General features: G+C 46.8%; 2 protein-coding genes across 2 annotated transcripts in view; both read right to left on the bottom strand.

Moving 5' to 3' along the window:
* GPR50 (G protein-coupled receptor 50) overlaps positions 1-432 on the bottom strand; it is a 735-nt gene extending 303 nt beyond the window's left edge. The window contains exon 1 of the mRNA XM_084813721.1: positions 1-432. This exon is cut by the window's left edge and continues 303 nt beyond it. Coding sequence (XP_084669847.1) covers positions 1-432 — 432 coding nt within the window.
* Positions 433-36,068: 35,636 nt separating this feature from the next.
* On the bottom strand, positions 36,069-61,654 carry LOC146338414 (melatonin receptor type 1C-like). Its single transcript, XM_084813722.1, has 3 exons — positions 61,376-61,654; positions 37,193-37,398; positions 36,069-36,728 (listed from the first exon to the last, which is right to left on the bottom strand). Exons 1-2 carry the CDS (start codon positions 61,605-61,607, stop codon positions 37,331-37,333), a joined length of 300 nt encoding a protein of 99 aa, XP_084669848.1. The 5' UTR covers positions 61,608-61,654; the 3' UTR covers positions 36,069-36,728; positions 37,193-37,330.
* Between the last annotated feature and the right edge of the window lie 10,435 nt (positions 61,655-72,089).

The following is a 72,089-nucleotide window of genomic DNA, read 5'->3' as shown; positions in this document are numbered from 1 at the left end:
GCACACTGCAAAGAGGACGAAAACCACAAACATGGTCAAGAAATTCCGGATGTCAGCTGCTCTCACTTTCTGCTTGCCATCTTGCCTCACGCGGTGCTTGACCTGAATAACCAGGATCCAGATCCGGAGGTAGCAAAACGTCACGATGGAGAGAGGGATGATGAAATGGACCACCACCACGGTGATGGTGTACGACATGCTGACTGTCTGAGCAAAAGTGCAGGAATAAATGCGGTGATCGTACTGCAGGGAGCCCACGAAAAAGTTGGGCACGATCGCCACCAAGGTGAGAAGCCACGTCAGGCAAAGATAGCCCCAGGTGTTCTTCAGGTTGAAGAGCTTGTCGTACCGGAGGCTGTGGCAGATATAACAGTACCTGTTGATGGCGATAGCGGTGATGTTGAAAATGGAGCCAATGACGCTCAAGCCCATAAAGAAGCCACTGATCTGGCAGTGGACAGGGCCCATCGTCCATTCATTGCGGAAGATGGCAGTCAAGATGAGAGGATAGGGATACACAGCCACCACGAGGTCTGCCACAGACAGGCTGACAACAAAGATATTGCCTAAACGTTGGAGGGGAAAAAACACAGAAATGGTTAAACCATGTGTGAGTATCTGTAGAATTATTATTACTATCCAGAAAGTGAAATGCTACAGACCACCAACCAACGCTGAAGCATATGTGCTGAGATACACCATAGAAATCCCCACACAGAAGGACACGTCCATGGCCACAGCAAATGCAGTTGTGGACATGCATCCACACGGTGATGCTCATCCAATGGACTGACTGAACGCATCTCTGGATGGAGGTAGGAGTGCTTGTGTCCATCTTGTGTCCTTCTCTTTGCCCTTGGCTACAGCTGGATCAGGACCATTGTATGCAAAAAGGTGAGGATCAGAAATAAGAATATTACATAAAATTTGGCAGAAATATATGACCTTTTGATTCAATAATTACCAGTGTACAGGGGGAAAGAGGGCCTACTCAGTGGCCACTCCTAGGCTCCGGAACTCCCTGAGGAAGGAGGCTTGGTTGGCCTCCTCTCTGTTTCCCTTCCATCAGCAGGGAAATATGTTTTTATTCTGGCAGGCTTTGGCGTATAAGCTGGTTTCTTGCTGAAGAGATTTTTAATGGGTTGTGTACAGTTTATTTGTTTCATTGTTATGTTTTTGTGTTTTTAATGTAATTGTTTTTATGTTTTTAATTAAGATTCTGTTTTTAATCTGAATTTTATTGTTAGCCACCTTGACGGCCATTTTTTGGCAGAAAGGTGGGATATAAATTAAGTAACGGCGCAATCCAATCTGATCTGCCCTCGGTACTCGTAAGACTCCGAACTCAGAGGCTTATGAGTATCTACTGCAGAGTGGGAGGTGTGTTGATTTTGCCCATCGAGCAGAGGCTTCAGGGAGGGGGAGGCAAGGAGGTTGAGGATGGCTGGGGATACCTCAGACCTCCATGTCCCCAGCCTCCTCCCCTACCTGCCTCTGGAAACACCCCCTTTCACCCCCTATGAGCTCGATTTTGCAAGCTCATAGCAGCAGCCAGTGCGGTTCTCTCTTTGCTTGCTGCGAGGGGGCAAGGGAGGAGGTGGTGAGAACTGTTTTCTGGCTTGGAGCTCTGAGCCCTGTCTCTAAGCCTGGAGCCAGGAAACCAAAATATCTTGTGTTCCCCAGACACTGTTTAGGGGGCACAGGATTGCTCCCTAAGTAAATAAATGAATGAATATGATTGCCAACTAATAAAGCTGTAAGACAGCTCTCAAAGGCCACAGACAGTTAGTTCGTAGCTCTGGACAAACTTGGTGATCCCTCAGACCAATCTTTAGAATTGATCTGCCAGGTCTCTCACCAATATTTTCATCAGAAGACCAATCATTCTTAGCACAAGATTCTGATCAGGGTGTAGCAAAGCCCACATTTCAGCAGTAGCTACTAAAATTGCTGAAAAGGTTTCCCATTGCACATGGAGCTCTAAGAAATGCTGCTCTGATTTGGAGCCAGGAGTAAGCTTGGAAATCCCACCAGTTCTTTGGTAGGGTGGGATACCAATGTAATAATACATTACAGAACAACAACCATCGTGACCTTAATATCTCATCTGCATGGTTGCCCAGTTGACACACAACAACTCATGACACAGCTAACATCACAGATATAATTTAATTATTGGGAGCGTCTTTTATCCTGGATAAATTGGTAAGGTAAAAAAGGTAAAGGTGTCCCCAACCAGTCGTGTCTGACTCTAGGGTGCGGTGCTCATCCCCGTTTCTAAGCCGAAGAGCCAGCGCTGTCCGAAGACGCTTCCGTGGTCATGTGGCCGGCATGACTGAACACCGAGGTGCACGGAACGCTGTTACCTTTCCCGCCGAAGTGGTACCTATTTATCTACTTGCAATTTCTTGCTTTCGAACTGCTAGTTTGGCAGGAGCTGGGACTGAAGACGGGAGCTCACTCCGTCACGAGGCACTTGGGTCTCGAACTGCTGTCCTGCCAACCTTCCGGTCTGCAGTTCGGCATCTTAACCACTAAGCCACCGCAGATAAATTGGTACCACTCTCCAAAAAGGTAATAGGTTGGATCCAGACTTAGTCATGCTTAGAGGAGGCCCAGTGGAATCTTAGATTCAGTAAAACCAATGGGACAAATTAGTCATGACTAAATAAAACCCATTAATTTTAATGGGTCTACTCAAAGCATGACTAATTCTGGATCCAGCCCATTCTATTTGTTTTTGTGAATTTCAAGTTGTGGGGTTTATTCATTTAATTTTTTTTTATCTTCGTATAGTTATTGTTCAAATTAATCAAAAATGTGAACTATTGATAAAAACAAATATAATAAAAATGTATTGGTACAAAAAGTGCTATTAGGTTTATTTTTTAATAGAGAGAAGCTAAGCCAGTAATCAGTTGTGGACGCGAACTACCACCATTGTAAATATTTATTTATTTGATTGATTGATTGATTGATTTGTACCCTGTTTTTCTACCAAGAAAGTGGCACTCAAGGTGGCTTACAATCATAGTTTAAGAGCCAGTGTGGTGTAGTGGCTAGAGTGTTGGACTGGGAGTCAGGAGATCCGGGTTCTAGTCCCCACTTGGCCATGGAAACTCACTGGGTGACTTTGGGACAGTCACAGACTCTCAGCCCAACCCACCTCACAGGGTTGTTGTTGTGAGGATAAAATGGAGGAGCAGTATATATGCCGCATTGGGTTCCTTAAAGAGGAAAAAAGGTGGGATATAAATGTAATAAATAAATAAATTGTTACATAAACACTTGATTAAAACAATAAAAACAAATACATTAAAAACACAATTAAAACCCCACAATACTGTGAACCGCTGAAGAGTTTTACTAGATTCAGTGGTATACAAATACCACAGATAAATAAATAAAGGAATAAAAACAGCCGCCATCCAAACAGACCCACTTACATGCCAAAGGCTGCCTGAATAAAAATGTCTTTGCCCGCTGGTGGAAGGACAACAGAGAGGGGGCCAACCTAGGCTCCTTCAGCAGGAAGTTCCACAGCCTTGGAGTAGCTACCGAGAACACTCTCCTTCCCCCTGTACACTGGTAGCTGTTGAATCAAAGGGTCATATATTTCTGCCCAATTTTACATAATATTCTTATTTCTGATCCTCACTTTTTGTACACAATGGCCCTCCTGCCCTAGAGCAAGTTATGGTCAGCTACCGTATCTTCTTGTTAAAAATTTATGGCTATGATTATTTCATAAGCACAGATTTTCCTCCTAATATGATTTATTGCCGCTGTTACTGAGTCTGCAGTCATGCTGGGTTTCCCCACTGCTGTTTTCTTCATTTTTGCTCTGAGACATTTAAGTTCTGGACATAGACTCTGGCTACCTGTTTGTTATTAAAGTCTGTTGCCATTTATTATTGCCTGCTGAAACAAGGACTACAAGGATCACTTGATTTGCCGCTTAGACGAATCAATTAAAAACATGTTGATCAACACAAAAGGTGCCATCAAATAGTTTAAAACACACACACACACACATTAACAGAACAATCTAACACTCCCAGACATCTGAGGAGGATTTGGGTGGGTCCTTCTCCACTGGCGAGAGGGATGGGTCCCCCTGGGGTTCCCAGGCTGGCATGCAGAAAACTCCTCAGATGTCACTGTACTTCTTCTCTCAGTGTTCTTGACAGCGGCAGACCCCAAAATGGGGCATTCTGGGGTTGAAGCAGGGGAAGAGCCAAAGCTACTTCGTACAGCCCTTGGGGCTGGAAATGTGCACCCCTGGCCTATACATTATGTATGTATGTATTTTTATCCCACTCCTCAGCCAAAAAGGCTTATATATAATCAGTAAAACAAGACCATTCCTACCCACAGGCCTACAAGCTAAAAAAGTCATGACACCCAAGGAAAAAGGAATCGGGAGGGAAGGGGGGGGGAAGTAAGTCTTCCCACAGGGCTGATGGAATGGTCCCATTTCCCTTTCACATCTGCGTCAGTACAGCCTGCTGGTCCCAGGGCATAGTCTGAAGGCATGTGAGTCAGCCACCTTGCTGAAGCTAAGCAGGATTGGGTCTGGTCAGTGCTTGGAAGGGGGACCACCTGGGAACCACATGTAGCCACCTTGAGTACCATGATGCAAGAAAAAGGGGATAGAAATGTAATAAATAAATAAATACAACAGGCTGCAGCAGTTAGTTCCCTTCTTAGACAGGAGCAGGCTGTAATCCCACCAAAGATAAAAGTCTTAGAATGGTTGAATCAACTGCAAATTCCTCCCCTCCACCCCCAGGCACAAATATATCTCCCCATTTGGTTCCTAAATCCACAGAGTGTTTTTGTTTTGTTTTTCTTGGAGTGGGAATTTGCTTCCTTTTGCTTTCCAAATGGAGCCATTCCAAATATCTGGCAATCAAGGGTTGCATAAAAATCCTTATTTTGAGCTAGGGATATCAGAGAAATCTGCAATGGAAACAAATGAGTTTGGATTTTCATGAATCCTACCTGCAGATTCTACAACGGGCTGGCTCCCCCCTTCTTGGGCAGATTGCGCTGACTTGTGGACTGATTTTCTAACTTTCCTGGATCTTGCGCAAATTATGTTGTAGAAACTATGTAAAATTTAAAAACTCAGCCCAAAATGTGCATTTTTTCCCATAGGTTAAAGCATGAAAATGCACATTTCAGGGAACCTGCACAATTTTGCACATGCCGCATGTGCAGAATTGCACAATTGTGAAATTGCGCATTTGCGCAAATTTAGAAAAAAAAATCAGTTGCCTCAGTTGTACCTGAGAAGCTATGCCCATTTTGGCCCCATAAGCTCTTTGAATGAGAGATACCACCTGTAAACCATGTGTACCCAAGCGGGATATAAATGAAGTTTAATTACCTGGTGCTGATATTTCAACAACAGCAGGAGCGTTTAAAGAACAGATACAGCCTTTGAATTTTCAATATTTGCTGCTTATCAGACAGAAATTCAATCTGTAGATGAATTTCACTGCTGGACTCCCTGATGCCAATTGAACTTTTCAAAATTCTACAAAGGAAATCCATCACAGCTCTAATATAAATCCTCCCCTCCCTACAAGAAGTGATGAAAATCTGTTCATAAAAAATCATTTCCAAATGTCAAGAAAAGCTTGCTTGGAATTCGAACCTGTCCATTTAGAACAGAGATGGGGCCTTTCAGATGTTGTCGGCCTCCAGCTCCCAACAGCCCCAGCCAGCATGGCCAATGTCCAGGGATGATGGGAGCTGCAGTCTGTGACATTACACGTCTGTCTGTCTGTCTGTCTGTCTGTCTGTCTATGGAGTTTGTAAGTATAATGATGTATTCCTGTTATAAGTCTGTATTTATGCTGAGTATCTCTAAGGTGAGAGTGAGATGATTGGTTGAGTGAGTGAGGCAGCGGGGGGCGAGGGGTGAAGTGTGTGTGCTATAAAGGCTGGGTGCTGTGCTAGTGTGAATCAGACTGGGTTTGGGACAGGAATATGATTTGATAAGGATATAGAGTAGATTTTAGTAGGGATGTCAGAGAATTCCGCCACGGATCTCGGTGAGGCCGAATGCCAGTGCATTCGGTCCCCCAAAATCCATGGCGGAACGAAGCCCCCGCCCCTCCAACCCATGAAAGGCGCGTGAAACGGAGCACTTACCTGCTGCCGTCCGTGCTGACTTGCAAATGGCAGCCGCCCTGCAGCCACCATTCGCTTCTTCATCATAGCCGTGACAGGCTACGTAAGTATTTACATAGCTTATCACGGCAAGCCAAAAACAAAAAAAAAGCGTACGCAAATGGCGGCGGCTACGGCAGCTGCCATTTGCGTTCCCTATTTTTAGCCGTTTTAGCCTACATAAATATTTACGTAGGCTATTACGGCGAAAAAAAGGGGAACTCAAATAGCGTAGTGGGCGCCATTTGCGTTCCTTTTTTTCACTGTTTTAGCCTACGTAAATATTTACGTCAGCTAAAACGGATAAAAATAGGGAACGCAAATGGCGGCCGCCGTAGCCGCCGCCATTTGCGTACGCTGTTTTTTTGTGGGGTTTTTTGGCTTGCTGTGATAGGCTACATAAATACTTACGTAGCCTATCACGGCAGCTTCGCTAGGCGCAAATGACAGCCGCTACGGCGGCTGCCATTTGCGTCCGCAGCAGCCTGTCCGCGGCCGGAATTCCAGCTAAGGACGGCCCTGGCCGGTGACTCCGCGGAGCTGCTGCGGAGCGGAGCCGGCCCAGGGAGGATTCTGGGGGGAGGTACAGAGTGCCTCCCCCCCCCACCGCGAATCCGAGCTGCGAAAAGGTAAGTGACTTTCGTACATCCCTAGATTTTAGGACTGAGAACTGAAGGAGAGAGGGAGGACTGTAGTGATTTGTGAAATGATTGAGTGTGATCTAGAGCAGCGGTCCCCAACCTTTTTGGCACCAGGGACTGTTTTTGTGGAAGACAGTTTTTCCACAGACTGGGGGGGATGGTTTCGCTGGCAGACATCTGGCCGCTGGGATGCAAATGGTGTCCACATAGCGGGCGCCATTTGCATCCCTGTTCTTTGCAGTAATAGGCTACGTAAAGATTTACGTAGCCTATTACTTGAAGAACAGGGATGCAAATGGCGCCCGCTATGCAGACACCATTTGCGTCCCAGCGGCCAGAAGTCCGTCATCAGCTGGAGCCAGCCGGCAGGTCCGCGGACTTGCCGTGGAGTGGAGCCAGCCAGGGCCAGTGAGGATTCCGGGGGGGATTGCCTCCCCCCCTGCGGACCCCCGCGGACCCAAGTTAAGGCGGTTTCGCACACCCCTACTACGGCCCAATTCCTAACAGGCCACGGACCAGGGGTTAGGGACCCTTGATCTAGAGTACTGTGTATGAGAGAACATACATTAATAGAACCATTAAGAGTTACTTGTTTATTATTTGAACAACTTATTTGCTGTAGTTAATCAAGTATATTTGTTTAATCAAATCCTACATAAGGGGAACGTAATAATGGAAACAATACAGGAGATACTATAAACAAGTGTGTCCTCACAGATAGAGGCCTGAGTGTGGGTTGGACCTAGGCTTTAGAGGTCCTGGTGGCAGTGTGATTGTGTGTGGGGAAGGTGTTTCCTGCTTTGGGTGAAATAGGCCTTAGAGAAGGGGAATTCTCACTGGGAAGGGGCAGGAATGCCACATAGTCCAACAGCTGGTTCCCCATCCCTGATTTAGAGTATCATCTAAAGAATTATCAGTTCTTCTGATGCCACAACTTCCTTGGATTTTCACAGCATTAGACAGGCAATGTAAAGGACTTGCCAGATGCTCCAGAACTCTGATTGCACAGCACAACATGAAAAGCCTTTGCTCATCATTGATCAACAGTGCCTCACTTTGCATTCTTGCTTCTGCATGGTATTCTGCAACTCACTTTGCAGTTTCCAGCATGATTTCTCATCTTCGCATAACAGAAGGACAGCCTTGTTCTGTGCAGCTTAAGCTGGTGAAATCTGTGCCCCATCACTAGGAAGGGGACTGTAAATCACAGGCAGCAAATTGCCTTCTCCCAAGTTTATTGCACAGCACCTAGTAAATTTCAAGCCCTTACAGCCTGAGGTGATGTCTATATTTGCAAAACCAAGCCCCACCAACATTTATGGGATCTACTCTGAATTGCACACAGGATTGCAGCCTTGCAGCCCAGGCCTAGGTATGTTTACTCAGAAGTAAATCCCAATTTGCTCAGTGGGGCTTACCCCCAAGTAAGGGCTCATAGTATTGCAACCTGTAAGAAAACTAGCAGTGAATGCATTACTGGGGGGAAGAATTGGGACTTCTCCCAGGTTTTCCCAACATTTGGAGTATGTGATAGTTCTAAGTAGAAGCACAATCGTAACAAAAGCCACGTGAAATGGATACACAATGCAACAAATGAAACAGAAATGCAGACGTGTTCCAAAATAAACTGATTCTGTATGAAAACCTGTAGAAGCAACAGGAAATTCAAGAGCAGGTAATTTGATGGACTCCGGAATTTACAAGATTTAAAGGCAGAAATACTGATGCCACCAAAGTTGATAGTTCCTAGCATTTCCCCTCATAGTTCTTCTGCTCAGAATTTAAACTGAGTCTCCCTCTCTGGTGGCTTCAGTGCTGCAATGGTGGCATCACAGGTGCCAGGGAGCCTGGGAAATGTTGTTTCCCAAGGCTCCCATATCCCTAGTGTGGACATCAGGCAGCCTGGAGACTACATGTCTCACACTTATGACAACACCCCAGACACAAGGAGCCCTGATCCCTGGACCCCTGCTTACCATCCTAAGGACTGAGGTGCCCTGGGGAAATTACATTTCCCAAGATACCTCTGCTTGCAATTCTACCACTGCAGCTTTTAAGGCATCAGGGGGAGAAGGAATGTAGCAAGATCTCCCAGTCACCGCTGCTGCCTTCAAGGGAAGTGAGAAGGGAAAGAATAGGGTGGTATACAGGTGCATGCAGGGGTGAGGTTTTGGGGAGGTTTTTGACCCTATCATGCTCCCACTTTTGTCATTGGGAGCACAACCGGTTCTGAATTATGGCACTTGGCTCAGGAAAAAAAAAAACTATTTGTCAAGCCCCCATTGAAAATCAAACTGAGTGGAGTTCACCCATCACTAGTTAAAAGACTGCCTAAAAATGTCTGAATTCAAGGAGAAAACTGAAGGTCATCACAACTATGAGAGTTTATTACACTTAATTCAGACATATGATCCCTTTTCTTGCAGGAGAATTCCACAGAGAGCCCTTAGCAACTTTTCAAAAGTAATTGCCCAGCTAGGGCCAGTAGATGTCTATCTTGGGATATTCTCTGGAACAACTCCTCCCTTCAACAAATCACATGCCTTTAATACAAAACGTATTCTTATTTTTATGGAACAAGCATAGCTGCCTCCTGGACCAAAATCAGTGATTCTCAGTCCCTGGGAACATGCAACATCTATAATAGTAGCAGAAGGCGGGGGAACAGTTGTGGGCTTTTCTTCCTACATTTTCGGCCAAAGTAGAGATGACTAGTGGGGAGAAATGGATGCCACTATGTGCAGCAGCCCTACATTGTAACAATATGGGAAAAACTATTAGATTTAGCCTGAATAGGTTGCGCTTCCTGGGAGAAACCAGGAAGTAGTTCAGAGCAGCACACACTGCTTCTGGCCTGGGGAGAGAGAGGCCACAGCCTGTAGAAAAACCCTTGTTTAAAAAAAACTGAAAAGTTTATTTATTTATTATATTTTTAATCTGCCCAATGACCAACATTCTCTGGGCAGATTACAACAATGAAAAGACTAAAATACAAACAGTGAAAAAATATAAAATACAATACAATATTTAAAAGAATAAAATACAATACCAAACAGAAAGCACAGGAATACATAAGACAGCCATAAAAAGTAGAACTAGGTCTCTAAAATGCTTGTGGGGAAAGAAAGATCTTTGCCTGGTGCCTAAAAGATAATAATGTGCCAAGCAAACCTCTTTGGGAAGGGCATTTCATAAGTAGGGTGCCACCACTGAGAAGGCCCTCTCTCTTGTAGCCACCTGCCTAATTTCCTTTGGTGAAATGGAGGGTCTCCAAAGATGATCTAAGAGTCCGAGCAGGTATGTATGGGAGGAGACATTCCATTAGATGCTCTGGTCCCAAGCCATTAAAGGTTTAGAAAGCAGAGTCTGATTATATAAGGTGCAATCCACCAACTTTGAAACACACATCTTCTCCTTGTTTCTCTCTAGGAAGATCTAGCAAAACATATGAACATAGGAAGCTGCCTGATACCGTATCAGACCATTGGTCCATCTAGCCCAGTACACGCACTGCTGACATGCACTGGCAGCAGCTCTCCTTCCCAGGTTTCAGGCAGGCGTCATTCCTAGCCCTACCTGGAGATGCTGGGATTGGACCTGGGGCCTTCTGACTATTGTGGGGAGCGGGGAGGGGAGAGGAAAAGTGGGTAATGTAATGAAGTATCATGGAGGAGGGCACAGCTGATTGACTGGAACAGTGAACACAAGCATTTCATACTCCACCATTTTGTCTGAAGTTTCACTCGTAAAATATAATAGAGACCTGTGGGACTGATTCAGCCTACCATAGGAGAAAGCAACCTGGTACCCTCCAGATGTTTGGGACCACAGCTCCCATAAGCCCAAAGCAGCACAGCCAGTGGTCAGGGATTATGGGAGTTGCAGTCCAACACATCTATAGGGCACCAAGTTGCCTCCTTCTGCTTTGCACCATGCATAATTTCATAAAACTCTGTCATGTCCTCCCCAACAACACCCAGTGGGTTTTTTTCTAAACTAAAAAAGCCCTGAATATGATAAGTTTTCCTTGGGGCAAAGATGCTTCAACACAACTCTGTCAGAGATATGAAGTCAACATACTGAAATCCTCTGTTTTTATTTGAGGGGATAGGATAGCACTTTTCAAGTACCTAAAGGATTGTTACACATAAGAGGGCCACCACCTGTTCTCTATCATCCAAGACTGTAGAACATGAAATAATGAATTTAAGTTACAGGAAGGCAGAAAACATCCTAAGATTCAGAGCAGTCAGACAACGGAATCAACTACCTAGGGAGGTGGTGGGCTATTTGTCACTGGAGGTATTCACGCAGAGACTGGTGTCCAGTTCTGGTGCCCACACCTAAAAAAAGATATTGTAGCGCTGGAAAAGGTGCAGAAAAGGACAACTAAAATGATCAAGGGGCTGGAGCATCTCCCCTATGAGGGAAGGTTACAACAGCTGGGATTGTTTAGCTTGGAAAAAAGGAGGGTCAGGGGAGACATGATAGAGGTCTGCACAATTCTGCATGGTGTGGAGAATGTGGATAGGGAGACATTTTTCTCCCTCTCTCAAAATACTAGAACCCGGGGTCATCTTATGACGCTGATTGGTGGGAGATTCAGGACAACTAAAGGAAGGACTGCTTCACACAGCACAAACTTAAACTATGGAATCCGCTACCACAGGATGTAGTGATGGCCACCAATTTGGATGGCTTTAAAAGCGGGTTCAACAAATTCGTGGAGGAAAAGGCTATCAATGGCTACTAGTCTTGATGGCTATGTGCTACCTCCAGTACCAGAGGCAGTGAGCCTATGTACACCAGTTGCTGGGGAACATGGGTGGGAGGGTGCTGTTGCACTCATATCCAGCTTGTGGGTTCCTGGTCGACAGCTCGTTGGCCACTGTGTGAACAGAATGCTGGACTAGATGGACCCTTGGTCTGATCCAGCAGGGCTCCTCCTATGTTCTTATGTTCTTAGAGATGCATTAAGCAGGGGTTCCTGCACTGAGCAGGGGGTTGGACTTGGTGGTCTAAATAGCCCCTTCCACTCTATGATTCTGTTCTAACGTAAACAGCTTCTAGGCCTTTTAACACATTTACAAAATGAGCAAATGAGTGGAACTGTACCCATTATCAACACAGTGACCATCAACAGCTTCTTGTGCCCTCAAAGCACAATCTAAAGTACAATAGAAAAACCATTCAGACATTTTGCTAATATTTGCCTGCTTAGAGGTATTCCGATGATGCTATTACGTGCTAGCAACATGCTTCTGATATGGTCCTCAGACCAGTTTCTGTCTGGTTTATACAAAATATCTCCCCTCTTTCCTGCCCCACCAAGTTATTTGCCAAGTGCAGCAAAAAGTGAAAAGTCCTGCTGGATTTTCAGCAAACATCTGGGATATTGACATTTCAGCAAAGGAAACTGGAGACAGCTGCGTAACCTCAAACAAACCCCATACCGAGCTTGAATGAGTGTGCCGGCACAGATATGCTACTAATAACTAGCTACCCTCCTGTCAACCAGGTTTTTCCAGTTTTCAGTTCTGCATTATTTTGACAGCCGCACACTTGGGGGCATGGGGGCGCAATTATGACTTCGAATCAGCTACCATTCATATGGACATTTTTATTCTATGCTAAGCTTTGCCAGTAGCACCGATGACCTTATTTGCACATGGTGGTGTCTGTTTTGACTTTTTAAAACAGATGTGTAGATTTGTTTCATAAATTCCATTTGCAGAAGTAGTTATAATGTTCCCAAGCAACCCTCATAAAATAAAATCATCCCCATACTTGCAAAATTGGATTAACTATAGGTTGTCCCCTGCTATAAGGAATGGAATGGAGTATTCTGGAAAGGGCCAGAACCCTGAAAGGATCACTCAATGCTGCAATATCCACCCCTTTAATGTAAACTTTGTCTTATCCTCTTTATCCTCATTCCTAGCTTTAGCCAATTTTAAGTACATATAACTGCATTTCCCCTGTGCTTCTCTCTTCCACCTTCCTTCTTTTGTTTACCCCTTGTCTAATTTTAGAATGTAAGGCACCTGAGGGCAGAGACCTGTATTTTTGCATATGGGTTTTATTTGTAGTAAAAATTTGTAACCCACTTTTCCTCTCCTAAAGGAGATGGCTAACAGCAATATAAAACCATGTCTAACAGCATGTGGCTAACAGCAATATTTGTTGTTGTTCAGTCGTTCAGTCGTGTCCGACTCTTCGTGACCCCATGGACCATAGCACACCAGGACTTCCTGTCCTGCGCTCTCTCCCGGAGCATGCTCAAGTCCATATTCATTGCATCAGTGATGCTATCTAGCCATCTCATCCTCTGCCGTCCCCTTCTCCTTTTGCCCTCAGTCTTTCCCAGCATCAGGGTCTTTTCCAGAGAGTTTTCTCTTCGCATTAGGTGGCCAAAATATTTCAGCTTCAGCTTCAGTATCTGTCCTTCCAATGAGCACTCAGGGTTGATTTCCTTTAGGATTGACTGATTTGACCTCCTTGCAGTCCAGGAGACTCGTAAGAGTCTTCTCCAGCACCACAGTTCAAAAGCATCAATTCTTCAGTGCTCAGCCTTCCTTATAGTCCAGCTCTCACAGCCATACGTTACTACTGGGAAAACCATAGCTTTGATTAGACGGACCTTTGTCGGCAAGGTGATGTCTCTGCTTCTTACTATGCTGTCTAGGTTGGCCATAGCTTTCCTCCCAAGGAGCAAGCATCTTTTAATTTCATGGCTACGGTCACCGTCTGCGGTGATCTTGGAGCCCAAGAAAGTAAAATCTGTCACTGCTTCCATTTCTTCCCCTTCTGTATGCCAGGAAGTGATAGGGCCAGATGCCATGATCTTAGTTTTTTTAATGTTGAGTTTCAAACCAGCTTTTGCACTCTCCTCTTTCACCCTCAACAAGAAGCTCTTGAGATCCTCTTCTCTTTCTGCCATTAGGGTGGTATCGTCTGCATATCGGAGGTTGTTGATAATTCTCCCAGCAATCTTAATTCTGACCTGTGATTCATCCAACCCAGCATTTCTCATGATGTACTCTGCATATAAGTTAAATAAGCAGGGTGACAATATGCAGCCTTTTCGTACTCCTTTCCCAATTTTGAACCACTCGGTTGTTCCATGTCTGGTTCTGACTGTTGCTTCTTGACCCTCGTACAGGTTTCTCAGGGGACAGGTAAGGTGGTCTGGTACTCCCATCACTTTAAGAATTTGCCACAGTTTGTTGTGATCCACACAATCAAAGGCTTTGGCGTAGTCAATGAAGCAGAAATAGACGTTTTTCTGGAATTCTCTTGCTTTCTCCATGATGCAGCGAATGTTGGCAATTTGATCTCTAGTTCCTCTGCCTCTTCGAAACCCAGCTTGCACTTCTGGTAGTTCTCGGTTCGCATACTGCTGAAGCCTAGCTTGTAGGATTTTGAGCATCACCTTGCTGGCATGTGAAATGAGCGCAATTGTGCGGTAGTTTGAACACTCTTTGGTGTTGCCCTTCTTTGGAATTGGAATGTAAACTGACCTTTTCCAGTCTTGCGGCCATTGCTGAGTGTTCCAAATTTGTTGGCATATTGAATGCAGCACTTTAACAGCATCATCTTTTAGGATTTTAAATAGCTCAGCTGGAATACTGTCATCTCCGCTAGCTTTGTTGTTACTAATGCTTCCTAAGGCCCACTTGACTTCACTCTCGAGGATGTCTGGCTCAAGTTCAGTGACCGCACTATCATGGCTATCAGGGACATTAAGATCTTTCCTTTATAGTTCTTCTGTGTATTCTTGCCACCTCTTCTTAATCTCATCTGCTTCTGTTAGGTCCCTGCCTTCTTTGTCTTTTATCATGCCTGTCTTTGCACAAAACGTTCCCTTGAGATCTCCAATTTTCTTGAAGAGATCTCTAGTCTTTCCCATTCTGTTGTTTTCCTCGATTTCTTTGCATTGTTCATTTAAGAAGGCCTTCTTGTCTCTCCTTGCTATTCCCTGGAACTCTGCATTCAGTTGGATATATCTTCCCCTTTCTCCCTTGCTTTTCGCTTCCCTTCTTTCCTCAGCTACTTGTAAAGCCTCCTCAGACAGCCACTTGGCTTTCTTGCACTTCTTTTTCTTTGGGATGGATTTCGTTGCTGCCTCCTGAACAATGTTACGGACCTCCGTCCATAGTTCCTCAGGCACTCTGTCTATCAGGTCTAATCCCTGAAATCTATTCCTCACCTCCACTGTATATTCATAAGGGATATGATTTAGGTCATGCCTGAATAGTTTAGTGGCTTTCCCTACGTTCTTCAATTTAAGTCGAAATTTTGTAACAAGAAGCTCATGATCTGAGCCACAGTCAGCTCCAGGTCTTGTTTTTACTGACTGTATGGAGCTTCTCCATCTTTGGCTGCAAAGTACATAATCATTCTGATTTCGATATTGACCATCTGGTGATGTCCATGTGTAGAGTCGTCTCTTGTGCTGTTGGAAAAGAGTGTTTGCTATGATCAGCGTGTTCTCTTAGCTTTTGTCCTGCTTCATTTTGTACACCAAGGCCATGCCTGCCTGTTATCCCGGTGATTTCTTGACTTCCTACTTTAGCATTCCAATCCCCTATGATCCCTATGAAGAGGACATCTTTTGTTGGTGTTAGTTCTAGAAGGTGTTGTAGGTCTTCATAGAAGCAATCAACCTCAGCTTCTTCGGCATCAGTGGTTGGGGCATAGACTTGAATTACTGTGATGTTGAATGGTTTGCCTTGGATTCGTACTGAGATCATTCTATCATTTTTAAGATTGTTCCCCAGTACTGCTTTTCCCACCCTTTAATTGACTATGAGTGCTACTCCATTTCTTCTAAGGGATTCTTGCCCACAATAGTAGATATGATGGTCACCTGAATTAAATTCGCCCATGCCTGTCCATTTTAGTTCGCTGATTCCCAAGATGTCGATGTTCAATCTTGCCATCTCATGTTTGACCACCTCCAGCTTACCTTCATTCATTGATCTGACATTCCAGGTTCCTAAACAATATTGTTCTTTACAACATCGGATTTTCTTTTCACCACCAGACACATCCACAGCTGAGTGTCCTTTCGGCTTTGGCCCAGCCGCTTCACTCTTTCTGGCGCTACTTGGAAATACCCTCTGCTCTTCCCCAGTAGTATATTGGACACCTTCCGACCTGAGGGGCTCATCTTCCGGTGTCATATCTTTTAGCCTTGTGATACGTGGGGTTTTCTTGGCAAGAATACTGGAGTGGGTTGCCATTTCCTTCTCCAGTGGACCACATTTTGTCAGAACTCTCTGCCATGACCTGTCCATCTTGGGTGGCCCTGCATGGCATAACTTATGGCTTCACTGAGTTACGCAAGCTCCTTTGCCACAACAAGGCAGTGATCCATGAAGGGGTTTCTGCCATTAGGGTGGTATCATCTCTGTATCTGAGGTTGTTGATAATTCTCCATGATGCAGCGAATGTTGGCGATTTGATCTCTAGTTCCTCTGCCTCTTCGAAACCCAGCTTGCACTTCCGGTAGTTCTCGGTTCGCATACTGCTGAAGCCTAGCTTGTAGGATTTTGAGCAATATAGGAAGACAATAACAGTTGTCGACAATGAAACTCACTGTATCACAATACACATGAAAGTAGCAATAATACGTCCCAACTGAAAAGGGGGCCAGACTACTATAGAAAGAAGCAAAAGCTAGATAATCAAAGGAAAGCTGGGAAAGGACAGTTTCCAGATCAACATAAGAAGAACCCTGATGGATCAGACCAAGCGTCCATCTAGTCCAGCATTCTGTTCACACAGTGGCCAAAAAGCTGCCTGTAGGAAACCCACAAACAGGACATGAGTGCAACAGCACCTTCCTGCCCATGTTCCACAGCAACTTGTGTACATAGGCAGATTCCTCTTATAGTGGAGGTAGCATATAGCCATCAGGACTAGTAGCCATTGGTAGCCTTATCCTCCAGGCATTTGTCCAATCCACTTTTAAAGCCCTCTAGATTGGTGGCCATCACTACATTCTGTGGTAGTGAATTCCACAGTTTAACTATGCGTGAAAAGGTCCTTCCTTTTCTCTGTCCTGGATCTCCCACCAATCAGTTTTATGGGATGACCCCAGATTCTAGTATTATGTGAGAAGGAGAAAAATCTCTCCCTGTCCACTTTCTCCACACCATGCACCATGCTGATGGAACTCCAGCAGCCTCACAGGGCAGGGAGTTCCAAATCCTGGGTGCTTCTACAGAAATGTTCCTATCGCATGTCACTACCAAGCACACTTCAAAAGGCAGTAGCAGACGCAAAAGGGCTCCCTCGGTTGAAACTCCACATATGAAACTTGCACTCCATTGATCCAGAGGGCAGGACTAGAAGTCAGTGGATGGAAACTGCAAGATAAGATCTGTCTGACAATGGAACAAATTGCCCCTGGATGTGATATGGGCTCTCCTTCCCTTCTAGGTATTTAAGCAGAGGCTGGATGGCCATATGTCAAGGATGCTGTCATTGCATCCTTCATGGCAGATCCTGCATTAAGCAGTGGGTTGGACTAGATGACCTCCAGGGCCTCTTCCAGCTCTATGATTCTATGAAACTCTGTAAAGCTCTGTATATGCAGGTAGAGCCAGTGGAGGCTGATGGCTCTGATGTCAGTGGGGCTTGAATCCTCTCCGGGTTTCATCCAGAACTCAGAGCTATCCAAGGTTCTGAACCTATTTGGGGGTTGAGTTCAGCACCTTGAGTTCAGCACCTTTAGCGTTCTGAGTGAAACCCAGAGCAGATCCACTGCCCTGCTGACATCACAGCCACCAACCTCTGCTGGATAGAGCTGTATGCATCTCATCTCCTTATAGCCAGGGCAACTCAACAGCCAGTGCAATAAATCCTCCACTATGACCTCCCCGCTGGCCATAGCTCAGTGGTAGAGCCGCTGCTTTGCATGCATAAGGTCCCAAGTTTGATCCCTGGCATCTCCAGGGAGGGCTGAAAAAATTCCTGCCTGAAATCCTGGAAAGTCACTGCCAGTCAGTGTCAACAATACTGGGCTAGAGGGACCCATGATCTGACTCTGTATAAGGCAGCTTCCTATTCATTCTCTGTACATAAGGTCCTTCTACACAAGGCTGTTAATTCACCTTTCCTTTCCTGCATTTCCTTTCCTGCTTTTCTGCCACATAACCTCTAGGTGGCACTGTGGTACAGTGGAACAGCACCAATAACAAGTGGAAACAGCATTTTCTTTCTGCCATCAGTAACAATACCTCTTTTTCCCTGTTCTAAAAAAAACTCTCTGAAAGTGCTGTTTATAGCAAAAGTGGAGAGTCACAACATCATCTAAAGAGCCCATAAATGACTGTGAGTAGGGAATGACAAGCACACAACAAATGCCTCATATAGAAAAGCTCCACAGCACATTTACCTATTCCAAATCCTTCAGATGGGATAGACTATGAGAACAGAAAATGAAGAGCATGATCCTAAATCAGCATTTGCCGACCTGGTGCCATCCAGCTGTGTTGGACTACACCTCCCATCATCCCTAGCCAGGAAAGCTGTCCAAAATCAAATAGTGGGGATCAGCGGAATGTAATTCCAAATAAAGCCTGAAATGCCAATAAACAAACAAACAGCAATTTTTAAAAAGCCTTCAGAAGTTGAGTAAACATGACTTGGGGTTGTTTGCAGTTCCATCCTGCATTAACCATCCATCCATCCCAAACATTTTAACACCTTTTGTGTGTGCATTGTTTTTATTAAAAATGACTTTCCCCACTTGGGAATAATAAGAAGGCCACACCATTGCCACTTGGGATGGTAGGGATCCAAAACAAACAAATGAGAACATTTTGCTTCCTCGAGTCCAAGGATGATGCAAAGCCCAGAGGTCTTTAATTCTAGCACAAAACTATCCCAGGGCAGCACTGGGACCCCTGCTCCATGTGACTTTCAAGAGCATTCCAGCACTTCCATTCCAGCTTGGGCAGGCATAAGCATGGGGTACCATGGAGCATCCAGAAAATAAGGTTAAATATCCACTGATCAAAGCTGACCAATTGCTTGGCTTTAGCATTGATAAACACCATGGGGGAAAGCTCTTAACTCAAATGTGACTGAGGGCCACTGGTGAAGTTGGAAGGTCTTCTGCGGACCCTCGTGCCAGGGATGGGGTAGCCACCGTAGCCCTTAGATCAGGACTACAGAACTGCTTTCAGCCTGAGAACCAAATTGCATTTTGGAGAAGCTCTCAGGGCCTGAATTCCAATGATAGGTGGGGCTGAAGGCAATTGGGGGCAACACACCAAAAAGACCAGCATATTTTAGCTTGAAGATCTTAGTGCCAGGAACTCAGCCTCAGGAGAGACATTTCAACCACTTAGAATAGGGGAAAAAGCTGTGCTACAGCTGGGAAACCACCAAAAGATTGGCAGTTGGGAGAAAGGGAGTATGGTCTGGGGAAGGGTGTGTGGCAATCTAGACAACCCTAGTGGGCTGGGTTGGTGGGCCAGATTTGGCAGTAAGATCTTAAAGCTAAAATATGTTATTTTTTTAATATAGTTTGCCCCTTGCCCTCATATGAGTCTGCCCGGACCCTAAGATCATCCTCAGCGGTCTTTCTTTGTGAGCCCCTGCCAAAGGAAGTTAGGCAGGTGGCTACCAGGAAGAGGGCCTTTTCTGCTGTGGCCCCCTGGCTGTGGAATGAGCTCCCTAGAGAGGTTTGCCTGGCGCCTATGTTGTACTCCTTCTGGAGCCAGGTGAAGACCTTTTTATTCTCCCAGCATTTTAGCTTCCTACTCTTTTAGCTTTGGTGTTTTAAATCTGTATTTTAAATCTCTGCATTGCTGCTAGGTTTTATTCTGGTTGTACTGTTGTATTGTAATTTTAAGCTTTCATATTTTCATTATATTGTTTCATGCTGCACTTTGTGGGTTTAATTTTTGTGAACTGCCCAGAGAGCTTCAGCTATTGGGTGGTACAGAAATGAAATGAATGAATGAATGAATGAATGAATGAATGAATGAATAATAAAATTTACCTTTGGGCCTGCCCCTTTCTTTCTGGCCCCGCCCACCACTAAAATGCCATCCTCAAGAGCTTCTCTGAAATGGAATTTGGCCCTCCAGCTGAGAAAGATTCAACACTCCTGATCTAAAGGCACCTTGCTGAAGCTAAGCAGGTCTGCGTCTGCTCTGTATCTTCATGAGAGACTGGCTGGGAACTCCATGTACACTGCCTTGAGTTCAGCATTGGAAGGAAGGCAAGTTACCAATGTGTTTCCGAGCCCAATTTAAAGTGCTGCTTTTAACCTTTAAAGCCTTCAACGGTTTGGGACCAAGTTACGTGAAGGACCGCCTTCATCCAAGTGAAGTGCCTGCCTGTGCTTTAAGATCAAAAAGAGAGGCCCTTCTCATTTGCCCATCCATGAAAGCAGTCAGATGGGTGACCACATGTGAGATGGCCTCCTCTGCACTGGCCCCACACCTTTGGAACAAGTTGCCATTGGAGGTCCACCATGCTCCGTCATTGCAGGCTTTTAAGAAGGCCTTGAAAACATTAATTTACCGTGGCCTTTTCCTGATATGGCCGCTGTTGTTGCTATTACTGCCATTGTTGCTGCTGCTGGTTTTATTGTTAGTTTTTATTGCTGTTTTTATTGCTATTTTATTGTGTTTATGTTTTTATTGCTTTTACTATTTTTACTGTTTTTATGTATTGTGCTGCTGAAAGCCATCTTGGGAGGGCTTCTGCCCTGAAAGGCAGCCAAGAAAAGTTTTAAATAAATAAATAACAATTATAAATGTATTAAAAGGTTTAACATATGGGGCCCTGGGAAGGAACTAGGGATGGACGGAACATTTACCTTCCGTTCCGTTCTGTTTCCGCTGGGGGGGGAAGCGCTCCGTCCCTCCCCCTGGAATCCTTGATGGGGGGGGAGGCGATCTGGTCCTCCCCCCCCGGAATCCTGCCCGGCCGGCTCCACTCCGCAGCCAAGCCACGGAGCCTCCGGCCGGCTCCAGCCGCCCGCAGCCGGACATCCGGCTGCTGGGCAGCCCTGCAGGGTTGCAAATGGCGGCTGTCGTAGCCACCACCATTTGCGTCCCTGTATTTAGCCATGATAGGCTACGTAAGTATTTACGTAGCCTATCATGGCAGGGGGGAAAAAACCCAGCATACGTAAATGGCGGTAGCCGCCGCCATTTGTGTACACTGGGGTTTTTTCTCCCTGCCGTGATAGGCTACGTAAATACTTAGGTAGCCTATCACGGCCTCCGCAGGGACACAAATGGCGTCCCTGCGTTAGCCGTGATAGGCTACATAAGTATTTAGTAGCCTATCACATCTATGAAAACGAAGCGAATGGCGGCCGCGGGACGGCCGCCATTTGCAAAGCAGCGCGGATGGGAGCAGGTAAATGCTCTGTTTCGTGCGCCTTTTGTGGGTTGGGGGGAGGGGGCTTCGTTCCGCGACGGATTTCAGGGGATCCGTCTCACCGAGATCCGTCGCGGAATTCTCTGACTTCCCTAGAAGGAACTGGGTAAGAGCATGGGTGACTGGAAAAAGAAAAGGGCAATGGAGGGTGGACCTCCCTCCCCATTGGGAAGTGGGTTTTGGTGAGTCCATACTTTAGTTCTCTGTTTATCACCTTGTCCAAGGTGTGTTTTTTTTCTATTTTATGTATTTACTAGCTGATATACCCAGCGTTGCCCAGGATGTAATTTTGTCATAGGCACTATTTGTTAGAAACACATTAAGGTAGGTTTACACTTCTCGGAAAGGCCCCATAAGAAAGGTGAAAAGTTGAATCCACCAGACTTGATTTAAAAAGCACAACAATTATAATGAGCAGATGGAATAAAATACACTACCAAAAATGCAAGAGACTAAATCTGTAAGCACTACTACAATATAATCCACACTGAACCTCATACCACTATTAAAATGTTCAACAGAGGCTTCCTTGCTGGATATTGCAGGAACAGGGGAGAGAAACTAAATGCTCTCCACAGTCAGAAAAGAAACCATGAGTAAAGGGGAGGGAACAAACGGCAGCCAGCCAATCCAAGGTGAAGGAAGTCAGAGTGAATGGGGGAGAGACCAACAGAATGAAAGATGGCCACTAGGCTGACTGGTAGCTGAAATCAGAAACCTGGCCTGTACCATGATTGAGAGGGTGTACTTGATAGTAAGGGAAAGTATAAACAAAGTAATAATGTAACCCAGTGACTCCTGTCATACACTCCGGCAAGTGAGAATGTGAACTAAAAGTGGCAGAAACTGTAGGGCCCAAGTGGCAGGCTCAGTGGCCCCTGCAATGTGAGTAGGCCCAAGGCAGCTCCCCCTTATGCCCTGTCTTACAGACGGCCCTGCAGCCAGCCACAAACACACAAACTCAAAAATCCTCAATTCAGCTACACGTAAAACTCCGCTATTTTGCCCTTCGTTTTGCAATTGCCCTCTCAATTCCCCCCAGTTCACTCTTTTATGAATAAAGCCCTAAGTCTCCACTCTGCTGTGTCATCCCAGCCCCTCAGACAGGCGAGCACACACCGCACCACATTTCACATTAGTGTTAATCACGCGCTACTAAGAGATACATCTGGCATTGAAAGGGGTAAAGATATTTAACACCAACTTGCTTGCTCGCTGGATATTGCAGGAAGGGGGGAGAGAAACTAAATGCTCTCCACAGTCAGAAAAGAAACTATGAGTAAAGGGGAGGGAACAAACGGCAGCCAACCAATCCAAGGTGAAGGAAGTCAGAGTGAATGGGAGAGAGACCAATAGAATGAAAGATGGCTAATAGGATGACTCATAGCTGAAATCAGAAACCTGGCCTGTACCATGATTGAGGGGGTGTACTTGTTAGTACCCCCTTCATGGATTACTACCCCTTCATGGATCACTGCCTTGTTGTGGCGAAGGGGCTTGCGTAACTCAGTGAAGCCATAAGCTATGCCATGCAGGGCCACCCAAGACGGACAGGTCATGGTGGAGACATCTGACAAAATGCGGTCCACTGGAGAAGGAATGGCAACCCACTCCAGTATTCTTGCCAAGAAAACCCCATGGAACGTATCACAAGGCTAAAAGATATGACGCCGGAAGATGAGCGCCTCAGGTTGAAAGGTGTCCAATATACTACTGGGGAAGAGCAGAGGGAATTTCCAGGTAGTGCCAGAAAGAGTGAAGCGGCTGGGCCAAAGCCGAAAGGACACTCAGCTGTGGATGTGTCTGGTGGTGAAAAGAACATCCGATGCTGTAAAGAACAATATTGTTTAGGAACCTGGAATGTCAGATCAATGAATCAAGGTAAGCTGGAGATGGCAAACATGAGATGGCAAGATTGAACATCGACATCTTGGGAATCAGCAAACTAAAATGGACAAGCATGGGCAAATTTAATTCAGGTGACCATTATATCTACTACTGTGGGCAAGAATCCCTTAGAAGAAATGGAGTAGCACTCATAGTCAATTAAAGGGTGGGAAAAGCAGTACTGGGGTACAATCTCAAAAACGATAGAATGATCTCAGTATGAATCCAAGGCAAACCATTCAACATCACAGTAATTCAAGTCTATGCCCCAACCACTGAGGCCGAAGAAGCTGAGGTTGATTGCTTCTATGAAGACCTACAACACCTTCTAGAACTAACACCAAAAAAGATGCCCTTTCCATCATAGAGGATTGGAATGCTAAAGTAGGAAGTCAAGAAATCACCGGGATAACAGGCAAGCATGGCCTTGGTGTACAAAATGAAGCAGGACAAAAGCTAATAGAGTTTTGCCAAGAGAACAGGCTGATCATAGCAAACACTCTTTTCCAACAGCACAAGAGGCGACTCTACACATGGACATCACCAGATGGTCAATATCGACATCAGATTGTTTATGTACTTTGCAGCCAAAGATGGAGAAGCTCTATACAGTCAGTAAAAACAAGACCTGGAGCTGACTGTGGCTCAGATCATGAACTTCTGGTTGCAAAATTTTGGCTTAAATTGAAGAACATGGGGAAAACCACTAAACTATTCAGGTATGACCTAAATCATATCCCTTATGAATATACAGTGGAGGTGAGGAATAGATTTAAGGGATTAGACCTGAGAGACAGAGTGCCTGAGGAACTATGGATGGAGGTCCGTAACATTGTTCAGGAGACAGCAACTCAATCCATCCCAAAGAAAAAGAAATGCAAGAAAGCCAAGTGGCTGTCTGATGAGGCTTTACAAGTAGCTGAGGAAAGAAGGGAAGCAAAAAGCAAGGGAGAAAGGGGAAGATATATCCAACTGAATGCAGAGTTCCAGAGAACAGCAAGGAGAGACAAGAAGGCCTTCTTAAATGAACAATGCAAAGAAATCAAGGAAAACAATAGAATGGGAAAGACTAGAGATCTCTTCAAGAAAATTGGAGATATCAAGGGAACATTTTGTGCAAAGATGGGCATGATAAAGGACAAAGAAGGCAGGGACCTAACAGAAGCAGATGAGATTAAGAAGAGGTGGAAAGAATACACAGAAGAACTATACAGGAAAGATCTGAATGTCCCTGATAGCCGTGATAGTGCGGTCACTGAACTGGAGCTGGACATCCTAGAGAATGAAGTCAAGTGGGCCTTAGGAAGCATTACTAACAAAAAAGCTAGCGGAGATGACAGTATTCCAACTGAGCTATTTAAAATCCTAGAATATGATGCTGTTAAAGTGCCGCACTCAATATGCCAACAAATTTGGAACACTCAACAGTGGCCACAAGACTGGAAAGGGTCAGTTTACATTCCAATTCCAAAGAAGGGCAATGCCAAAGATTGTTCAAACTACCGCACAATTGCGCTCATTTCACATGCCAGCAAGGTGATGCTCAAAATCCTACAAGCTAGGCTTCAGCAGTATGTGAACCGAGAACTACCGGAAGTACAAGCTGGGTTTCGAAGAGGCAGAGGAACTAGAGATCAAATTGCCAACATTCGCTGCATCATGGAGAAAGCAAGAGAATTTCAGAAAAACGTCTATTTCTGCTTCATTGACTACGCCAAAGCCTTTGATTGTGTGAATCACAACAAACTGTGGCAAATTCTGAAAGAGATGGGAGTACCAGACCACCTTACCTGTCTCCTGAGAAACCTGTATGAGGGTCAAGAAGCAACAGTCAGAACCAGACATGGAACAACCGATTGGTTCAAAATTGGGAAAGGTGCACGACAAAGCTGCATACTGTCGCCCTGCTTATTTAACTTATATGCAGAGTACATCATGAGAAACGCCGGGTTGGATGAATCACAGGTCGGAATTAAGATTGCTGGGAGAATTATCAACAACCTCAGATACGCAGATGATACCACCCTAATGGCAGAAAGCGAAGAGGATCTAAAGAGCCTCTTTTGAGGGTGAAAGAGGAGAGTGCAAAAGCTGGTTTGAAACTCAACATTAAAAGAACTAAGATCATGGCATCTGGCCCCATCACTTCCTGGCATATAGAAGGGGAAGAAATGGAAGCAGTGACAGATTTTATTTTCTTGGGCTCCAAGATCACTGCAGACAGTGACCGTAGCCATGAAATTAAAAGATGCTTGCTCCTTGGGAGGAAAGCTATGGCAAACCTAGACAGCATAGTAAGAAGCAGAGACATCACCTTGCTGACAAAGGTCCGTCTAATCAAAGCTATGGTTTTCCCAGTAGCAACGTATGGCTGTGAGAGCTGGACTATAAGGAAGGCTGAGTGCTGAAGAATTGATGCTTTTGAACTATGGTGCTGGAGAAGACTCTTACGAGTCCCCTGGACTGCAAGGAGGTCAAATCAGTCCATCCTAAAGGAAATCAACCCTGAGTGCTCATTGGAAGGACAGATACTGAAGCTGAAGCTCAAATATTTTGGCCACCTAATGCGAAGAGAAAACTCCCTGGAAAAGACCCTGATGCTGGGAAAGACTGAAGGCAAAAGGAGAAGGGGACGGCAGAGGATGAGATGGCTAGATAGCATCACCAATGCAATGAATATGGACTTGAGCACACTCTGGGAGAGAACGGAGGACAGGAAGGCCTGGTGTGCTATGGTCCATGGGGTCATGAAGAGTCAGACATGACTGAACGACTGAACAACAACAACTTGTTAGTATGAGGAAGTATAAACAAAGTAATAATGTAACCCAGTGACTCCTGTCGTACACTCTGGCAAGTGAGAATGTGAAGTAAAGGGGGCAGCAACTGTAGGGCCCAAATGGCAGGCTCAGTGGGCCCCTACAGTGTGATTGCACCCAGGGCATCTCCCCCTTATTCTCTGCATTACAGACGGCCCTGCAGCCAGCCACAAACACACAAACCCACACACAATTTTTGACACACACACACACACACGCATACATACATATATATATATATATATATATATATATATATATGATTTATTTGATTTATACCCTGCCTTTCTACCAAAAATGGCACTTAAGGCAGCTGACAAAGAAAATTTAAAATAAATTAAAACAACAGAACACATTAAAATACAATACAACCATAACAATTACAGAATAAAAACATCCAAACCAGAGCAGCAATTTTGTGATCGATTCCAGTAAAGATGATGCATCGGTGCCTCCTGTACTTCCTGCCATCAAACTCAGTCAGCTGCTGTGCAGCTGAGGGTAGAGCTGGTCAACCTTTCATAAGATGATGCCTTATGACACTGTAAGAGGGCAAAAACACTTGGACTTTGGGGCTGGGGCTACGATTTGGAGGGGGTAACTTGGCAAAGCTTTTCAAAGCTCTGTCAGGCTGGCAGGTATCATTTTAGATGTCCCAGAATGCTCTGTTTCAAGGGGCACAAGACACCTCCGGTGGCAGGCGCCTCCCAAATGGCAACTACCAGTGGAGGCCCACCGGGGGATCACTTGCCCCACTCTGGCCTCTTGGTGCAAAGACCTTCCATGGCTGTTTGGTCTGCAGTTCCCTTCTTTGGCTGGTGTGGCGCACAGGCTGAATCCCCAGCCAACACATCCCTCAAGTTATGAGTTCAGGACCCGCTTGAGGTCTTGCCCCTTGACCTTTGCGAGGCAGAATGGCACTGCAAGACCTCACTCCCTGAGAACTCCCTTGCAGATGGCAAGGATTCCTTCATCTGTTCAGTGGATGCAAAACCCAACACGGTACCACAGTGGCCAGAAAGAAAACTGGAGCCTCCTCACTGATGGAAGCTGCATGAAGGACCTTGGAGCAATCTCTCAATGGCACATGCTAGTGCCGCTTGTTTCACGTATCAGGCCCATTATCAGCACTTTGTGAACAAATTCCCAGATTCTTTAATGAGGGTGGATAAGGGCCAGTGTGTTACTGTTGTGGTTAATGGCGCTGTTTTCTCTCTACCCTTGAAGGGCCGGTAATGGCCATTTGGGGCGGGGCGTAATGGCAGCTTATTACACCGAGCCATTGAGCATGAACAAAGCCTTCTGGAGCCCCATCTATCTCCACAATAGAACAAGAAGTGGTTCAAGTCATTAGGACAGAAGGATTTTCTGCCACAGCGAGAGCCGAGTTAAGAGTTCAGGGGGCTTTGTGCTGCCTTTTTGAGAGCTATTTCTCATATTGCAAGGACGTGGCAAGAAATGATGTGTGGGCCATTTCAGGGAACATCCCCCATTGGGAAGTGGCTTTTACTGAGCACATGCTTTGCACGTAAAAGGTCCCTCCAGGCTAACCTCAGCTGTGTTGCTTAAAGAATCCTGGGAAAAAGAGCCTGCAAAGACCTCCTGCAAATGACTGGAGAGCTTCTCAGCTAGGCAGTCTCAATTAATACCTAGGCTAGATGGCATGAGAGAAGACTCCCCACTGCGCCTCTGTATGATTACAAGCCTGGGCTTGCCTCTGCTGCCATCTCTGCACTGGATGCAATTTGAATCCTTACAGTATCCTCCATCCAGAGCCACTGCAGAGCTACCCATCCTCAGAGGAGGGTATTTGTTGCATCTCTGCAAGAGTTGCTGCCTTGTCTTCCCTCATCCCAATCAGGAGGCACAGTCAGCATTAGAGGCTGTGATAAGGAGCAGAAAAGCAAAGTTACCCATGGGGCAGGGGGAGAGGACAAACAGGAGCTGCATACCTTTTGCCCAGCAGGGTGACAAGCAACTTGAGAAAGGGTGAAAACAAAAAGATGAGAGGGGAAGGGGTTAGGAAGCCTCTCCTCCACTGAAACTGACAATCCCCTCCTGCATTTCAGTTTTTAAAAAAGCATGGAGACTGTTTGTTTCTCTCCTTTATATCATCTAGTTTGGCTTTCAGCTGTCAGACATTTGGGAAACTCTGGTCCAGATAATTCATCTTAAAAACTGGACATACAACAGACTTAAAAAAAAAACGGTATCTAAATCTTATTTTAACTATTGTTATGGCAACAACAATTGCCTAACCCCCAAAGGCCCACAAACTCTCCAGTCCTGTGAGAAAACATTTCTCAGAACAGAGAGAGGCTTCATTCTTGCAGATGACCATGTGCTGGTGGCCAGCATGAGAGAATCCAATTAAGAGTTCCGTACTTCACAGGGTCACTTGGAAAGTTAACATTTCCAAGTTAACAAAAGTGTAATTTTGTTAACAGTTAACAAAAGTGTAATTTTGGAAGCTGCCTGACACACTAGATTAACATTTCATATAACAATACTTAGAAAACAATTTGGGCAGATTCCTTCAACACATCCAATAGTTTTTCAATGAAAAAAGCCACACACTTCATTGGATGGAGACAGGATCAAACTCCCACTTGGGTCTCTTGGTCTACTGAATTAAAAATCTGCCTTGTAAAATGTACCATCCACCTGGGAGGAGGTTTTGGCCTCATCATCAAAACCAACAGCATTGGAGTTCCCAGATTTGTGTTGAAAACACACATGCTGTCTGTCTGTCTGTCTGTCTGTCTGTCTGCCTGCCTGCCTGCCTGCCTGCCTGCCTGCCTGCCTGGAGTCCACCAGGAGAAGGTTCTTCAGTGTGGTGGCCCCCTTTCTTTGGAATTCCCTGTCCTGGAGGACAGGCAGGATCCAACAGTATGTTGTTTCTGGTTCCTCCTGAAAACAGCACTCTTCTGGGAGGCATTCTTTAATTGACCAGTTACAGTTTTTATTGGCATTGTGTTTTTAAACAAGTGTAATTTTAATGTGGTGTTTTAATCTTTTATGGTCTTACTGTTTTATGTTTTGTGTTCACTGCTCTGAATCTGTTCTAGGTATGGTGCAGTATATCAATATTGTAAATAAATTATATGTGTGTGTGTGTGTGTGTGTATGCACAGATGGAAATTTAGAATTACTGTAATTTAAATAGGAATACAATACATCTCACCATAGTGGGGAAGAAGCTGACTGGGTGACCTGTGTCTAGTGTTGTGCAAAATAAGAGCTCGGTGAAGTTCTCCAAACTCTCTCTCAAAGCTCATTCTGACTTGAGTCCGTATCAGGTTTCAAGCTTTTTCCCCCTCCTTTTCTCATGAAAATCCATGCATATTTTCGTGCGTATTTTTCCATATGTACACATCCATCGTTGTGCATCTTTGAAATGAGGGACGTCCGAAGAATCTGGTGGAGCTCGACACGCTTTCATTGGTTTGGCTCCCTGGACCAAACCAATCTTCTTGGTTCATCTTCTGCTAGCCGGCCTGACTCGATCTGCAGTGAGTCGGGCCAGCTAGCATATATTTTGTGTTTTTTAATTTGCACCAATTATGGCTGCAATTTGTGCAAATTATGCACATTTCAGCTGTAATTTGTGCGCATTGGCACAGATTGCAGCTGTAGGTTGCACAAATTATAGCCGACAGGAAAAAAAAATGTCCCTGGAGTTCAGGGAAAACTGATGGCTTAGTTCGCAAATGCAAGCCAAGTTGGGTGCCCTATGGAACTCGGCTGAGCCCAAAAAGGGCTGGATTTCCCAGCAACAGACATCCCTATTTGAAATGCACACATTTTTTCCCCATTGGTTAAAGCATTTTGATGCATTTTTTCATGTGTATATTTCAAATGGATGCATGCTCAGAACACTTTTTTTTTGTCCATGAATCACATTGGAAGCTTGGAAATGTATGGACTTAAGACTGTAGATTGTGTCTGAGTCCATGGTCAGTCCGAAAAGTGCGAACTGGGTAAAAATCATGATAAAAAATGAACTGAAACTGATTTGTCATGCATCCCTCCCTGTGTGCCTGCTGGCTCATTTTGCTGTACAGAAGCTAACTGCTGATGGGCGATGTTAAGGCCACTGCTTCTCTCCCTTCTTAGGATTCTTTAGGCTTCTCCACACAGAGGCTTTTTATCCCGTGATTTTACCAGGACTTCTGCTTCTGGATTCTTTGCAGGATTAAGATGGGTTCCTTCACACCACTTCCTGTTTTTTTTCTGGAGGATTGGCTTTATCTGCTAATTCTATGTGTCTCATTATACAGCCACAAGATGGTGCTTTTGTTAGAGTGCCACTTCCTCTTATCCGCTCAAATTCAACCGGATTTAAAGTGCTTTTTTTTATTAGCTCATTATTTCTGTTTCAAATTAAGCCATGGAAATTATTGGAAAGCATGGGAGAGGCGCCACAGGTTGACAACATCATGTAAAGGACCCACAAACGTCTGTGAGTAACCAATCTCAATCGCAGGATAAAAGCCCCCTGTGGAGAAGCCCTTTATCGTGAAACTGGCCATGGACTGAACAGCTCTTCAAACAGGGAATGCCTTCAAACAGAGTACTGCCCTGTGAGAGCCCTTCAAATACAGGGCTGTTCTCTGTAAAGTAGGACACATCCCCCACCCCCAAGTTAGTGCAATTGTTAAAGAAGGGAAAACCCAAGTGCCTTCAAGTTGCCCATCAATTGATAGCAGACAGAAGCTTGAGCAGGCAGGTACATGCAGGTCACTTGGTATTGGTCTTCCCCACTACGGGGAGATGTTTTGTACTTCTACTTAAATTACAGGAATTCTTTCTAAATGTGCATCTATACATAAAAAATTAGCATATGCAAATTTTATGCAAATACATGTCCTCTTGTCTGGGCAATGCAGAAGTGACCGCCCTAGCAAAATCCCTTGCTGCCCTTTCTCTTTATGGGCTTCACTCTAGGTTTACACAGTTGTTTTATGACATGACTGCAAGTCCCATAAAGAGAACATACACAACCATGTCAGCAAGAGATACGCTTCTCAGTACTGTTGTTTACATATTTCTTCTCTTTGAATGCAGCTCTTGAGCTTACAGCAACACTGGAATCCTTCCAGCAATGACTGCTTTGGCTGTCTGGAGCAATCCAAGTGCAGGGGGCTGTTTTTCCTTAAAGTGTGTGTGTGTGTGTGTGTGTGTGTGTGTGTGTGATTTCCGCTGATTTTAAAAAGCACCAGCTTGCTTTTCCAAACAAGATGATAGGCCAGTCAGAACAGGTAACAAGCCAAGGCTGTTGCTGGAACGGGGAAATGGTAAACTGAAGGCAATAGAATGAAAGGGGGGGGGGTTGACACCCAACCAATGTCAAATCGGAGACAAAAATAGGGACCAGATACCTGCTGGACACCAAAGCACAAGCCATGAGCCACAGATGCTACCTTTTGCCAATATACTATCATCAGCCCATGTGCTTTGGGTCTGCTAGAAAGCAGCCTCTATTGGGGCTGTTGCTGAATGCTGCCCAAAACATTGGTTTGCCAACAGACCCGGGATTCATCAAAATACTCACTTCCAAACTATGTTCCAAGAAGCCCTGGGGTTCCCCAGTAAGAAGACCATTCACGGCTGGGCAAACTCCAGTTGAAAACGTCATGTGCACTGTTGACAGTCTCTGTCAGGGCCCTGTGGGGTCGTGCAGTCAGAGGAAAGTTAGAGGGCACCAGGCTAGAGTAGGCTTCACCTATGTGGTGCCCTCCCAAAGTTTTGGGCTACAGTTCTCATCATGCTGGCTGGGGCTCATGGGAGTTGTAGTCCAACCCATCTGGGGGACACCAGGATGGGAAAGCTGCATTAGAGCACCAGATTGGGACTAGAGGGTAAAATCCAACCTAAGTCCTACTTAGAGTAGATTCATTAAAATGACTGGGAGTTATGTTATGCATGACTAAGTGAAATTCCATTCATTTCAATGGGTCTACCCTGAGTAGGACTTGGGCTGGATTTTACCAAGAGAGATTGTCCTGCCTGTTTAAATATTCCCCATTCATTTACTTGCTTTATTGTATTGCTGGCTCATTGCTATGAAACAGCTCATCTCATTTTAGACAGAAGCTTTCAAAAACATAGATTATTTAGAATTAATAGGCTAATTATGCTGCTCGCTGTCCATACTGATCACCAACTAGAAAATTTCCTGAAGATAAATGGTGATCATCAGGGTGGTTTTGTAAGAGAGCAATCTTATTTTATAAGCTCACATTTATATTTCAAAATGACAACCAGGCAAAAGTAACTCCTTCTGAGGCAGCGGGGGTGGGCGGATACTCACACTCACATAATGCAGCGGTGCCAAATCTCTTTCAGCCCAAGGCCTGAATTCAATTTTGAAGTAACTCTCAGGGGTGCAGTGGAAATGCCCAGGAAGACTTTTGTATATTGAAGAGATAGTGTGACATGCTACAACGGCTTCTTTTATGCCTGTAACTCCTGAGAGACCTTAAAAACCAAGTCTCTCGGGCCTCTTTAAGAGCCTTCTGACTACTTGGCCTGGCTCCTGGTTTTTCTAACCAGTTAGGATGGTATGGCCTTGGAAGGCAGGGAGGGTCTTTGGCTGCGGTCCACCTGCTAATTTAACTTAAGATGAAAAAATGCTTAGGCATCATGAGACCATCATAGCAGGTGTGATTGATTAGGGAGCTGTGAAAGACAGCATGCAGCCACGGGAGAATTGGGGCATATATGTCCCTCCAGAGCATCACCCAGTTGGAGCTTTGGCACAGACTGGGACCGTGGAGGGGCTGCATGTTGGATGACTGGAGCCTCTTTGCTGTCATTATCTGGGGCTCCCGACAGCAGAACAGAGGAGTAAGATATTTTGCTTAGTTTGCTCTATAACATCATATGCTTAACTGTAATACCCTGCCTGCTATAGTTAATAAAGCTTTTTGACTCTTACTCCCTTGTGTAGTCATTGCTCTGAATCCAAGAAAGAACCTCTCTGCCTTTGGCAAAACAGGAGACTGCATTCCAGTGGTGGGCAGAGCCAAAAGCAGAAAATGGTGGGGCTAAAGTCAGGTGCAGGACCAAAGACACCCAAAATACCAGCATATTTTAGTTTAAAGTGGTTACTGCCAGTAACTCAGCCTTGGGAGAGGCATTTAAACCTTTTAGGATGGAAAAAGAAGCTGGGAAACCACCAAAAGACCAGCAGTCAGGGAAAAGTGTGCTGGGTTGGGGAAGGGGCATGGCTCTCTGGGAGGTAGGACAGGATTGCTCCAAAGGCTCAACACCCCTGACCTAATGCAATTGTTTTCCAGCTTTCTGCATTCAGGGAACAAGAGCCAGCATGGTGTCATGTGGTGCTTAGGGGTCACAGTTTTTCACTTTGAACCAATATGTGAACCAAAACCCAGTTATCCTTCAAAATGTGTACTTCTCTGAATTTTGAAATGGAATTCTCCAATTTCAAAAATGCATACGAAAATGCATATATCAGTGAAAATATATTTGTGACAATAACACTCAAAATACATTAGGAAAATTGTTTGCAAAAATGTGTATATTAGGGAAAACTGCATATGGTATTAGGAGAAATGCACACAAAAATGTATATGAATTTTCATGCAAACTTAAAAAAAAACATTCTCAAAGTTCAGGATGAACCAAATTTTAGATTGGAAAAATAAGAAACTAAAATGGACAGATTTGTCCATCGCTATTCATGTGGGTTTTGTTGTATACGTATTCTGGCATGGATTTTAATTTGCACACTAAGGATGATAGCTTTATCTTGATTGAAAGCAGAGATTGTCTGACAAACACCAGCTTTGAGCCTAGGATTGCCAACATCATACATAGCAAGACAATAAAAACATCATTTGCTGGCCACACTTACACCAGGAATGTCTATTTTACTATCAGTGGAGACCAAATCCAGATGAGCCTGCAGTTTAAGGCCAGTAAATCAAGCCTGAGTCTAGCCTCTTTCAATCTGCTGTCAAAACGGCAATTCTGATAAAGACCTTGGGTGCAATCCTGTGCAGAATTATGCATACTTTTGTCATCCTATTAGAGAAAAGTTGGAAAGGATTCAGAGGAGACCTTCAAAGGGACAAAAAGTATAGGGCGCAAACCCTATGAAGAAAAGCGAAAAGAATAGGCTTCTGTGCTGTGTGTGTGTGCTAGGGATGTCTGTCACCAGGAAATCCGTCCCTTTTTTGGCTGGCTGAGATTTGTGCAAATAACAGCCAAAATTTGTGCAAATTGCATCTGTAATGTGTGCAAATTTAAAAAAAAATGTGAAAAATCCCCTAGCTGGTCTGACCCACTGCAGACCAAGTCAGGCCAGCCGATGAAAGACAGAACAAAGTTCGGGGGGGGGGGGAGCCAAAGAAAGCTCATCAAGCTCCACTCCGCAAATTCCTCTGACATCCCGTCTCTGTGTGTGTATCTTATTAGTCATCCCTACTTCATCATAGCACAGCCTTCACTAATTTGGCAGCCTCTGGATATGTGTAGGCCAACACATCTGGAGGGCACCGGGTTGGGAAAGGCTGCCATAGAACAATAGATGAAAAAGATGTGGCATCAACCTCCCTCCCTCCCACCCCAACAAACACCATAAAATCTTAACATTAGTCAAACTGAATATTTTCTTTAATGGGGCAAAGGGGGAAAATCCTATATGGGAGATCAGATACTAACTAATAGAATCCCAATCCCCCAATGATATATCCCCACGTGCTTCCAGAAATTATCTCCACATTTCTTTGAAATTGTCTGGGGACTCATGTCGACGGTCGATTCCTTTCTCATGTCAGGCTAATTTAAGCATGTCCTGCATCCATTCACTCGTGGCAGGAGGGACTTTTCTACTTCCATGCCATCAGTATTAAGCACTCGGCTGTCGCCAGAGTCCTTAACATTAAAGAACCCACTTAAGAAACGTTGCAGCACCCAGTTCCCTGGAATATAACCTAGAATAACCTCTCAAAGGGAAGATGATGGAGCAGAGCTACTTGACAGTGGAAGGGCCACCTTGGGAGATGCTGTTGGGCTGTCCTTTGCTGGAGGCATTTAAGGAGAGGCTGGATGGATGAGAACGTAAGAAGAGCCCTGCTGGATCAGACCAAGGGTCCATCTACTCCAGCATTCTGTTCACACTAGCTAACTAGCTGTTGACTGGGAACCCACAGGCAGGACTCAAATGCAACAGCACCCTCCCGCCCATGTTCCCGAGCAACTGGTGTACATACTCTCAGAGATGCTGTAGTTGCAAGAGACTTGCACGGAGCAGGGAGTTGGACTAAATGACCTCTAAGGCCCCTTACATCTCTATGGTTCTATGTGAACCACATAAACCTGACTGGCACCAAGAGTGTCATCTTTTTGGTGCCAGGTTAAGACTATCCTCAGCGCCCAGGCATTTAATGGCATAAGATGGGGGATCTATGTCAGCTGTCTTTATCAGGTCTAGTATCTTATTGAAACTGTTTTAGCTGTTTAAAGGTTCAATCCTATGCATATTTAGATGGAGAAAAGGTCCACAACTCCCAGCATGCCCCAGCCAGCCAGACCTGTTCTCCATCTAAACATGACCTGGTTGCTTTGCCTATTATTACACTTTTTTTAAACGTGAGATGTATAATGAGGTCCCGTAACTCCCAGAGAGAACTGTGGGACTCTCTGCAAAAACAAACAAAAGCCATGCTTAGTTCTTGGAATGAGAAACACCGGAACATACTTTTATTAGTCCTAAGCAGAAACAGCCGGGCAAAAGCACCAGAGATTGGCTGGCTACCCTGCGAAACAGAAGCGAGTCAGCCAAATGTAACCATTTCTCCCATTAAAATCCAATAAGAAGCAATAAGCAAAGCTTTGCTCAGATCCAAGTAGCAAGCCTGGCATTCTTGAAATACGCTATCAAAATATTATGACACAAGTATCAAATCCTGATGCCTTTTTTGTTTTCTGTTATTTTATAAAGTTTCTAAGAACTTTCCTCACATGCTAAATCCAGCTGCTTTTTGGTGCTGACTGGGCTGTGGATTATTACACAAGATGCAATTGTACACTGCATTTAGCTGGGCCTCTTCAGGCATTACCTTTTTTGGGTATACACCCGAGACAGCTTAAATATTTTGTTAATAATTGAACTTTTATTGTAAATTTCAACAAAACAAAACAAATCAAAAGAAAAAAAAAAGAAAAAAAGGAAGAAGAAAGAAAAGAAAGAACATTACACTTATATATACAGTCAGGTCCAGAAATATTGGAACAAGGATAACTGTTTTGGCAGTTGGCCTCTGTACACCACCACATTGAAGTTGAAAGGAAACACACCCAGATGGGAGCGAAGTCAGGACTTTCAACTGTAATTCAAGGGGTTTGACAAAAGTGGGGCACTAACCATTCAGGAAGGACAGCCAGGGGCATACACACACACCCATCGTTGGTGGCTCATAAGTAATGGAACAAACCAACACATTTTCAAACTTAAGGATTGCCTTTAATACCTGGATGAAAATCCTTTGCAGTCAATGACAGCCTGAAGTCTGAAACCCATGGACATAACCAAATGCTGAGTTTCCTCCCTCGAGATGCTTTGCCAAGCCTTTACTGCAGCTGCCTTCAGCTGCTGCTTGTTTGTGGGTCTTTCTGCCTCCAGTCTTGTCTTCAGTAAATGAAAAGCATGCTCTATTGGGTGGAGATCAGGTGACTGACTTGGCCATTGAAGAACATCCCACTTCTTTGCCTTGAGAAACTCTTGGGTAGCTTTTGCTGTATGTTTTGGGTCATTCTCCATCTGCAATATGAAGCGGCATCCTATCAGTTTGGCAGCGTTCGGCTGAATCTGAGCAGAAAGTATAGCCCTATACACTGAAGAATTCATCCTGCTGCTTTTATCAGCAGTCAGGTCATCAATAAACACCAGTGACCCGGCTCCATTGGCAGCCATACATGCCCATGCCATGACAATGCCTCCACCATGTTTGACAGATGATGTGGTATGCTTTGAATCATGAGCTGTTCCTTTCCTTCTCCATACTTTTCTCTTCCCATCATTCTGGGACAAGTTAATCTTGGTTTCATCAGTCCAAAGAATCTTATTCCAGAACTGGGCAGGTTTTTTAGGTGTTTGCTGGCAAAGGCTAATCTGGCCTGTCTGTCCTTGAGCGTTACCAGTGGTTTGCACCTTGTTGTGAAGCCTCTGTATTTACATTCATAAAGCTGTCTCTTGACTGTAGATGCTGACAATGACATGCCTACCTCCGCAAGAGCATTCTTGACCTGGCTAGATGTTGTGAAAGGGTTCCTCTTCACCATGAGCAGCATTCTGCAGTCAGTCGTCCACTTTAGTTGTCTTCCGTGGTCTTCCAGGCCTTTTGCTGTTGCTGAGCTTGCCAGTTAATTCCTTCTTTTCCAGGATGTTCCAAACTGTTGTATTGGCCACTCCCACTGTTTTCTGGCCCTGACTGTAAGTACATGCATTAGAAGTATCAGTTTCAATTGGCTACATTCTGGGGAGAAAAGGAATTATACATAAACTTCAACAAAAGCAGACCAAATATCCATATATGTGTCCATTCACAACAGCTTAAACATGTAATGTGTGAATGTAGCAAATACACCTGTCAGCCACATAAAACAAAAACAGCCGTGCTGGTTCAAGAGAATGAAAAAGTCCAAAATCCACAATTGGGCAATATCTTTATTTCAACCAACCAAAGTGCCATGAAGATTGTGCAAGCTTTGGAGTTCTCCAGAACTTTTTACCAGGCTGGTTGCTAAAAAGTAGGGGATGGCAGAAGAACAGAAAAGTTCAAAAATTAAGCAAGAGGTTGTAGCACTACATTCTGCAGACAGGAACAGATCAGACTAGGGACGTACAGATTTTGTTAAATACGTTCCGTCCGTGTTTCTTGGATTGCCAGGCATCTTCCTTTCTGTCATCTAGGGATGGCGGAGAATTTCTCACCGAAATTTCGGGGGGCCGAGCGCCAACGTGTTCGGCCCCCCGAACAAGTTTCGGGGAGAAATCCTCCGAACCCCCCCCCGCACCCCGCACCCCCCCGGGACGGGACTTATCTTCGCCGAATGTCCCTCCCGCCGGCGGGTCCGGCCGGCGGTTCGGCGGGTGTTCGAGCGGGGCGGGAGCGGCAGCCGGTCTTTCGACTGGCTGCCGCCGCCGCCATTGCAATAAAAGAAAAAAAAAAAGTCCCCTGATAGGCTACGTGACGATTGACGTAGCCTATCATGGCTGACTTTGTAGATCTAGCCGTGATAGGCTACGTGAATCGTCACGTAGCCTATCAGGGGGCGTTTTGTTTTGTTTTTTAACTTTCGCGTTCGCGGCCGTGCGAGGCAGGAAGCCTCCTCCCCCGGCCTGAACTTTGCGGGGGGAGCTGCGAAGCGCCTCCCCCCACCGCAAACAAGCTTCGAGAAAAGGTAAGTGACTTTCGTCCACCCCTACTGTCATCCAATCATTGACAGAACTGGATTTTTTTTAACCAGAATTTCATTCTACTTGCATTAATTTGCATTAGCACTAATACGCACCTGCACAAATGCACTAATCTCCCACACAAAAGTGAAAAACCAGTCCACAAGTCCACAGAATCCACGTGACTCAGAAAAAGCCAGTCCACTGCAGAATCCACGTCATAGAAATCCGAACTCATGTGAATCTGTCGTGGATTTCGCTGACATCCCTACTTAAGAGTACACCCATTTAAATGACACTTAAATTAGTCATTGGTTTCATGATCTGTATAACTAAGCCTGGATCCAATCCAATATCTCAGCAATCCGTACAGCAACCCTGTAAGATAAGGACAGTGTGAATACATCTTCCCCATTTTGCGGATGGCGGGTAAGAGAAGGTGGCTTGCTCAGGTCTTGGCAGAGGTGAGATTCAAAGCACTTGTACAGTTCAGCCTCCTAGGCCTGGTGCTGTCCTAGCTCTCAATGAGTCGACACATCAGCGTGAATTAATGTCTGTGCTGGCATGGTGTTTGGTCTCGTGACTACGTCTGGGCACGTCAAGGCAAAAAGCCAGTGTGGTGCAGTGCAAGACTGTATTGGATTAGGATTGGAGAGGCTCCGGTTCAAGTCATCCATCGAGCTCACTAGGTGACATTGGACCAGTTACTCTCTCTCTCTCTCTCTCTCTCTCTCTCTCTCTCTCTCTCTCAGCCTAACCTACCTCAGAGGGTTGTTGTGAAGATAAAATGGGGAGGGGATACTATGTACCTGCCTTGAGCACCTTCAAGGAAGAGCCAGGATAGACATGTCATAAAATAAACAAACAAGTTGCAGGTTTCCCCTGCTGCTAGGGTGGTCATGTGTCCTACTTTACAGAGGGCAGTAGCATTTGAAGGGCTGCCAGAGGACCGTCCTCAATTGGCAAAGCTGTTCAACACCCATCCAGTTTAAAGATAAAGAACCATCAGGAGCTGGGGGCGCAGCAGCCTTGAAGTTGCCCATCAACAACAGGACCTGGACAGCAGACTACAGTTTGTTGTACTGTATTTCTACTTAAATTACAATAATTTTTTTTTTCTCATGAGATTTTATTTTGAAATAAAGTTAACAAAATAAAGGCAACAAAAAGAACATACATAATAATACATCAAGATCTCTTTTTAAAAAGCAACAAAATTTACCAATTATAATTCTTAGTCTATAACCAATATGCCTATGGAACATTTCCAATAAAACAGCCAAGGTAGGAGTTCAATATGTAATGAAAGATTAAAAACAGAATTTATACAGCATATAAAAGGAGCTTGTGTGAGTGTGTGTTATTTTGGGTGTATGTGTGTATTAGTTAGAAAAAATATAGGCCATTTTATTTGGTTGGAATTTGATCAAAAGCTTGAGGAGCTTCAACTAGGAATGTACGAAAGTGACTTACCTTTCGCGGATTATGTTGATGGTGGGGGGGGAGGCGTTCCGCCCCTCCTCCTGGAATCCTGGCCGGGGGGGAGGAGCTCCATTCCTCCCCCCAGAATCCTCGAACGGCTGGCTGTGCTCTGCAGCAGCTCTGTGGAGCAGACGGCCAGGCCCAGCCCGGCCAGGCCAGAGCCGTCCGCAGCCAGATTTCTGGCCGCGGAGGGCTCTGGGTAAAAACAAAAACAAAAAACCACGTACGCAAATGGCATAATCTTTACGTAGGCTAAAACGGTGAATCAAAGGGGGACGCAAATAGCACCTGCTACGCTATTCGCGTTCCCCTTTATTTTCGCCGTCATAGTCTACGTAAATATTTACGTAGATTAAGACGGTAAAAAGAAGGAACGCAAATGGCGGCAGCCGTAGCCACCGCCATTTGCGTATGCGGGTGTGTGTTTTTTTTAAACCCACCCAACCATGATAGGCTACATAAAGATTTATGTAGCCAATCACGTCTTTTTTTTTTTTTTTACACAAGCCTGGAAATGGCGGTGGCAGCAGCCAGTCGGAAGATCTGCCCCAGGTGAGTTTTGTCCTGGGGGGGATCTGTGGGGTGGCGGGGGGGTGGCAGGCCGTTCCGCCACAGATTTCGGGGGGCCGAATGCACTGGCATTCGGCCTCACTGAGATCCTTGGCGGAATTCTCTGACATCCCTAGCTTCAACATAGGAAATAAATGGAAACTAGGGAGGCATAATGTATTTCAGGTGGCTGAACATCAGGAAAAACTTCCTGACTGTTCGAGCAATACGACGATGGAACCAATTGCCTAGGGAGGTTGTGGGCTCTCCCCCACTGGAGGCATTCAAGATGAGGCCAGACAGCCATCTGTCAGGGATGCTCTGACTTGGATTCCTGCATTGAGCAGGGGGTTGGACTCGATGGTCTTCTAGGCCCCTTCCAACCCTACTATTCTATGATTCTATGATTCTGTTTCTTAGGATGCCTTGCTTGCTGCACTTGCTGAGTAAGTTTATACATAGCCATAATTTCCTGCATTTTATCAACTCGTTGCTCTTTAGTTGGTTGCTTTGGAGACTTCCAATTACATGCTTTAGATGACTCTGCAGCTGTACCCAATTGCTTAAGAAGGTCTTTATGCAGCAATCCAGGATTTTTAAATGTATTTTAATAAAAAACAGCATATGCAATTTTAATGCAAATCTGTGCCCTCTTTAGTGGTGATGAATTTCTCCTTTTGTTGGCGATTAAGCGGCCACCCTACTGGTGATGCTGCACAGGGAGTTGTGATCTCGGCACCCCGCGGATCATTCACAAGACAGGGCAGCACGTTGGAATGATGTAGCATCTTCACTGAACATGTCCAAATGAGGGTTGGGTCGACAGTCTAAGAGGGCAAAGAGGAACCAGTTTGCTCCCTCAATTCTACCCTTCCAGTGAGCTCCATCAAAGCATGTGCCTCACTCTCTGAAGAGTGCAAAAATCCTGGCCAGTTCCAGTTTTTACTCCATCAGCATTTCACATGCTGCTGGGGGTGATGGGAGTTGTAGTCCAACACATCTGGAGGTTGGGGAAAGCTGTCCTACATTAAGGGAATTCAGTGTGTAGAAAAGGGTCTCTCCGGCAGGGAAAAGGCTTAAGCATATTTATTAGGCTGTCCACGGGGGAAATTTTTTTAAAAAGAGGCTTCTGTTCCTAAGCAAGTTCCCTGGAGAAGCCACAAGTACTTGCGGGTGTGCAGCAAACTGTTTCAAAGGTCCCTTTAAGAGGGCAGGCATTTGTTCTATTCCTGTAAATTCACTGCTGCTGCTTTTTAAAGTAGTTTAATACATTTTAATGACTGGCTTAGCTGCTGCGAAGTGGGCTACTTACTATTCAGGGAAAGGCCAAGGGACAAGAATGCTTTTGATTTAAAAAAAACAAAACAAAGACTTTTGCCTTCATTAACTCTTCTCTCATCCCTGCCCGCCCCTCACTTCTGCCATCACCACCATCTGTGTTCTAGATTTCTCACAAGATGCTAAGCATGTAAGAATATCAGAAGAGACCAAGGGTCCATCTAGTCCAGCATTCTGTTCACACAGCGGCTAACTGGCTGCCCATGGAAAACCCACAAGCAGGACAGGAGTGCAAGAGCACCCTCTGGACCATGTTCCCCAGCAAGAGGTGTACAAAGGCCTACTGCCTCTGATACTGGAGGTAGCTTAGAGCCATCAATACTAGTGGCTATTGATAGCCTTCCCCTTCATGAAATGGTGTAACCCCCCTTTAAAGCCATCCAAAGTGGTGGCCATCACTACATCCTGTGGTAGCGAGTTCCATAGTTTGACCATGCGCTGTCTGAAGAAGTCCTTCCTTTTCTCTGTCCTGAATCTCCCACCAATCAGCTTCATAGCATGGCCCCGGGTTCTAGAATTACGAGAGACGGCAAACAGTGTCTCCCTATCCGCTTTCCCCACACCATGCATAATTTTGTAGACCTCTATCATGCCTCCCTTTACTTGCCATTTTTCAAAGCCAGACAGTCCGAAATGTTGTAACCTTCCCTCATAGGGGTGTTGTTAGCACTCACTTTCGACGCCCAGGCTGTAACACTATGCACATTTTCCTGGGAATAAGCTTCCACTGAACTTAGAGAGACTTCTGTCTGAACCAATAGGATTGTGCTGCTTAAGTGTGCGGTAAGAGGTAACTCCAGCTTTCACAATCGACTGAAAGCAGGGGCTAGTGCAGTGTAGATTAAGGTGAGCAAGTCCAGGCTTCTGGGATCAAGTTCGTACTTGACTAGAATGTCGAGGTCTAAGAACTGGAGCTAAGTGCAAAATAGTGACTCTGAAAGGTCTGGGTGGACATTCACTTAGAAACAAGGAACAGGGTGCCTCTGAACAGGAGGACAGGCAAAAACCTGTTTTTTGGTACCAGAAGTGAGTTTCGTTTCATTTCATTTCGTTGATTATATTTCTATACTGCCCCATAAACGAAGCTCTCTGGGCAGTTCACAAAAATTAAAATACATTAAAACACATTATAAAAGGTAAAGGTGTCCCCAACCAGTTGTGTCCGACTCTGGGGTATGGTGCTCATCTCCATTTCTAAGCCGAAGAGCCAGCGCTGTCCGGAGACGCTTCCGTGGTCATGTGGCCGGCATGACTGAACACCGAGGTGCACGGAAAGCTGTTACCTTTCCCACCGAAGTGGTACCTATTTATCTGCTTGCAATTTCTTGCTTTCGAACTGCTAGGATGGCAGGAGCTGGGACTGAAGACGGGAGCTCACTCCGTCACGCAGCACTCGGGTCTCGAACTGCTGTCATGCCGACCTTCCGGTCTGCAGTTCAGCGTCTTAACCACTAAGCCACCGCGGCCCCTAAAATACATTATACAAAGTACAAAAAACATTTACAAAAAACATATAGAGAGCACATGCACAGACAACACATATCTAAAAACAATGTTAAACTATTTATTTATTTATTTATTTATTTATTTCTATACCGCCCAATAGCCGAAGCTCTCTGGGCGGTTCACAAAAACTAAAACCAACCAACACACAATAAAACAATTTAAAATATATAGAACATTAAAACCACAATATAACAATACAACCACAATAAAACCTAGCAGCAGTACAGGAGTTTAAAATACAGATTTAGAACAGCAAAGATAAAAATTTAGAAAGCTAAAATGCCTGGGAAAATAAAAAGGTCTTCACCTGGCGCCGAAAGGAGTACAATGTAGGCACCAGGCGAACCTCACTAGGGAGCTCATTCCAGAGCCAGGGTGCCACAACAGAAAAAGCCCTCCTCCTAGTAGCCACCCGCCTCACTTCCTTTGGCAGGGGCTCACGGAGAAGGGCCGCTGATGATGATCTTAAGGTCCGGGCAGGCACATATGGGAGGAGGCGATCCTTCAGGTAACCTGGCCCCAAGTCGTTAAGGGCTTTGAATGTTAACACCAGCACTTTGAATCGGGCCTGGAAATGGACTGGCAGCCAGTGCAGCTGGAAAAGTACTGGCGTAATACGAGCTCGCATGCCAGTCCCTGTTAACAATCTTGCTGCCCTATTTTGGACCAGCTGAAGTTTCCGGACCATTTTCAAAGGCAGCCCCACGTATAACGCATTGCAGTAATCCAGACGAGAAGTTATCAGAGCATGGATAACTGTAGCTAGGCTATCTCTGTCCAGATAAGGGCGTAGTTGGTATACCAGCCTAAGCTGATAAAAAGTGCTCCGTGCCACTGAGTTCACCTGTGCCTCAAGTGACAGTTCTGGATCCAAGAGCACCCCCGAACTACGAACCTGATCCTTTAGGGGGAGTGCAACCCCCTCCAGAACAGGTTGAATATCACCTAGCAATAATCCCCCAGCACCACCTTCTGGAATCGGCCATCCAAGTAGGAGCGGAACCACTGTAGTGCAGTGCCTCCAACTCCCAACCCAGACAACCTATCCAGAAGGATACCATGGTCGATGGTATCGAAAGCCGCTGAGAGGTCCAGGAGAATCAACAGGGTCGCACTCCCCTGTCCCTCTCCCGGCAGAGGTCATCCCACAGGGCGACCAAGGCAGTTTCCGTTCCAAAACCAGGCCTGAAGCCCGATTGAAATGGATCTAGATAATCCGTTTCATTCAAGGGTGCCTGGAGCTGTCCTACAACCACCCGCTCAAGCACCTTGCCCAGGAAGGGGATGTTGGCCACTGGCCTATAATTATTAATATCCTCTGGGTCCAGGTTAGGCTTTTTCAGGAGTGGTCTAATTACTGCCTCTTTTAAAGCAGCAGGCACCACTCCCTCTCTCAAGGAGGAATTTACAACCTCCTGGACCCAGCCGGACAACCCCTCCTTGTTTGATTTAATAAGCCATGAAGGGCAAGGGTCAAGCACACAAGTGGTCGATCGGACTTGGCCAAGCACCTTGTCCGCATCCTCAGGCCTCAGTAACTGAAACTCATCCAATAAAACTGGACCAGACGGTGCTCTGAACGCCTCTATCAATGGAACTGCAATTCATGACAAATTCATGACGAATCCAATTCATGACGAATCTGAGCGACTTTATCCTCAAAGTGCCGCGCAAACTTGTCACAGCATGCTACCGAGGGTTCCACCGTCTCTCTCCCTGGCCCAGAATGTAACAGGCCGCGAACCACTCGGAAAAACTCCGCTGGATGACACTGAGAAGATACAATGCTGGTGGAAAAGAACTGCCGCTTTGCCACCCTCACCGCCACAGAGTAGGCTTGATAGTGGGCTCTTACCTGTGTTCGGTCAGAAAATCCCCCAGAGCCCTCTGGAATCCATCGGAATCCATTAATCTCTGGGAGCGGACCATTTTAATAGGTCCCCCACCCTTGCAGAGGGGAAAGGCCGCCAGAAGTCTAAACCTCAGCAGGAAGTGATCTGACCATGACAAAGGGACAGATGTTAATTCCTCCACTTTCAGATCACCATCCACCTGCCCAGTCGAGAAAACCAGATCAAGCATGTGTCCTTTTATATGCGTTGGGCCGATGACATGTTGAGACAGCCCCATGGTTGTCATGGCGGCCATGAAGTCCTGAGCCGCCCCGGATACAGCGGCCTCGGCATGGAAGTTGAGATCCCCCAGGACCATCATCCTGGGGGTCCTCAACACCAAGTCCGAGACCACCTCCGTCAGCTCAGGCAGGGAGTCTGATGGGCAGCGGGGTGGGCGGTACACCAACAGAATCCCTAATCTGTCCCGGGTACCCAACACAAGGTACAAACACTCAAGATCTGCACTCGAATGAGCAGGAAGCCTGGAGAGGGAGATTGAATTCCTATAGACCACGGCAACCCCCCCTCCCCGACCCTCAAGTCGGTGTTGGTGCTGCACCGAGTACCCAGGAGGGCACAGCTGGGAGAGAGTGACCCCTCCCAGTTCCCCCACCCAGGTCTCAGTAATACATGCCAGGTCAGCCCCCTCATCCACAATCAAATCATGGATGAGGGAGGTCTTATTTTGGGCCGACCTGGCATTCAGCAGCAGCACCACCAGACCCGAGGGCAGACTGGTAAGGCTGCCAGGAACCATCAGGTTGGGGGAAGAACCAGAAGAGGGGACAGCTGTAAGGTGTCTAGCCCCTCTTCTCCTCCGCTGGCCTGTTAATCCCCCAACGCCATACCTCCCCCTGCCCATGACCACAGTTATGGTGGCACCTCCCCCACCCCCTGAGTTGCCCAATAGTCCTCCCAGGCACATATTAAAATATTAAGATATAAAATACACAACAGTTTAAAAGAATATAAAAGAGATAAAAGAGAACAGCAGCTAAGAAGGAGCAGATAGTCCATGTTTGCCCCTTCCCCTTGTCTTTAAAGCTGCTGCCCTCTGCTGCTGCTGCTATTTGCTGCTGGTATTGTGGCTGCTGGTGTCTCTGGAGAGGCAGGTGGGTAGATCTTCAGGTCCTACGCGACTCCAAGTGCGACGCTAAGTGCGCACTTAGCGTCGCACTTGGCGCGACGCCGAGGAGCTGCCTCTGGCAGCCCCGCCTTAAGTACCTGTGGGCGTACTTAAACTATCAGCCCAAGACAATCCAGGACCTGACTAAAAACTCATTCTGTGCTGCAAAATGCCAGAGAGAAGAGGGCAGTTTTAAACTGGCCCTGAAAAGACAGCAATGTTGGTGCCAGGCGGGCCACATGAGGGAGATCATTCCATAATTGTGGGGCCATCACTGAGAAGGCACTTTCCCTTGTTGCCGCCTTCAGAGCCTCCCTCAAAGGACGCACCTGGAGGAGGGCCTTAGATGCAGGTCAGTTCATGCCGGGAGAGGTGCTCCATCACATATTGTGTTCCTGAGCTGTGTAAGGCTTTATAGGTCTAAACCTTTAAAGTTCATAGTCATTTCACATAAAAATCAATTCCAGTCCTCTCCCCTTCCACAACTATCTTCACTTCAGTAGCCTAATTTAGGGGGAGCTAGGAGCCATTTTTGCTTTTGCTGTTGTTAAATAATTAATAAATAACAATTAATAATAATTAATACTTAATAATAATACTATATCAGTAATGAATAATTATAAGCAGGGCCAGCCCAAAACGTTTTACTGCCTGAGGCAAAAGACAAGATGGTGCACCCTCATTCCCCGCACAGAAGCTGATCAGATTGACACTGGAATCTTATTCCGACGCTGGTGATGACACAGCGTCCTCCTGAGGGCAGGAGTCCAACTTACTGGGCCAGCCACATGCCCCATAAAGCTCTGTCCTCCAGCACCTCACCGCCATCTCCTGCCCCCACAAACACACCCAGCATCTGCCGCCCAAGGTGGTTACCTCACTGTGCCTAATGGCAGGGCCAGCCCTGCTTAGGACCCTTGCCCATCTGCTGCAGATGACTCAGCCCCAATATATCGTGACTGTTTCTACCTAGCCTCGCTGTCGATTTTCTGCACCTAGAAAGGATTTTTTTTTAATGCCTGATCAGAAAGTCGGAAACACAAGCGGGGGCCTGCGTCCAAACAGGGCACGTTGTTATGCTGCCAACAGGGCTCTCATTTCCTCAGATTAACTGATTCAAGCATGAAGGCAGCTGCACTTAGAAGCAACAGAAAAGGGCACCTTTCCCCACCCTGAACTTCAGCATTTCACTGACAAAAGGGCAACTTATGCCAGGATGTGTGAGGAAGCAAACACTAAAAGGCAAACATAGCGGCAAGCCGTAGAGGCTGGTGGCTCCATGTCAGTGGGGTGGTGGATCCGCTCCGGGTTTCAGTCAGAACCCTAAAGGAGCTATAGCTCCTTTAGGGTTCTGACTGAAACCCGGAGCGGATTCACCACCCCACTGACATCAGAGCCAGTAGCCTCTACGGCTTGCCACTGTGTAACCGCAAAGGTGCAAATGTCACGACAACTCGTGCATAGCCATGACAATCCTCTTGCTGGATGCACTTGTGAGGGGGTGCTCCCTGGTTACTTCTAGACCATTTAAATAAATGCTTATTTTGTTTACTTAATTATTTAAATGTATACACCCCATACCTTCAGCAGTAGCAGCTAACAACAACAATAAACACAACACAGTTACAAAATCAATACAAGGGCAGAAAACGCAGCATACAAAACATGCATACATATGGAAGAGAGTGCAGGTACAAACACATAAAAGTGGGTTTTCAAGCTTTAGGCTGCAATCCGATACTGACCTACCCACTGAATGCTGTGAAACTTACTTCTGAGTAGACATGTATAGGATTGCACTGTTAAGAATAAAAAGGGCTTTGCCTGGTGCCAAAATGAGAGTGATGGACATGCCAGGTCAGCCTCCCTGGGGGCAGCATTCCAAAGGTCACAGATGACCTCAGTGATCAGACAGGCTGGTATCTATAGGATGTGGTGAACCCAAAGTAAATACCCAGAGAGGAGGCTGCCTGCTGTCTCTCTGCAGGACTCACTGCCTTCACCTCCTTCTCATCAGCTTCATATGAGGGCGAGTTCTGCTCCCTCTCTGCATCAGATGTGACTGGGGCATTCAATCAGTCCCAATCCGGAGACACCAGCACCAAAATAGCCCAGTGGCCTGGTGAAATAAAAAAAGACCGCCTCTACCTTTGCCTCCAAAACAGGTTTGATCTGCAGAGATCGGCAGGCAGGCAGGACTGGTCGCTTGCTAACTGCTGCAGAACATGCCGCTGTGGAAGGGGCGAGGCTGGCTCAAGTGGTGGCAACTCTCTGCCAGGTCGTGCTGGCTGGGGAATGCTGTGAGTCGTAGGCCTTTGTGTCATCTCTCACAAGCGAACTCGGCTCCCACTCGCGAGTGCATAAGGTTGCGCCCTTATGCTAAAATGTGCTGGTATGTTGGCCCTTCCTTTGGCTCCGCCCTCTTTGCCTCTGGTCCTGCTCAGCACTGGAATGCGCCCCCCAAGAGCTAAGGAACATGGGAAGCTGCTTTGTACTGAGTCAGACCGTTGGCCCATCTAGCCCAGTATGGCTGACACGGACTGACAACGGCTCTCCAGGATTTCAGGCAGGAATTTCCTCAGCCTTATGTGGGCCCCATCTATATGGCACCACTTTGACCCCCCACCCTGTCGCAACTGTGCAGCAATGCAGCTTCGAATCAGCATGCCCTGCGATACACTCGCGACGTACTGCGCACTTCCCTTACAGACTTGCCATGCCCTCTTTTTTTGCCATTTTACTGAAATGCGCAGCTGTGCAGTCCAGTGAATGTGAGGTGCAACACTTCAGTGTAGGGATGGGCAGATTACTTACCTCGTTCTGGGTGGGGGCATCCGCTGGGGGGGAGGCGATCCATCCCTCCCCCCAGAATCCTCCCCGGCCCACAGCCAGACTTCCGTCCGCTGCCGGGCTGCAGCCGCAAATGGTGTCCGGCGTAGCAGGCGCCATTTGTGTCCCTGCGTTAGCTGTGATAGGCTACGTATATATTTACGTAGCCTATCACGGCAAAGAGCAGGGACGCGAGCCCCGCTATGCCATTTGCGTCCCTGCTCTTTGCCGTGATAGGCTAAGTAAATACTTACATAGCCTATCACGGCTAACGCAGGGAGGCATATGGCGGCCGCAGACCGGGGCAGCCATTCGCAGCCGCAGACTGGGGCAGCAGACGGACTGGACCGGCCGACACCAGTTAGGGTCCGTCCCGGGAAAATTTCGCGGGGTGGCGGGGGGGACTGCTCTGTTCCACCACGGATTCGGGGGGACGGATTCTTTAGTCCGTGGCAGAATTCTCTAACATCCCTACTTCAGTGGCTGTTTTGAATGTGAGGGGCTCTGCTGTGTCTTTCCGTCCCTTTTAAGGTAAAAAGTGGGTGTTTTGTGCTCCTTCATTTCCGCACCATCAGTTTGTCAGTTCCCCAGCCTGAGACTCTCACAATGGTTCGCACTCACAAGCGTGAGCGCTATGTGCCTAGCCATCGCTCCAAAAAGGTGGCCAGAGTGAAGTTGATCCTTCCCCAAGACCCCCCCCCCCCCGAGCCTGGGGTACTGAGTCCACAACCGTTGCAAAGATATGAAGCTGCAAAACTGTGCAAAACTGTGATTAAATAGAGGAAAACGCCCCTCTGTGCTTCTGTAACTGCGCAGCTGTGAAGGGATGGGGGGAGTAAAGGGGCGTCACAGAGTGATGCAGGCACTACGCACGCCTACAACATGCCCGCTGCAAAATACGAAGTCAGTTCAGGGAAGGAACAGATGGCCCGCAACTGCAGGGAAACCCGCAGCAAACCCCAAATATTGCAGTAAAACAACTCCTTGGAACTCCACTTTTTCTGGGCAAAACCCATGGATGGCTGCAAAGTCACGACTGTGTCATCTCTCACGAGGGACCTCGACTCACACCTGCCCCAGAGTAAAAGCCTGGTGTAGATGGGGCCTTGGAGAAGCCAGGGATTGAACCTGGGATCTTCTGCATGCAAAGCAGCTGCTCTGCCACTGAGCTATATGGCCCTTTCCCATAAGAAAGACAATCCCTGGCCTCCCAAATGGGTGAGCAGAGGTAGGAACATTGGAAGCTGACTCATACTGAGTCAGACCACAGAATCGTAGAACCATAGAATAGTAGGGTTGGAAGGGGCCTACAAGACCATCAAGTCCAATCCCCTGCTCAGTGCAGGAATCCAAGGCAGAGCATCCCCGGCAGAGCACCCCCTTTGGTCTATCTAGCTCAGTATTGCTGACATGGACAGGCAGCACCTCTCCAAAGTTTCAGATGGGAGCTTCTCTGAAAGCTTCTTCAAAATCTAATTCAGCCCTTGGGTTGAAAGAGCTTCAACACCCATGCTTTAGAGCAACGGTGTCCAGAATAAGAAAACAGAACATCCACTCAGTCCAGCCGAAGTGCCATGTTTCGGATCAGGCCCCATATCCCTTGTAACAATAGCAGCTGGCAACCCTGCTCTCAGGATATCCCAAGGGCAAGCCGAGATCAGCTTTCACTGCTGTCTTGATGCAGCTATTAAAAGAAGCAGACCCAATTAAAAGGTTATTTGATACTCACATCACCATCGTCTGTGCAGAGGAACACCAGGCATTTAGGAGAATTTGCTTTGCCCTTAATTCCTGAGGACTAGCAGCTTCTTGTGCCCTCCCCCATTCATATATGCACTACTTTGTGCTGTACCAAAGAACTGGCCTTGGGTAGTATCTCATGTTAATCCTACTTAGAGAAGGCCATTGAAATGAAAGGGACTTAAGTCAAGACTAACATGAGTCCAATTCATTTCAATGGGTCTATTCTAAGTAGGACTAAAATGGGATACTATACCTTGATAGCATTAAATGCATTGGGGGGGAACTACCCCATGCTTTAAAAAAAAGATTTCAGCGACTTTCTGCAAATGTCTTTGAGGAAGGAGGGTTTATCCTATTTTAATCATTGTTCAACCATGCTTTAATTCAAGTACTGAAATTAATAAAAATGTCGGAGGAAGGGTCAAGAAAAAATTGGCATAAGCAGGGATATACGGATTTTGTAAAATACATTCTGTCTGTGTTTTATGGATTGTTGGGTGCCTTTAGTTCTGTTATCTGCTCATTGACAGATTTGGATTTTTTCCAATTTTGCGAATTTGTGCAAATTCACATTTTCACAAAATTGCTTTTGTGCAAATGCGAACACCACCACCACCCCAAAATGTACAAACTCCCCGAAATGCAAATTTTCGTGCTTTAGCCTCTGGAGGAAATGCACATTTTCAGCTGGTGTTTTTAAATTTAATTTTATGTATTTTTCTATAGTTAAATTTGTGTAACATTCTGGAAAGTAAAAAAAAACCAGTCTGCAAGTCCATGGAATCTGTGTGACTCAGGAAAAGCCAGTCCACTGCACAATCCATGGGTTGGACTCATTGAAATCCAAACTCATTTGACTCCATTGTGGATTTCTCTGACATCCCTAGGCAAAATATTGGACAGCCAGTTTCTGAGGGCTCCAATTGCAACAGGGGTCCAATTACTTGAAGGGTGGTCTTCTTTCACATGAGTCTCCCCGAATCCTTCGTTCATCATCTGAGTCCCTCATTCAGGTCCCTACATCTTCTGAAGTTAGGTGGGTGGAGACTGGAGAGGACCTTCTCAGTCATGGCCCCTCAAGGGATATGGAATGCCCTCCCTAGGGAAGCTTGCCAGACACCACCTCTAATATTCTTTTTGCCCTAGGTGAAGACTTACAAAAAATGTCCAGCATTTTTTATAGCTGGTTTAGAATGTGGGTGTGTGTTTAAAGCTTTGCTAGATTTTAGAGCATTTGTTGTAACTGTTACATTTTCCAAAAATTAATTTATTGTACCTGTTTTAAATGGCATACCAGCCTGAAAGTCCTGTTACTGAAGGATGGCTTATAAGTGGACTAAGTAAATAAATAGATAAAACCCAATGCTATCCCATTCTCCTCACAAGGCATCCCATTTGCTCTTTGATCTTTGAGAGCCAGTGTGGTGTAGTGGCAAGAGTGTTGGACTAGGAGCTGGGAGATCTGGGTTCTAGTCCCCACTCGGCCATGGAAGCTCACTGGGTGACTTTGGGCCAGGCATAGACTCTCAGCCCAACCCACCTCACAGGGTTGTTGTTGTGAGGATAAAATGGAGAGGAGGAGGATAATGTAAGCCGCCTTGGGTTCCTCGCAAGAGGAAGAAAGGCGGGGTGTAAATGCAATAAATAATAATAATAATGATCCGAATACCTGTAGCTGCTGGTGGGTACAAGGGCAGATTACAATCTGCAATGGATTCAAATGAGTTCAGATTTCTTAGTGCAACTGACCTCTGGTTGCACTAAGCCAAATTCTAAGCCTCAGAGGCCTATGCAGGTCCTAAAAATGGGATCTCTCAACCTTGTGACAAATGTGCACATGAGTTACTTTGAATATCAACTCCAAGAGTAAATATTTCTAATCCATTTTCCTTCAGGATAGCCAAGAAAAACAACCAGGTCTTATTCGGAAAATTATTACATACCCCAATGACCCACAGGGAAGGGCGTGTCATGGACTCCACCAAGCCCAGCCTCTGTCTCGTGACCAGGAGGGGTGTTTTCTTTGGCAGAACACATGACGCATGCCCCGGATAATCTCTCCCCATGCCATGGCTGTGGACCAAGAAGGACAGTCATCTGGACCACTTCCAGCTGGATACGTCAGCTCCCCTGCAATCCCCTCCAAGTAGGTTTGCCAAGTTGCCACCTGGAGAGCTTTGGCTATTGGGCGGTTAAAAATGAAACAGATAAATAAATAATAGCCCCTTCCCGATGGAGGAGCGGGTTCAAAAGGTAGACGGAGATGACACAGCTTCTCCTGCCTTGGTCCTTTCTTTCACCGCCATCCTACCCTGCCAGGGGTGTTGCAAACCCTGGAGCCCTGCTTATCAGTCGTGGTATGCAGTCTATCTGAATATAACATCCTCAGGCAGCTGCCAGGGGGCCACCACTCAGGTCAGCTTCCAGAGTTGGCATGGTCGGGCACCTGCCAAGGGTCCACACCCCAGCAGGGGGCCTGCTGACAAGAGCCCCCTGGACCCGCTCCTCCTCTTCACCATTGCAACATTCTTATTCAGGCTCCTCTCCCTCTGGCCCAGACAATGGTGGTGGTGAGAAAGCCGTCCTACTTGCTCACGGGCTCTCTGCCTGTCATGCAAGCAAGTGGTAGCAATGAGAAAGAGGGAGAGGAGCAACAGCAGCTAATGGCAATGGCAGAGAGAAGGGAGACTCACTGAAGGAGGGAGCCCATTGAGGGTGACATTAGTGTTGTTGTTGTTATATTTATTTATGTCCCACCTTTTCCCCAATACTGGGACTCAAGGCAGCTTTACAACATTAAAACCTGTACAGTTAAAACACAGAAATATACAAATGTTAAAAATATAATTAAATCATCAATAATATTAAAATTGTATAACGTATCAGAATTTAAAAAGACAACAACAATATAAACAATAGTACCAATCCATCATATTCTCACAGGTGCATATCTATCCCCAAAGGCCTGCAGGAACAAAAAAGTTTTTGCCTGCCTGTGGAAACATACCAAGGAGGGTGCCTCTCTTGCCTCCCTGGGAAGGGAGTTCCAGGGCCTCGGGGCAGCCACCGAGAAGGCCCTCTCCCACATGCCCAGCAGATGTGCCTGTGATGGTGGAGGGACTGCGAGAAGGGCCTCCCCTGAAGATCTCAGGGCACAAGCAGGCTCAGAGGGGAGAATGCGGTCTTTCGGGTATCCTGGACCCGAGCCGTATAGGATGAAGACCCTCCAAAACCTGGAGCCAGCACTGCCATCACTGCTGATGCTACTTCCCGGGGTCCCCTTTTATGGCGCTCCAATGAACACAGGGAGCCTGCCATTGCAACTGTGTGCAATGCCCAGGAAGGTGCCACTCCAGAACATTGTGAACAATTACAAAGGCAGCTGCCTAGGGCACATCCAAGGAATACTGCTGCCACTGTCCTTCTCCAGGAAGAGAAGGAGGACCAGCACACCCAGTAGAAATAAAGAGGAGGAGAGAAGAGAGCCCAGCACCTGCCAAAGGGGCTCCATGCCAAAGCATTTCTCAAAGCTGAGGCCAGCATTGCTGGGTCCTACAGCAGGAGGTCTGGGGAGCAGCAGAAAGACCAAGAGAGAACAGGCAGATTCTCCAGTTTCCGCAGTAGACCCCACCTCAAAGAATAAGGGCATCCGAAGTCTAACCCACCTGGCAGCCTAACCTACTTGGCACAGTTGTTGTGAGGGTAACATTAAGTTCACACATAAGTCTTCTCCTCACGTGACGCCTGCCACACTTGCATGTGGGCATGGGCCCTTGTGGTTCAGACAGAACTTTCCATCATTGCTGACCAAATGCTGTCCAACAAAGTCCATTTGCACACATTCAGCTGACAGTTCCCAACATGTTCCCAAAGATAACTCTCCCTCTGCCATCAGCACGGAAGCTGAGGACCAGTGGGCGGGGCTGAGGAGGAGAGGCCCCGGAGGCCAGATGGGAGTCCTCCAAGGGTGGCATCTGGCCTGCAGGCAAAATGTTCCCCATCCCTCATGTAGTTAGTTAGACTGGAGTGCTGGATTAGGACTGCAAGACTCTGGCTCAAATACCCACACACCCATGACACTCAGCAGCTGAACGTGGGCAAATCACTCAGCCTAACCCACCTGGCACAGTTGTTGTGAGGGTAACGTGGGAGAGAGAACCATGTATGCCCCCTTGAGCTTCTTAGAAGGTGGGATATATATGTAATACATTTTGGGAAGTGGGGCCGTTCCACCAGGCAGCCCTGCTGACGACCACCTCTGTGAAGGCACCTCATCCCTCACCTGCCACTTCCAACAGCTATTCTAGCAGGCTGTAGAGAGGGAGATGAAAGGGGAAAGCAGGGCCATTCCGCCATCCCTGATGAAAGACAACTTAATTTTTTCCTCTTCCCTCCCCATCCTTTTTTCCTTGTGTGTCGTGTCTTTTTCGATTGTAAGCCTATGGGCAGGGACTGTCTTATTTTACTGATTGCATGTAAGTCACTCCAGGAGCCTTTGACTCTGCTGCGGCATGGAATAAAAATACTTTAAATGATAATTTTAAAAAAACAGAGAGAGATTTCAGTTCCACAGCCCTGCTCTGTTTTGCCAAATTAGCTTCTAGTCCAGCAATCTACCCCCCGCGCACACGCACACGCACACTACAAAAGGTTTCACATATCTAGAGATCCTGGGGAATGAAATTATCCATGAGAGTTGGAGACCGAGCCTTTAGAAGTGTATAGTAAGACAAAGCAATTAGCGCGTAATTGCGCGTTCATGAGCATAAGATAGTGGTCTAGCTCCACTCTCAAATCCTGAATAAGGGAACTGATTATACACGTCTCCATTGGATTTTTAATTCTGCGGCACTTTTAAATTGGAGATAAACACCCTGTGATTGGGTTGCAATGGGTCAATTGTAGCCTTACAGATACTTCTTTGTACCTTTAAAGGGAGGCGGGAGAGGACAGTAAACAGCGCAGAAGCGCAGCTTGCCACAAACCAGCACTTTGCAATAAGCAAGGCTGGTAGGAGGAAGAGCTGGAAGCCTCCAATCAGCTGTGAGATAGCAAGTGGAGACTCTCTGCTAAGACACAAACCTCACACTTAAGCGGAAGGATTAACTAGGCTCCAAAGCACAGTCAGACATTCCAAAGATCTAGTGCTTAATCCACCGCAATGTTCTCCCATAGTTTGTTCTCTCTCGTTTGATTGTCTCCCCCATCCAGCCCCAATTTGGCCCTCCAGAGTTCCCCAGAAGGCCATGCCCCTTTTCCCCTGGCCCCTCCCTGGCCCTGCCCCTTCCCTGGCCCAGCTCTCCCCTGCCCTGCCCTTCCTCTGGCCCCACCCCTTCCTTGGCCCCACCCCTTTCCCCTGGCCTCACCCCCTGACCACTAATCATTTGTTTGTTTCCTGGCTTTTGTGTAGTTTCCCCATTCTAAATGCCTCACCTAAGGCTTAGTTACTGCCACTAAAAGCTGTAAGCTACAATATGCTGGTATTTTGGTCCCGCCCCTTTTGACTTTGGCCCTGCCCACCACTGGAATGCAGCCCCCGAGAGCATCCCCCAAATGGAATTTGGCACTCAGGCTGAAATAGGTTCTGCACCCAGGACCTGTGTCAAAAGTAGGCATGGTTGGGCACCTGTCAAGGACCCATACCCCTGATAGGAGCCCCATGGAGTTGCTCCTCATCTTCACCATTGCATCCCGCTTGTGCACCTGCCTCTCGCTCTGGCCCAGACAGCGGTGATGGTGTGAGAAGGAGGTGCAGCAGATGCCGCTGCCTGCTTGCTCTCTGCCTGTCAAGCAAGCCTGTAGTAGCAATGATGAGAAAGAGGAGGAGGAGTAATAGCAGTGACAATGGTGGTGAGAAGGTGGACTTGCCAAGGGGGGGAGTCCATTGACTATGTCCTGCCCAAGGGTCCTAAAAAACCTGGTGCCTGTACCCTTGTGCGATACCATGGTGAGGCTTGGTGAAAGCTGGCTTGTCGTCGTGTCTGAATCCATCCCCACAAACAAACCATGGTTCATTAACCAGCTACAAACCACAAACTCATGGTTTGTTGTTAGCTTACAAAGTCCGGCTTGTTTAAACCATGCCTTGTCATGAGGTCTGAACCCAGAACTGTGGCTTATCCCTAGCTTGTCTGCACTGCTGTCCACCCTAAAACAGAGTCATTCAGCAAGACTAGCCTAAAAATCAAACTGTTCTGAAGGCTGGCAAAATGGGCAGGAGAGAAACAAACTAAAACTAGGGAAAGCAAACCAGGGTTTGTATGCCTGTATGCAAGATAATGTGTGGCTAAACTAACAAACCATGGTTAACATAGACTATAGCTTAGCATTACATGCGAATGCTGTCAATGACCTGGTTCCCAAGTAACACCAATTCATGGGTAAAGCAACCCATAAATTGGTGGAGCCACACGGGAGCAAGCAAGTGTGCTGCCTCCTGCCTGCTTGCCATGCCTGCTTTACATTTGCTTTGCTAAACAACCCAGGAACCCTGAGTTGTTAGTCGTGACATCCGAACCCGGCACTCTGAGGTGTTCAGGGTTAAACAACCCAGAGTTTTAACCCAACAACAAACCATGGCATTCTTCAGATATTTAGCAAAGCAGAAGCGCCAAGTGCATGGGAGGTAGCATGCTCGCTTGCGCTCAGCACTGCCAACCCACGAATTAAACAACCCATGGGCTGTTGTTATGTGAGAACCAGGACAATCTGCCCTATGCTCCAGAGCAGAGATGCTCAGCTTTTTATTAAAAACACAGAGATCCACACACAAGTTATAGTGGGTGGCTGGCTGGCTGGCTGGCTAGCTAGCTGTGAGTCTCTTCTCCAACTGTTTAAGGTTTGACTCCAGAGTAGATTGACTTCTATGAGTGATATTCCCCAATTGCCCCCCTGTGGGTTTCAGATGAGATCATCACCAAGCACTTGGAGGGCCACGAGCCAATCACACAGCACAGGGGCGGGAAACCTCAGGTCTGTTGTCCAGATATGGCCATGGTGGTCCACATCCGGCCCACTCACTTCTCTCCCAGGCCCCACCTCTCTCCTCAGGCCCTGCCAGTTGCTGTTTCGCAAAAACATTTATTAGCAGTAGAAGTAATAATAGTAGAACTAGTATTAATATCCCACCTTTTCCCCAGCGCTGGGACTCAAGGAGGCTTTACACCATTAAAACCTTGTACAGCTAAAACATTAATAGAAATATACAAAAGTTAAAAATATAATTAAATCATCAATAATATTAAAATTGTATAACATATCAGAATTTTAAAAGACAAGAACAACATAAACAATAGTACCAATCCATCATATTCTCACAGGTCCAGACTATCTATCCCCAAAGGCCTGCCGGAACAAAAAAGTTTTTGCCTGCCTGTGGAAACATAGCAAGGAGGGTGCCGCTCTTTCCTCCCTGGGAAGGGAATTCCAGAGCCTTGGTCTCTGTACACCAAAATAATGTTTTTATTGTCTTATTGTATTGGTTGCAGTTTTTACTTTTAAAATCATTAACCCCTTTGAGAGGTTTCAACCTGAACAGCAGGATAAAAATGTGATTCTGTAAATAAATAAACAACAATAAGCAATCTAGATAAGTGGCAACCGCAGCATTATACACACACACACACACACACACACACGAACAGCCATGCTGGATCAGACCAAGGTCCATCTTGTCCAGCATTCTGTTCAAACAGTGGCCAACCAGCTGTCAACCAGGAACCCACAAGCAGGACAAGAGTGCAACAGCACCCTCCTGCCCAAGTTCCCCAGCAACTGGCATACATAGGCATACTGCCTCTGATACTTCTCAATCATCCCAGAGTGCAGGACATGGAATAATGGGCTCAAGTTACAGGAAGCCAGATTCCGGCTGGACATCAGGAAAAACCTCCTGACTGTTCGAGCAATACAAGAATGGAACCATTTACCTGGGGGGGGGGGGCTCTCCCATACTGGAGGCATTCAAAATGAAGCTGGACAGCCACCTATCAGGGATGCTTTGACTTAGATTCCTGCAATGAGCAGGGGGTTGGACTTGATGGTCTTATAGGCCCCTTCCAACCCTACTATTCTATGATTCTATACTGGAGGTAGCATAATATAATATAATATAATATAATATAATATAATATGACAGAATCCCCTTGATGGGGTCTCCCTGCACCCCTAATCCCAGCTCTCTTAAGACACCAGCTTTGAGTTCTATAAAAAGATGCCCCAGTTTTATCTGCTGGAAGTCAGCTGCATGAATGGGAGGACCACCAGTTTCCCCAGATCCAGCAGATGTAACAGTCTGTCCTATACACTAACTGTGAACTCATTTTCCTAATGATAATCCTTAAGAAGTAAAATGCACCATCCATGCACAGTGAGGTATCAGCAGTCTTCTGGGAGCCCCAAGATTTGTAGAAGTACAAAAAAAGTCTTTAGGGAAAACAAGCCCTAAGGTTTGGGGAAGCCCCCCAAAACAGCCCAACGAGGAGTCAGTAGTCACAGAACACAATCTGTTGCTGGGGAGGCGAGGTGGAAAACGAGTGGGGAGAGGAAGGAATGGAGTAGCGTGGGAAGGGGCTTGGTTGTCTGGCTGGCTGTGGCTAGAATAGCGAACAGGAGCACTCTATGCTGCAACATTTTGTTTCAGGTCCCACTTGTGCTAAGATCAATCCGTTAATCTTTAAGGTACCCGAAGACTCCTGGTTTGGCTCCCCCCCACACACACAGATTTTGCAGCTGTTGTTTGCAAGCTGGATTTCACACCTGCTACTATTTGCCATCCTCAAAGCAATCTCATAGCCGATGTATTATTATTCAAAGACAGGGTGGGATGGAGAGGCACATGCCTGGTGAAACACACTCCAGCGCACTCTTTGAAATTGCATCCTTGCCTAAAGAGTTGATCAGATGCATTGCACACAATGCTCTTGAAATTAAGATCTCCGTCAGGATAAGTTCCGTTGTCTGACGTGCACTATCTCTGCAATCCACCCTTACACCTTACAGCCATTGCATTCTCTACAGATACCGCTTCCTTAGTTTTCCTCGGAGGTATTCTTTGAGGCTCAAGATCTCTTACACTATACAGACGGGCAGGGTTGCACTTCTAAAAACTGCACAAGGCTACCTGCAATTTTCTCCCCTCCCCTCCCCTCCCCTCCCCTCCCCACTGAGATCCCAGACTAGTTCTGGTGGTGACTTGAGAGGAGGGGAGAAGCACTTTGCACATGCTCGGGGTCACCTTATCACATGCTCCAGGGCTGGTATGAAAAACAAGCCCTGGGACCAACTGTGCAATCCTGTATGTCTCTATTTTGGTTTACGTTTCACGGAGTGAAAGGGGCTTACTGCCATGTAAGAGTGCACAGGAGCGCAACCTAAGCTTCTGTGTTCCCCACACCCACCGACGATCTTCAAATTAAATCCTTCAGGAGGCAATCTGGAGAATGTGCAAAGATACATGCAAAGTGCCCCTCTCTCTTTGGGGAGACAGAACAAGAGAAACACCAGCAAATTTTTTAAAAAAGGATTCTGGTGGCATCTAAGAGATCTCTTTTTTCTGTACAATTGGGACTGAAGGGGGAAAGGTGCTCCAAGAATACAGGAGAATGGGAAGGAACACCCAGCTCAGGCTAAACATAGGAGTCCCTACACACAATGGGTTGCCCAAATGGCAACTCAACCATGAGAGCTGCTCTAGCCTAGTGGTTAGCACTACAAGCTTATACGCACTTTCTTAGGCACATGCCCCATCAAACCCAATAGGGCTTACTTCCGTGTAAACATGCATAGGATTGCCACCTGGTCTGATGCTTCATCTGTGTCGCAAACCCACTACTCAGTGGTCTTACTGGTAAACCATTCTCTCTCAGCCTCAGCTTCCTTGTTCCTCCCCTGCAACATGGAGGCAAGAACGCTGGCCTGCCTTGCAAGAATGTTGTAAAGATTGCAAGAAGGCAAGGGAGCACTTTAAACACACTGAAACACTATATAATTGCTTATTATTAGCACCACCATCCTCCTCTGTTAAGGGTATACATATGATATAGCTCCTTGCCAAGCTGTATTGTCCTGCCGAGTAGTGGGGAGACTCTTGCCACACTTTGTGCTCCCGATCAGAAAATCAGGGGGAGCAAAGGGGGAATGGGAATTTTGTCCTCCCAATGCATAGGGGGCCCATCCAGACCACACGCAAAGGGAAAAGAGGTATCCCATGGCAAGTGAGCCGTCCACCTTGGCCCTGTTCCCAGGATCCCCCCCCCCCCGCGTTCTCTCCTTTGGTGCCAGTGGAGGCTGCGAATCCGATGTCAGCGGGACTGCGAATCCGCTCTGGGCTGCAGTCAGAACCAGCCAGAACTCCAAAGGAGCTATCCAAGGCGCGGAGCCTATTTCGGAGACTGGTTCCAGCACCTCGGGTAGCTCCTCTAGAGTTCTGGCCGGGACCCACAGCGGACTGCCAGCCCCACGGGCCCCCGGAGCCCTCAGCCTCGGCCCCCTCTGCCCCCGTGAGAACGCCCAGCCTTCGCCCTCCCCCGCGCCAAGCTCACCGGCGTTGCGGAGCTTCCGGTTCCTCAGCACCGACAGGATCACCAGGACGTTGCCCAGGATGTCCCCCGCGATGGTGAAGATGAGCACGGCGGCGAGCGAGTGGCGCGCCTCGCGGTGGGAGCGGCGCTCGGGGCAGCTGGCGTTGCCGCCCTGCATCGCCGCGCCGCCGCCCGCCTCGCGCCGGCGCCAGCGGGCGGCAGGGGAAAGCCCTCCCCGGGACGCCCGCCCCATCGGGCGGAGCGGCTCGCAGGAGCCGGCGCCTGCCCGCCGCCCTGCCCCGGGCCGCCCGCCCCACCCCCCGAGCCCGCCTCCGCGCCGCTCTCCGGCGAAGAGGGCGGGTCCTCCCGAGGGGCGCTCCCCTCGCCCCCGCCGGCCCCGCGGCTCCCGAGCCGGGCACCCCGGCGCTGCGCCCGGCTGGCCTGGGCAGGGCGCCAAGATGGGAAGGGGAGGACGAAGCGCTCCGGCCCGCGCAGAGCCGGGAGGAGGAAGCGCTCCGGCCCCCCAGCCGCTCCCCGCCCGCCCGACCGCGGAGGGCTTCTCCTTCTCCTTGGCCCGCCGCGCGCCCGGCCTGGCGCGGCGCGGCGGCGCGGCGGCGCGGCTCCCCTCCCTGCTGCCCGCGCGCCGCGCTGGGACCTCGGCGTGCGCGTCCGAAGGCGAGCGCCGCCGGCCAGCGGGGCGCCGCGCGGGAGACTTCCCGGGCTCGTGGGGCGCGGCCGGATGGCCAGGGGCGGCTGGTGGGGCTGAGGCCAGGGCGGGCGCGCGCCAGTCCACCCAGGTTGCCGGAGGGGGGACAAGAGAAGACCGCGGGCGGCGCTGGGGAGCGGCGACGCGAAGGCACCTGGCCGCGGGGAAAGCCCTGCCGCGAGCCTCGCCGCCTCCCTTTGTCGCCGGAGCAGAGCCCGCGCTGCGCATCTGCGCGCGCGCCCCTGTCTCGCCTGCCTTGAGCGGGCCCCGTATTTGGGTCAGCCGGGAGAAGCGCGGCAGAAGCGGGGCGTCGGATCTACCTTCCCGCCCGCATAGTCGCCCTCGGTCCCTTTGGGGACAGGTGCGAACGTTGCTCGTGGAGGATGGAAGAGAAATCAGATGCAGATTTCTCACCCCTGTAGGCCTTACAGAGTCGGGCTGCAGCAGTCTTCTCCAACCTGGCGCCTTCCAGATGTGCTGGACTACAACTTCCATCCTCCCATCATCTGCTGGGAATGATGGGAGTTGCAATCCAAGACATCTACAGGACACCCGCTTGGGGAAGACTGCTCTACAGAGTGCTTTAAAGAAAAGCCAAGGCTGAAGCTTTTTAAGCAGGCATTAAAGACGCTGTTATTCGGGCAGGCCTTCCCTTTTTAGAACTTTTGTTCTTTTTGCTGACTTTTGTATATTATTTTTAAGCAGTGTTCTTTTAAGCTGTGTTTTATTGTTGGATTTTTTTAACAAATTGTTTTTAGTTCTCCACAAGATCGACCTCAGATGGCTTTCTCTCTGTCACATCAGCCAGGACAGCTAGGCTGGTGAAGACGAGGGAGAGGGCCTTCTCTGCGGTGGCCCCCACTCTGTGGAACTCCCTCCCTAGGGAACCCCGCCACGCCCCCCTCTTTAATGAGCTTCTGCCACGCATTGAAAATTTGGTTGTTCAGGCAGGCATTTGGGGTGCGTATTTTTGAAATATGATGTTTTAATGTTTAACTTGATTGTTTAAACTGTTGTACTGCTGTACATCTCCCAGAGTGGCCAGGTGACTGGCCAGATGGGCGATTAAGAAATTTAATAAATAAAATAAAAATAAATAAAAGTTGTTTTTAGTTGTATATTGTTTGTCCGTACATTTTATGTAAATGGTTTTTAAACTTTGTATATTGTATTTTAATGTTCTAACTTTTGTAAACTGCCCAGAGAGCTTCGGCTATGGAGTGGTATAGAAAGAAGAAGAAGAAGCAGCAGCAGCAGCAGCAGCAGCCACCTTAGAATACTTGAGCCACAAAGAAGAGACAGCCCAAGTGGTGGCACAAGTGTGAAAAATGCTGTGCGGGACATAGGAAGCAGCCTTATGCTGAATTAGACCATCTAACCCACTATTGTCAACACTGACTGTCAGCAGCAGCTCTACAGGGTTTCTCTACAGTAATTTTTCCTGCCCTACCTGGAGATGCCAGGGATTGAACCTGGGACTTTCTGCATGCGAAACAGGGGCTCTCCCACTGAGCCGTGGTAGGATGAGGCTCAGTGGTGAATGGGCATGCAGGGTGCCATATACGACGAGCAGCTCTTTGCACATTCAACACAACAGTGAGAGCAGTCAGCAGAGAGACCCACAAAGGAAGCCGAGAAACAAGGGCTTTGTTTTAACATGTTTGCATTGTCAGATTTCCAACCAATGTTCAGGCTCTGGGAACAAACATGCATCGAGGAAGGATTCCAATTTCTGCAACTGCAGTATAGGGTACAAATATAAAGCAGCCCACAGACAGCGAAGCCAACTGAAAGTCACATCACTGGGGGCGGGGGGGGGGGACAGTGGACACGGCACAGGGCAAACGTAGCATGTAAGGAGCTGGCTCAGACCAAAGGTCCAGCTTGTTCAGTATCCTGTTTCCCACACTGGCACACCAGATGGGAGGCCCAAGAGCAAGACATGAGGGCAACAGCACCCTCCCATTGTTGCTCTCAGCCAGCATATTGCCTCTGAACGTGGTCTTCCATATAGCAAAGGTGTTGAACCTCAGGCGCACAAGCCAATTCTGGCCTGCCTAGTGTCCTAATCCAGCCCTCTGGGGTTCCCACACCCTTCCCCTGACCTCACCATCTTTCCTCTGACTGCTGATCATTTGGAGTTTTCCTAGCTATGGGACATTTTTCCCCATTCAAAAAGGCTGAAATGCCTCTCCTGAGGCTTAGTTACTTTAACCTAAAACATGCTGGTATTCTTTAGTATTTTGGCCTCATCCTCTTTTGCCCTTGGTGCCCCCCCCCCTTTGCTTCCACCCCACCTGCCACTGGAATTCAGCCCCCAGGAGCATCTCCAGAACTGAATTTGGCCCTTGGACCGAAAAAGGTTCGACACCCCTGCCATATAGCCATCATTAGTCATGGGCATGATCTGTTCCCCCTTTAAAGCCATTTAAGATGTCCAAAGCATCAGCAAAGCTTCTCCCAAAATGAACCTACCCATACACTATCTACAGCATCTACGGTCCTCCTCCAAGTGCCTCCAAGGGAAGCTTGGAAGGCAGCAACAAGGGAGAGGGCCTTCTCAGTGGTGGCCCCACCATCTGTGGAATGAGCTCCCGGATGAGGTCTGCCTGGCACCAACATTATCATCTTTTCGGTGCCAGGTTAAGACGTATATCTTTTCCCAGGCATTTGGCAGCACATGATGAGTTTTAATTGGTCCTGGATGTGTCTTTAGTTATGACTGACAGTTGAAAATTGTTTTTTAGTTATATGTTGTTAGTTATATTGTCTGTGTGCTTTTATGTAAATGGCTTTTAAACTTTTTATATTGCATTTAATGTTATAAATTCTGCAAAATGCCCAGAGAGCTTCAGCTATGGGGCAGTATAGAAATGTAAATAATGATGATGATGATAACAATAACAATAATAATAATTTCTGCAAAGACACTTACAGAAATTATTATTATCTGTCCTGGAGATTCAGGACAGATAAAAGGAAGTACTTCAATACGACAATGGAACCAATTACCTAGGGAGGCGGTGGGCTCTCCCACACTGGAGGCATTCAAGACGAGGCTGGACAGCCATCTGTCAGGGATGCTCTGACTTGGATTCCTGCATTGAGCAGGGGGTTGGACTCGATGGCCTTGTAGGCCCCTTCCAACCCTACTATTGTATGATTCTATGAATTCCTACCAAGTAAGGACAGAAGATAAGACTGTGGGGTTGGGAGCATGGAGGGATCAAACCCAGGTAAGCAACTATGCACCTGGCAAGGAAAAGGGAGGCATGTGTAGCGATGTCAGAGAAATGGATTCAAATGAGTTGCGGTAATACGTAAATGCACAAATGCACATTAGCACAAATTCAGTTTTCCAAACAGGAACAAAACTCTCATACATCCATAAAAAAATAAAAAATCCAATTCCATCACTGAGCAGACGACAGAATGAAAGACATCTGACAATCTGTGAAACACAGACAGAACGGATTTAACAAGCCCCATACAACTCTAGGCATATGTCTGTACCAGAAATGTTGCACTCCACCCATCCCACGTTGACAGCCAAGCACTCCTCTCTGCTCAGCCCTTCTTGCAGGATCACAGTGGTGGAATGTGCTGCATTTCTTAAAGGATCAGAATTGCCATGTGAGGGGTGGGGGGGAAGCACTCAAATGGCATTTAAATTTCCAGAGGGGTAGCATGCAGGGCAGGCAGGTGGTATGGCAGCAAAAAAGAGTCTTGTGGCATTTTAAAGGTGAACACATTTATCTTAAATTGCCACACATGGCAATTGTACAGACATCTGCTTTTCCTGGGTTACTATTAAGATCTGACTGAAAGAACTGGGCATGTTTAGCCTTGAGAAGAGAAGACTGAGGGGAGATAGAACGGCACTCTTGAAATACTTGAAAGGTTGTCACAGAGAGGAAGGCCAGGATCTCTTCTCAATCATCCCAGAGTACAGGACATGGAATAATGGGCTCAAGTCACAGGAAGCCAGATTCTGGCTGGACTTCAGGAAAAACTTCCTGACTGTTAGAGCAATACGACAATGGGACCAATTCCCTAGGGAGGTGGTGGGCTCTCCCACACTGGAGGCATTCAAGACGAGGCTGGACAGCCATCTGTCAGGGATGCTCTGACTTGGATTCCTGCACTGAGCAGGGGGTTGGACTCGATGGCCTTGTAGGCCCCTTCCAACCCTACTATTCTATGAATCTATGATTCTATCTGCTGAATGATCAGTTTCCCAACATGAAAAGGGCAACTAAAATGATCAAGGGGCTGGAACAACTCCCCTACAAGGGAAGATAAAACAGCTGGGATTGTTTAGCTTGGGAAAAAGGTGAGTAAGGAGAGACATGATAGAAGTGTGCAAATTTATGCAGGGTGTGGAGGATGTGGATAGGGGGATATTTTTTGCCATCTCTGTAAAACTAGAACCCGGGGTCATCCAGTCAAGCTGATTGGTGGGAGATTCAGGACAGATAAAAGGAAGTATTTCTTCTCACAGTGCATACTCAAACTATGGAATTTGTTACCACAGGATGTAGTGATGGCCACCAATTTGGAAGGCTTTAAACAGGGGTTAGACAAATTCCTGGAGAAGGCAATCAATGGCTACTAGTCCTGATGGCTCTATGCCACCTCCGTTATCAGAAGCAGCAAGCTGATGTACACCAGTTGCTGGGGAACATGGGTGGGAGGGTGTTGTTGCACTCATGTTGTGCTTGTGGGTTTCCCATTGACAGTTGGCCAGCCACTGTGTGAACAGAATGCTGGACTAGATGGACCCTTGGTTTGATCCAGGATGGCTCTTTTATGGTGTTATGTTCTTAAATAAACACATGTACAATCATTGCACATAGCCCCCATATCTTTCCCATGAAGGAAGAGCTACCCTTGTAGCCAGAAGTTCATACAGCCAGATGTTTAGCGAAGGGGACAAAACAGCCAAAATCTAGAGATGCTTTCAAATAGTTTAAGATGTTTAAATATATTTTATTAAATTCTTTCAATTAAAGCTATCACACTGACTAAAGAAATCTTAGTCGATTAAATATCCAATGACATGGGGTAAATTATGCCCCAGGTGCAGAGTTTACACAGAAGTAGGTGTAGAATGTAGACCTTGTAGGATATTGTTTACTACATTTATGTGACAACATCCCGAAATTTTAGGCATTGGGATGAAAAAAAAAGTCCCATGGCATTTTTCATACCAAACCAGCAGAGGGAAACAGACTGCATCAGACCAACTCCTTGCTTTGGTTCTGGGATATTTCACTACCCTGAGATCCATGTGGCTTGGCGTCATTAAACACCCCCAAAACCATTTATGCCAGTTTCCTTGTTTCTGTTTAAGGTTAATTGTATGAACTTTAATGGATCAATCAACCCATTCAAAGTGGAGTCCTATGCATACCTACTCAGAAGTAAGTCCCACTGAGCTCAATGGGATTTACTCCTAGGCAAGAGTGCATAGGATTGCAGCCTTGGCTGATACCTTAAATGAAATTGCCTTCCCCAACCTCATGCCCTATAGACAGGTTGCACTACAGTTCCCATTATCCTCATAATGACTGGGGGTGATAGGAGTTGTAGTCCAACACATATAGGGGGCACCCAGCTGGGAAGCCTGGCCTCCAGCAGTTAAATAATGGGTTCGATTTGCAGATTTGTAAAACAAGCTTTCTTTGTTTTGGGCTAAAGTATGTGTGTCAGAAGCTATATCTTAGCATAGGGGTGTTGAACCTCTTTCAGCCCAAGGGCTAAATTCCATTTCAGAGAAGCTCCGGGGGGGGGGGGGGTGTCACATTCCAGTTGTGGGCAGGGCCAAAGGGAAAAGGGGGGGGATCAAAGACAAAAGGCCCCAAATACTAGCATATTGTAGTTTAAAGCTCTTACCGTCAGTAACTAAGGAGAGGCATTTCAGCCTTCTAGAAAGGGGAAAGAACCATGCAAAAGCAGTGGAGGCTGGTGGTTCCAATGTTAGTGGAGTGGTGAATCCGCTCCAGGTTTCAGTCAGAGCCCGTCAGAACTCTCAAGGAGCTATCCAAGGGGAGTGGTGAATGCGCTCCAGGTTTCAGTCAGAGCCCGTCAGAACTCTCAAGGAGCTATCCAAGGGGAGTGGTGAATCCGCTCCAGGTTTCAGTCAGAGCCCGTCAGAACTCTCAAGGAGCTATCCAAGGGGAGTGGTGAATCCGCTCCAGGTTTCAGTCAGAGCCCGTCAGAACTCTCAAGGAGCTATCCAAGGGGAGTGGTGAATCCGCTCCAGGTTTCAGTCAGAGCCCGTCAGAACTCTCAAGGAGCTATCTAAGGGGAGTGGTGAATCCGCTCCAGGTTTCAGTCAGAGCCCGTCAGAACGCTCAAGGAGCTATCTAAGGGGAGTGGTGAATGCGCTCCAGGTTTCAGTCAGAGCCCGTCAGAACGCTCAAGGAGCTATCTAAGGGGAGTGGTGAATGCGCTCCAGGTTTCAGTCAGAGCCCATCAGAACTCTAAAGGAGCTATCCAAGGGGAGTGGTGAATCCGCTCCAGGTTTCAGTCAGAGCCCGTCAGAACTCTCAAGGAGCTATCCAAGGGGAGTGGTGAATCCGCTCCAGGTTTCAGTCAGAGCCCGTCAGAACTCTAAAGGAGCTATCCAAGGGGAGTGGTGAATCCGCTCCAGGTTTCAGTCAGAGCCCATCAGAACTCTAAAGGAGCTATCCAAGGGGAGTGGTGAATCCGCTCCAGGTTTCAGTCAGAGCCCATCAGAACTCTCAAGGAGCTATCCAAGGGGAGTGGTGAATCCGCTCCAGGTTTCAGTCAGAGCCCATCAGAACTCTAAAGGAGCTATCCAAGGGGAGTGGTGAATCCGCTCCAGGTTTCAGTCAGAGCCCGTCAGAACTCTCAAGGAGCTATCCAAGGGGAGTGGTGAATGCGCTCCAGGTTTCAGTCAGAGCCCATCAGAACTCTAAAGGAGCTATCCAAGGGGAGTGGTGAATCCGCTCCAGGTTTCAGTCAGAGCCCATCAGAACTCTCAAGGAGCTATCCAAGGGGAGTGGTGAATCCGCTCCAGGTTTCAGTCAGAGCCCGTCAGAACTCTCAAGGAACTATCTAAGGGGAGTGGTGAATCCGCTCCAGGTTTCAGTCAGAGCCCGTCAGAACGCTCAAGGAGCTATCTAAGGGGAGTGGTGAATGCGCTCCAGGTTTCAGTCAGAGCCCATCAGAACTCTAAAGGAGCTATCCAAGGGGAGTGGTGAATCCGCCACTCCCCTTTGCACCTTGGATAGCTCCTTTAGAATTCTGACTGGCTCTGACTGAAACGCAGAGAGGATTCACCACTCCACTGACATCGGAGCCACCAGCCTCCATTGTGCAAAACCATGGAAACCACCCAACCATCCACTGGGGAAAAGGGGCCGTGGCCATGATGCAAAACCCAGAGAACATAGGAACATAGGAAGCTGCCTTATACTGAGTCAGTTCACAACTATATCATCAACCACATGTAATAACAGGAATGAAATGTTTCGACAACTCCTTCACCATGCTTGAAGACGATATTTCTTCCTTGGCCATTGTGAAGGAGTTGTTGAAACATTTTGGTTAGCTGGCGCTTGTGAACACTGTTTTCGCAGTCATGGTCAGTTTATAAGGGTTTGCTTTTACCACTAGGAGAGTGGGGAGGCACAGCCCAGCAGCAACTGATTTAAGGTAGACCAGAAAAGAATTTCTCCCAAGGACATAAAATCTACAGATATGGACTTGATAAAGGCAACTGACTCAAACACATTTTCAACAGCATTCTGCTGCTATGTACATAAGTATTTATTCCTGTTATTGCACATTGGTGACAATATAGTTGTGAACAGTATTGGGTTTGTGGTTGTTGTTTATTATCTTAGAACCCTTAGCTGTGCAGCATTCTGTTTTATACAGAATGGTCTGTTGCTCCGTCTAGCCCTATATCATCAACAGTGATGGGCAGCAGCTCTCCGGGGTTTCAGGCAGGATTCCTTCCTAGCCCTACTTGGACATGCTGGGCATTGACCCTGGGACTGTCTGCATGCAGAGCAGGTGCCCTACCAAGGAGCTACAGTCCTTCCCATTTCAACACCCTTGTCATAGAAGAAACCTTTCTTGTGTATGAGAAAAAGGAGAATGCTTCTTTTAAGATGGTGTTTTGCCATCTGCAGCTTAAGAACATAAGAATGTAAGAGCCCTGTTGGATCAGACCAAAGGTCCATCTAGTCCAGCATTCTGTTCACACAGGGGTTGACCAACTGTTGACTGGGAACCCACAAGCAGGGCATGAGCGCAACAGCACCCTCCTGCCCATGTTCCCCAGCAACTGGTGTAACCAGGCATACTGCCTCTGATATTGGAGGTAGCATATAGCCATCAGGACTAGTAGCCATTGATAGTCTTCTCCTCCAGCAATTTGTCTAACCCCCTTTTAAAGCCATCCAAATTGATGGCCATCATTAAGTCTTGTGGTAGTGAATTCCATAGTCTAACTATGCACTGTGTGTTTCTGTAACTACTTGATATATCATTTGCAGCCTAATTAGTGAGGTCCTTTTTTCATCAACTACAAGGGTTCCCCCTTCCCCATCAATTAATTTTAGCTGATAAACCTTTCCTAATTTTAACAATATTTAACTTCAAGAAAATAGGTGCCAAGTGTTTGCTAATTTGGAGGAACAGACTAGAATACTGCTGCATTTTTCTTTATATCTTTGCAAGTAAAAAGTACTAGAGAGTTATTTAAAAATAATACCCAAATCCATATAGCATAATATGTTTATTAGGCCAGTTCAAGGCCCATAAAATTGTGCAGGCTTTTGAGAACTCCACATTGCTTCATCAGGCAAAGTGTTGCAAAAAGCAACTGGGGGAGGGTAGGAGAGTGGAGAGATGGCTGATTGAATATTGTAGTTAGGTTGGCTGCATAGCCAGAGTCAAAAGGAGGGTTTAAAATTCAGTGACAGGACAGGGATGAGCCAACAGGGGTGTGGTCTTTGGTGCCCGCTGCTTATTTAACTTATATGCAGAGTACATCATGAGAAACGCTGGGTTGGATGAATCACAGGTCGGAATTAAGACTGCGGGGAGAATTATCAACAACCTCAGATACGCAGACGATACCACCCTAATGGCAGAAAGCGAAGAGGATCTAAAGAGCCTCTTTTGAGGGTGAAAGTGGAGAGTGCAAAAGCTGGTTTGAAACTCAACATTAAAAGAACTAAGATCATGGCATCTGGCCCCATCACTTCCTGGCATATGGAAGGGGAAGAAATGGAAGCAGTGACAGATTTTACTTTCTTGGGCTCCAAGATCACCGCAGACGGTGACTGTAGCCATGAAATTAAAAGACGCTTGCTCCTTGGGAGGAAAGCTATGGCAAACCTAGACAGCATAGTAAGAAACAGAGCCATCACCTTGCCAACAAAGGTCCATCTAATCAAAGCTATGGTTTTCCCAGTAGTAATGTATGGCTGTGAGAGCTGGACTATAAGGAAGGCTGAGCGCCGAAGATTTGATGCTTTCAAACTGTGGTGCTGGAGAAGACTCTTACGAGTCCCCTGGACTGCAAGGAGGTCAAATCAGTCCATCCTAAAGGAAATCAACCCTGAGTGCTCATTGGAAGGACAGATACTGAAGCTGAAGCTCCAATATTTTGGCCACCTAATGCAAAGAGAAAACTCTCTGGAAAAGACCCTGATGCTGGGAAAGACTGAAGGCAAAAGGAGAAGGGGACGGCAGAGGATGAGATGGCTAGATAGTATCAGTGATGCAATGAATATGAACTTGAGCACACTCCGGGAGAGAGCGCAGGACAGGAAGGCCTGGCGTGCTATGGTCCATGGGGTCATGAAGAGTTGGACACGACTGAACGACTGAACAACAACAACAACTCTCCTTAGACCGCCACTATGGCCTATGTAAGACGTCTGGCATGCTTGACAACAGGCTTTCGAACACATGTTCTCTCCTGTTGCTGCTTCCCCTTCTCTTTCACTTCCAGATACTAATTTGCATTAATAATCGCCAGCTAAA

This window comes from Heloderma suspectum, chromosome 9 (assembly GCF_057233095.1).
Source record: "Heloderma suspectum isolate Gila_16-S chromosome 9, 16-S_ref, whole genome shotgun sequence".
In the NCBI taxonomy this organism is placed as follows: Eukaryota; Metazoa; Chordata; class Lepidosauria; order Squamata; family Helodermatidae; genus Heloderma; species Heloderma suspectum.
Note: the sequence above shows the minus strand (reverse complement) of the source record. Positions and strands in the feature narration are given on the sequence as shown.

Bases quoted from the DNA above. Each gene is read 5' to 3' on its own strand.
- LOC146338414 (XM_084813722.1), bottom strand. From the start codon at position 61,607: ATGGGGCGGGCGTCCCGGGGAGGGCTTTCCCCTGCCGCCCGCTGGCGC. The intron at 37,399-61,375 runs GTGAGCTTGGCG...ATGTACTTACAG, and splicing joins CCGGAAGCTCCGCAACGCCG to TCAGGGCCAGAAAACAGTGG.